This window comes from Thermobia domestica, chromosome 9, assembly GCF_964235325.1.
Source record: "Thermobia domestica chromosome 9, izTheDome1.hap1.1, whole genome shotgun sequence".
In the NCBI taxonomy this organism is placed as follows: Eukaryota; Metazoa; Arthropoda; class Insecta; order Zygentoma; family Lepismatidae; genus Thermobia; species Thermobia domestica.
The window spans coordinates 131,222,997-131,295,085 of NC_137462.1; the positions used below are offsets into that span (position 1 = coordinate 131,222,997).

Sequence of the window (72,089 nt, forward strand, 5' to 3'; positions counted from 1 at the left end):
CCCTCCGCCTCCAAAACTATGTACGGCGTCTCCCCAGTTCCTAAAAAAATTACAATCGGCAAAGATAGGCAGCAGAACGGCGTGAGGTCATGCCGCTACCTACCGTCCTCCTACCTTTTCACAACCACTTTTACCCCTGAACAAGATTGACTAATATGATGATGAAGTTATTGGGATTTATCAATGTGGATTTTGGCGAAGTCGATCAACTATCAACCAAATATTTACCATTCGTCAAATACTCGAAAAGAAATTGGAGTACAATACTCCAGCCAAGGACGTACGCAAAGGGTACGTTCTGAGAATATATTTTTCCGAAATCTTTACATTTCTGTAATTTAGTCTAATTTTAAGAATAATTTTACAAATAATTATAATATATCCCCATTTTGAACTTGATCATCCGGAAAGGTTTGCGCCCCCCAAAATAAATTCTTCCGTTCGTTCCTGACTCCGGTACATCAATTATTTAATAATTTCAGAAAAGCCTCTGAAATTACTCTGTTCGGAGGAAAACATTGTATACCGAATTTGGAATACATGAAAAATTAGTTACATCAATTAGGATTAGTTTAAATGTACCTCAAAGTGAAGTCCAAGTAGGAAAATATTTGTCCACGCATCTTCTCATCGAGAATGGAACAAAAGAACGAGTTGCATTGTCTTAATTTTGTTTTAGAATACGCTATATCAAAGATAGCAACCAGGACCTAGAGTGAATGATACTAACTAGATTAAAATCTTTAAGTTTAACGTCCCACGGTTATGCCGGTTAGGCTAAAGGAGACGGTGATAATGAGAGATGAGTGAAATGGTGGAATGAAGGAAGTGGGAGGAAACGGGAGAACCCCGAGAAAACCCACGAGCACGGTGTTTGTCCACCACAAAGTCCACACGGCGCGAGCTGGGATCGAACCAGGGACCGCAAGCATCGGAGGTGAACGCTCTACCACTGAACTAACTAGATTATAGCTTACGTTAATTGTGTAAATCTGATAGTAGATTATATGCGAGCAACAGAACGAAATGCAGAGCTTTTTATTAAACGGCTGTAGGGAGATGAGTTTAGAAGTAAATGAAGAGAAAACTAAATACATGGAACTTCACCGTGACGATAATACCGCAAATTATGAATAAGTTAAAATATCAAATTATATTTTCGACAAAGTAGATACTTCCAAACATCTGGGAACATTAATAGACAAAAAACATATATATGTACGAAGAAATTATATATATGTCTACCGGTACTGAAAGAAGGACTTTTTTTTCATGAAGGAAAACAGCACTAACAACATTTGGGATGTGATTCCTGACACCAAGATAAGACAAAATGTATAGACCAACCTGGGAGCACAAATGCTTCCTTCAGGAGTTATAGACTGCCAAAAACATGAAAAAATGAACTTTACAAGTTCGTAGCTCTGAAACTATAAGACCTACCGTAGTCGGGTCAATACTTCACTTAGGAACTAGTATGTGCGCTATCCAAAAATACATGTTTCAGAATGCTGCGGTACTCACGCAAAAATTTTATAGAGAAATCTTGGCTTCAGCCATATAATTTGAAGTACTCATCAATTACCTCTATAAAAATTGTTGCGGAAGTACCGCATGATTCTGAAATTTGGATATTTGGATAGGGCACACACTAGTTCCTAAGTGAGGTCTTGACCCGATTACGGTACGTCCCATAGTATTGGAGCTATGGACCTTTAAAATTCATTTTTTATACATATATTTTCGGCAGCCTGTAATTCCGAAAGGAAGCATTTGTGTACCCAAATTGCTCTATACTTTTTGTCTTATCTTGGTGTCAGGAATCACCTCCCACACGTTGTCGGTGTTGTTTTGAAACACTCTGTATAAAATAATTATTATACCTGTGGTACTATATGGGTGTGAAATATGGTCGCTTATTTTAAATGAAGAACGCAGACTGAAAGTATTTGAAAATAAAAATCATAAGGCAAGTGTTCGGACCTACATAAACGGACCGCTACATAAACGGACAGCCATTGCAGTCGCTAATTTAGACATTATACTTTTTAGCAAAACTTGGTTATGTGACGGTATACATAATAATGAAATTATTGATGAAAGGTATATCGTATTTAAACATGAGAGAATTCATAAAATGGACGTGGTATTCTTCTAACAATTCTAAAGGACTCTAGTGTTACTAAAATCCCAATAGCTATAAATTACATTGAAGCATTATCTATGAAAGTTAAAATTACAACTAAATACCTTTATGTCGTTGTTGTATACTTTCCGCCAAACACAAAGTTGGACAAATATCTTGAATCTTTTAAAAAATTGAAGAAATAGCTGATATACAATTTCATAATATTATTATAGTTGGTGATTTTAATATTCCTTCAATTATAGACTCCTCTTACATGGTGATGATTTCTTACATGGTGATGTTATCTCTAAGTCCTTGGTAAAACTTTATTTCATTTCATAATTAAAGATCATTGAACTCAGTAAAGAGTGCGTACAGTAAAACTCTTGACTTAGTTCTCTCTAGTGTTGAATTAGAAGTTAAGTTATCTAGGAATACGTATTCGCTAGTAGAAGAAGACAAACATCACCTGTCATTATATGGTCAGTTGTACCTAAATAACATTATCTCCCGTATTAAGAATACTATTAGTATTGTATATAATTTTTGTAAAACTAATTTCCTTAATTTATATACCGGTAGTTTTCTAACGTAACAAAACTGAACAGTTATTTACTATAAAAATGTTAATCTAACAATGAATTGTTTCTATAATATTTTAAATGTCATTATCGATAGTAACGTGCGCAAAAAAAAGAAAAAGAAAAAGAAAGAAAAAGAAAAAGAAAGAAAAAGAAAATATTCAGAAAGCATCGCCGCCCCTGCTGGTATACGTCAGAAATTTTTAGTGTGCTGAAAACAAAGATTATTATTGAAAATATATCCACGATTCAGTTTATATTATGAATAAATTTACAGAGTTTAGAAAACTAGTTAAAACTCTTATTAATCGAGCTTACAAACTATATACTAGGAAATCAGGAAACGATTTCAAGAGAAAACCTAAATGTTTTTGAAGAGCAATAATTTAAAAATTAGTCATATAATATATCACATTTAGATACTTAATTCTGATTCTGCTACTAAAAAATAATTTTGCTCAATATTTCAAGTCTTTATTCTTCATGGTGTCCAAAATATAAGTATGATGAATATTATTCTCCAATCTTAAATGTGCCAAACTGTCTAGCAGTCAATTCCATTTCTGATTTTGTAAATATCATTAAAAATTTAAAATCATCTTAATCCTCCGGTTCGGATTTAATTCCTCCGTGCATTATTAAGGGATGTGGAGAGATTTTGAATATACCTCCATATCATACCTACAGTCTCATTTTAAAAACTTCTTTCTATCCAGATATTTGGAAAATTAGCAAGGTTCGTCCTACGTTTAAGAAGAGAAATCCTACAATAACAGAAAATTATAGGCCAATCTCATTAATTTCTACAATAGCTAAAGTTTTTAAACACATCCTTTATAGTAAAAAAAAAAATCAATCATGTTACACCGTATATATCAATATATTAACAAGGTTTCTCTCCCAGGATATCAACAGTTATTTATCTCGTTACTTTTGTTCGATATACTATATTCGATCCCCTCAGTATAAATCATTCAGTTGATATAATTTATACAGACGTTTCAAAAGCTTTTGACATGATATACTAAGTATGAAAGTGTCTATCAACTCTCCATATCTGGCATCTTTCCGAGATAATCACAGATTGACTTTGGCACATCCAAATACTTTTCTGTGACAGGCACACTCTATTGAAATTCAAGGGAAATTGCATTGATATTTTCGTTATACATTAACAATGTCTTGGGACAGATATGGGACATTGGACGTTAGGTGTACATGTTTTGATCTGTTGGTAAATAACGCTAATCTTGTCATTGATAGTTTAGTGGTAAATTATTTGTCAACCTAGGAGATTATCCGCTACCGAGATATTTTTTCAGCATTATTCTATGCGCAATACTTATGTTAATGTGTGAAAACAAAACGATTTTTCCAAGTTAGCAAATACAGTCGATCCCTTTTCTTCAAATAGTTTGTGTGTACTATATAAAAAGAAAAACTTATAAAAAGACCTCTTATACAGTAACGAGAATGAATAGCATCATTAAAGAGAACTGCAAAGAAGGCGCCTTTTCTATCGTTTTTATTACTTGGTTCATTAAAAGATCTTCATTTCACCTCGGCATCACAATTATTAACGAAGTATTTTTACGTTGCAACATAATCAGAGGTGATTATTACGGGTAACAATCTTTCCTGTGAGATAACAATGGCCATTTAACTATATTGGTTGTTACTTGGGAGGGAAAAGGTTTTAATGGCTGGAGACAGAAGCATCAGAAAAGAAGGAGTGAGTAGGAGGGAATGGAGGAAAAGAAAGAAAAAGATCTCATTCAACAATCTATATAAAAGCTAAGTTACATCGTTCAAAGAACTTCAATTAAGATTTTTCTTTCATATATATTATTTCTTCCTCTTCCAGCAAGTCCTCTTCACAATCACATATCTAGGCATGGAGGTTGTCGTGAGTATATTCTATATGTCAATCAATTATGTTGTATATTCGACAAGTGATATGTTTCTTTAATTTAGTATGTATAATAGGATTCCTTGAGTGCTTGCACTTACATTTTTTTGTTATTACAATAACTTATTGGAAGGAATTACAAATAGTAGTAGGTGCGTACGTTAGTATGAGAAGTACATATGTGCATTACCACTGGTAGAAAACACATAATAGATGGCTACAATCTATTAGTTAACAGCGCATTACTTTTTTTTTTTTTTTTTTTTTTTACATAGAATAAGTAAACAAAGAATCTATTTCAACAGAATAATATCAGTTATTATCGTTGACATCGAACTACATACAATTAACATTTTCTCGATTTTCTTCAAAACTACGCATGAGAGTTTACTCTAAAGTGTATCGATTTGTTCAATTCGATTCGATCTATCGAGTGATGTATGTCTCATCATTTGATAATATTATATGATAGTTAAACAAAAGTTATAGTGTAAATGTTAAAAACAACTTTCAGCAAAATCTCATTAACTATACTACGTAATGTAGTGACATTTTGCTTAGGTCACAATATAAGCTAGTGTTCCGTATCGGTTTCACCTTAATAAATGAAGAGGTTAACGAACAGCTTCAATTCTAGGTTAACAAGAAACTTTATTTTTCTCAAAAACTACACATGAAAATTTACACTAACCTGTATTAGTTTGTTCAGTCCAATGAGTTCTGGCGATTCCTTTATTACATATTTGGACATTTTGTTTCTCGTTATACGCTAACATTCTTGAACATTGGTTTAAAATTGGCATTTTTTTAAAAAAATTTTGTTTATGTTGCCAATTCCCAAACATATCTCCATATTTAGCCAGTCCAAACTTATCGAAAGGATGGAAAACCATTGTTCCGGAATATCATTGCAGTTAACATTTCAACAATTCATTTCTATACCGTATCGGGGAATAACAATACATTTCTGTACCGTATCGGGGCCTACGTAACATGAGACGTTTGTAATGGTAGGTTCCAAACTTCGAACTAATCCGAATTCACGACGACAACAGATTTTGAACTGAATAATAACGCTAATTCCCTGCTTTTAGTCAACATTAAATTTCTTCGAGAATATGGTTTTGGTCTGTTAATAATCATCCTAGATATTTTAAAGTATTCACTTTGTTAAAAGTATTATTTGATATTTTAACGCATCGACAAATAATTTGCAGTATTAGGATCCCGACGAACCTCCATGTATTTAATTTTCTCTGTATTTACTTCTAAACCCATGTGCCTGCAAGTGTTTAATAAGACCTCTGTATTTCTTTCTGCTCGACAATATCCTTGCAAGGAGAATGTAAAGAAAATGAATCCTTTCCATGCTCCACGAGCACCACTCGAAAAGGCACTGCAGGATAGACACACCGGTAACAATACAGTTTGTCGCCCCACGTATCTTATGTTAAACTGCATGGTGATCACTGAAATGTTGTAAAATGTCTCAAATGTTTGAGTTATTGCGATCTAAGTCGATAAAACTTATTTTTGTAATGTGTATTTAACTAATCATGATTATTTTTTAGTATGCGTATAGAAAATACGTATAACTGAGAAGTGAAAGGTTTTAAAACTACTTTGAAAGTTATTTATTTTTACGCTTCTTATTTAGCAAAAGACGCATCAAATTAATAGACTCAGGACCATACAGCTCGAACGAATGGTTTGGGTACAAAACCTCGCGGCCAGAACCTCGCGGCGACAACCTCGCGGACCAAAACCTCGCCTGGCCAAAACCTCGCCGCCCAAAACCTCGCGGGACAAAATCTCGCCGGGCCAAAACCCCACCTGGCCAAAACCTCGCCGCCCAAAACGTCGCGGGCCAAAATCTCGCAGGGCCGAAACCTCGCCTGGCCAAAATCTCGCCGGGCCAAAACCTCGCCTTGCCAAAACCTCGCGCCCCAAAATATCGCCATACCCAAAGTCTCGCTTGACCAAAATGTAAATGTTCCAACAGATGATAAGGATGTCGGTATACAATACGCTGTTTCAGAAGAAGTATCACGGGTATATGACCAAGTCCCGCGATACCATATGAAAATTTTATTTCATTATTAGAGGATTTCAATGTGAAGGTAAGGCGAGATTATGTTTTTAAACTGGTTATAGGGAAAGAAAGTCTGCATAAGGAAAGTAATGACAACTAACGGGGTTAGTTTCGTGAACTTTGGAACATCCAAAAACTTAAAATTTTAACAAAAATCTAATAATATTTATGAAAGTATGAAATAATATATGAGTTTTCGCGACGTACCTTGATTATGTCCCGTAGATTAAAGGAGACGTAGATGGCCAGGATAAAAGAAATGATCGAATAAAGAAAGTGGGAGGAAACGGGAATAACCCGAGAAAGCCCACGCACACGATGTTTTGTATCTTCTTCTTCTTCTTCTTCTTCTTCTTCTTATTATTATTATTATTATTATTATTATTATTATTATTATTATTATTATTATTATTTGTAATGTGGAATTGCATATTAAGAAACTCATAGAGTAAATTTTAAAGAAAAGTTTCATTCGCAGCGAGGTTTTGGCCACGCGATGTTTTGGGTGGCGAAGTTTTGGTCCGGCGAGATTTTGTCCCGCGAGGTTTTGGGCGGCGATGTTTTGGCCATGCGAGGTTTTCGCCCGGCGAGATTTTGTCCCGCGAGGTTTTGGGCGGCGAGGGTTTGGCCACGCGAGGTTTTGGGCGGCGAGGTTTTGGCCACGCGAGGTTTTGGCAACGCGAGGTTTTGGCCCGGCGAGATTTTGTCCCGCGAGGTTTTGGCCGGCGAGATTTTGGGCGGCGATGTTTCGGCCGCGAGATTTTGTCCGTATCCCCGAACGAATACATGTTAGTCACTTGCGACTTGAAAAATAAAATTGAGTATTCCTTCTTTTGATGCAGGAGTTGTAGGTTCGATATGTGGTGGAATTTAATATGATTAGATTCCTACACTAAATTGTAAGTCTCAGCAGAAAACATGATATATTTCGAAATGGTCTATTGGAAGAAAAACTTAATTAGTACCATGTATAATATATTTGAAAATGACAATTACGTATAACGAAATTCGAGACCAATTTAGTAATAGCGTTTCCTTTATGATAAGAAAATTTATCTCTTAAGGCTGATATTCCGAGCATTTTGTGTAAAATTCATCATTCTCTTTCATCAATGTGACTGTATTAGACTTGAAACTTGGGATTAAAGTTGAATCTTAATATCATAAGCTCTTTGCTAGTTGCTAATCGAAAATATCTACTTGAAAGCCGATTTTCTAAAGAGAAAATTCAAAACTGCTCATACACACAGATTGTTCGGCCAGGGTCGCTCGTAAAAAACAAAGCTTCCCTTGGGACACCACAGAAATGTTAATTACGTGGGAAACATACTTTAAGTAGTTCAATTTCACCAAAATATTAGCTGTAGTGAGGAGGAGGTGCTAGCTTAGCAGTTCATTTACTGTATAAATTTATTTCTGTGCATGTTATTCTGGATTCGATTTCCGGTAGGAGATTTATCCAATTAGGGTTCGTGGAGGGTTATTCAAAAAGCGCGACGGTTTTGGATCATCTGGAAAATTTTTGTTTCTCAACTGCCGACATTGTTTTGTATTGTTGCTCTACCCACAAACATTTCTATTATGGCCTTAGTCTGAATTTCTCGCACTTCTTCAGTCTGTGTCTATCCATGAAGCAGTTTACTCTAACTCAACGTGTGATAATTGTGAAAACTTTTTATCAGAACGGAGAAAGTTATGCAGCAACTGCCAGGCGACTTCGCGTGGTTCTAGGGCGAAATGAGGCACCGAAAGAATCAACAGTCCGCAGACTTATTAAAAATGTTCATTGCAACGGGTTCAACATTAACAGTAAAAATCATGGGCGTCGTCGTAGTGGTCGTTGTGAGCAAAACATTGCGCTGGTTCGTGACAGTGTGGTTGTTAGTCCAATGAAATCGGTTACTCACTATTTCTAAGAATTGGGCATAGGATGTTCTTCAGAACAATGAATTCTGCAGTCATTCACCATACATGAAAATGTGTGATAAACATATTTATGAATTTTGTTAGTATGTTTTGAAAAAATAAAGTTCATAATTTGATGCAACAGAACCGGCATGCCTTTTGAATAATCCTTCATTTCAATTTAAACTGTTTAAACTGTTGATAATCTTTCTAAAGGGACGTTAAACTACGATCATCTGACCAATGTATCAATTTATTCATGTTTCGGAATAATGCAATAATGGTAAAGTGTATTTCCTAAAAGAATAAGAGATCTAACAGAATTGCACGAAGTAACAGTGGATGGATTCTAAACTGGTTGGTTATCAAAAGGCAATAATCTTCATGCATCAAATCAGTATTTTACAGCTTGAATATGCTGGAGAATTTATACTCTGGATGCTGTAATTGCATATCTATAGACATGATAGCTCAAGAGATATAAGTGAACAAGAAAAAAAATAAATGATACACGTTATATATGAACATACACACACTTATATGAACATACATATCCTTTAAAGATTGACTCGTTTATAAACGCGAGAGATAACCCGACTTTAGAACAATAACTAATCAAAATTGCATACCTAAACATAGCCATGCTCTTAGGACTGAGGTTTAGCGTCCCTTTCAACACAGAGGCAATATGAGATATGAACCTACCATATGAGTTTCTTCGGAAATCTAACCTTGTTCTGCGCAGTGCTATAGCAAATTTTGTCGGGGCCCAAATGTAAAAGTTGAAACCATATTATTGGTCATCTTGAATTGATTTGTGTGTATGGTTTTTCGGTTGGTTCAACAAAGTCTACTCTCCTGGGATCCTATTGTTCTAATCTTTCCTGGGCTTCATAACAGTTAACACCATTAACCAAAACAAAGCCCAATATATCTTCCGATTTCAACAAAGATATATTATACATAAAGTTTTGCTAATTGCCATAACGATATACTGACAATTGATTTCACTGTCGTTTCAGTGGCTCTTTTGCTATTCTGCATTCAATCTGACTATCTGCAAGATATTGTAAATTGAAAAAAGGCGACCTATTTTAATCGTTTTAATATTTAAATTAGATTTAAAATACTTTTGAAACAGTAATTGCATTTGAACATTGGGAAGGGGAAGGATTAAAGCAAGTTTGCTACTAATCTGAAATTTTGTAATGTACAAATCTCACATATACGGAATGAATAACAGATAATTTAAGTATTTAGTAATACGTAGTATGATTTTTAAACAGCTGTTCTTTCGTCTGAGGTCCCAGTATATTGTACCGATGATTGTTATTGCTCTGTTCAGTGTATAATAACCTATGTATATATTTCCAGTATTGTTCTATGTGAGTGGAGCAGTAACGTGGTCACTAGTGGTCACTTGTCTCGTTTGTCAATAGATATTTTCAATGGTTTATTTCTGTTAAAGGGTATCACAAAAACATCCAAGGACCTAAAATATTAAATTGACCAGGAAATACTGGATCACTAGATACCGATGTAATTCTTAGTTACTTTATTTGTATTGTGAAATGAAATGTTATATCGCAGTTAGAAAAACCTATAACCACCAGTGCTTATCCTAGGTGGTAATAGGAATAAACCCATTAATTCATATTCAACGTCACAGTTCATAATTTGGTTATGGTTATCTCTCTAGTGGATTTTCATGGCTGCTGACAAGGAACGGACATGAACCTGTCATCCGGACATCCGAATCAAACCTAGTCCATTCGATAAACATAGATATGTTCATGCACAAAAAAATTATGTGCCATGGACAACGCAGTAAGGCTTACCCTCGTAGACTCGCAGTAAAATAGCTATTGCATCAACACTGTTCATTGGAAAGTCATGGTTTATAGCTCATTCTCTTCAGCATGAAATAAGATTTCCAGTGTTGCTATGTAGGGAAATTGGGAGAATGTCGGGAAAATTCCCTACCGAAATCGCTCCCATCAATTTGAACCCCTATGGAGTAGCCCCGGTAAAAGCACACAATCCAAATGTATCTAGAAAAATACTATAGATGATAACAAATGTGTGTACCAAGTTTTGTATTGATAGCCGGAATAGATATGAGGGTAAAGCTTGTATACCAATACCCAGCAATAATGTGAGTCCGCATAGCACCAGGACAATCAAGTGTGCTCTACGCGGTATGTACCCTCTTCTCTGACTTTCTTAGTCTCCAGACTTAAACTTTATGCAGCAGAACACATGTTCAAACCTGCAAACTGGCATCTGACGACGAGCCAGTGTTGCCAATTTGGGGAAAAAGTCGCTAAATCTAGGGGATTCGTCTTCCAGGATAGCGACAAAAAATAATTTTTTCGATTGGCGACTTTTTTGGTGATTTTGGAATGACGATTTGGCGACTTACAAATCTAGCGACTTTTGTGCTGCGAACAACTTGTCCTAAAATAAGTACTATTAGCTCGAATCAATTCAGATATATGTTTATTTTCCTTTTGCTTATTTGAATCAGTGCAGATGTTGACGAGCTGGGAAAGTACATAACATTTATCTCTATATTCCCACTTTGATTGCTGTTATCTCTTACCTTCTAATGGGAACCAACTCCAGCTTTTAATGTCCTTTAGTTTACGGAGCTTCTGTTTAGAGGCACAAATAATTCATTACCGATAACAAACAGATTATCTGTAGAACCGTGAGTAGAGGTGAAGATTTTTTTCTAGACCTTTAATTTTCTTCGTTTGTCTAAACTCATGTTTGATTTCGTTGAAGCAAAATTGGTCATAAAGTTAAAAATATATAAAAAAGCAAATTGTTGTTAGTTATATGAGTCTTTCATATACGTTCTTATATGAGTCTTTCATATATATAAAGAGGCAAAATCCCACGAAAATTTTTTTAGCGACTTTTCACCCAAAATTGGAGTCATTTCACCTCCTATTTAGCGACTTTTTGTATCAACTTGTTGGCAACACTACGACGAGCCAAGCTCCGGCAACATTTTTCAGTTATATCAAGATCTACAGTAGCATCAAGAATGGTGTGATGCCATTGACTACTCCAGGAAGATATTCTGCATCCGTACGACAGTATATCTACCCAAACAAATCCTTGTGAAGCTACCTGTGAGTTATAAGTGCTCTTCAGGTCAGCACTGTATGCTTTTGAACATCCTATATAGCATACAATAACGTAGCGTTGAGTTTGGAAATATTTTGGCTGAAATACGTGACGGAAAGTGGTAAGCCTGCTGAATGTCTTTACTAAACATCCTCTAGTGTATGACATTATTTAGAGATGCCAGGAGCTACAGCAACAGAACTGTGTCTTCGTTGTCCGCTGGGTATCAATACACGTTGCAGAATCTAACCACAGAATTGTCATGTTCCTTGTCTCGACTCGAGTTTCAAAATGTACTTACTTCTTCCTTTAGATTTGTTTCGTTTTCGAGACGAGAATCGAGATGAAACAACAAATGTCCCGACTCGTGAACAGGAATAAAAGCACAGAGGATTTTACAGAATGATTTTACAGCTAATCGTATTGTCCCCTATTTCCTATCTGAATTTACTTGTCACTTGTACATGTCACTTGGGTATTTTATAGAGTAAGTTTTTTTTTATATTTCGAATTCTTATGTGGTCCTTATGTATTATCTACTATTAACGTGGGTTCCTAACCATAATCGGGACTTCAACCTCATGCCATTGGCAGGTGCAGTGACCAACATGCAAGATTGACTCTCATAGCGTAGGCCGTTTCGCACCACATTTTCTAGCTTCAAAGAAAATTGTATTACTAGACTCCGCCATCAGTAAAATACAATAAGAGTAAACTACAATAAGATTATTGCATTTTACACGCATCGAAATATCGTTGTAATCAACAGTAAAAATTGGAATATGCCCCCTACTCTACAGAGAATTAAGTTGTTTTTACGCCAGTTAAAGGTACAGTAAAGCCTCATTAACCTAGACTAATAGGGGATAAAGTTGACCGGATTAAAAACTGTCCGGATTAACTGAAGTTACTTAAACGGACAGTAGAAGTGCATTAAAACTCTGTCTCTAGCAATAAAACTTGTTTATTAAGATCTGTCTAAAAGGGGCAAGGGTAAATAAATATGCTACTATAATTGCTGCATAATTATTCACGTTATTAAGCAGCTCTAAGAGCCCATTAGTCTCTTTCAATAAAACATTATTCGTCTGTAAATAACCATTGACAAGTTCCCTTCGTTTTAATAATTCAGTAATTTATTTTAGCCTACCATTCTCTTTCTCTGCAGTTCAGCTATTGACTTATTCAATAAAGAAAAATGCCAAAAAAAAAAAAAAAAAGCATAGTTTCCAAACCCTGTTTCCCTTCATAAGACAAGTTTATGGATAGAATTATCACTCACTCGTAATTCGAATAATTAAACATAAAAGTCAAAAGCAGTTTCATTGCCGTAATTATACCACCTTAAATTGAAATTTAGACATAGTTGTGATTAAAGTTTCAAATTTATTTTGGCTTTTAAGATTTTCTTGACCACTGCAAATATATACTATAACAGCTAACTGTAAAAGAAGAATGCAAGTACTGTTCAAATTTTATTAGGCAAAAATTCAGCCAGTTTATTTGAAGCTCAAAAATATTCTTTCTCCCATGTGCTTCAGGATTTTTTGAATAAAATTGTACATGTAGTAAAAACCCGTTTCTCCGTATATTGACTTCACCGTTCTCCGTAAATTATGCTTTACATGAAGAAATAACATGAACAATCAAATCACTATTCAAATAAGGTACACTCATGTCCAAAATATTGTCTCATGTCTATATTTATTTATATTTAAAAATGTGGTACTAAAGGAAACACACACTTTACAGTTTGTTTGTTTGTTTATTCAAACAGCAAAATTCAACTTTGTTCTTCAATTTAAGTAAACGACAGTAAAATGTTAAAAATAAAATAGTGATAAACTGTGTAAAGTGAATACTCAGAAACAAGTTTTGAAAACAGGTTTTAGGCCTATAAGCCTACTACTAATGTGAAAGAGGATCAACAATATGTGTTAAAAACTTGGTTGAAAACTATTATTATTATTATTTTAAGCTAAACTAAATTCTCTGTGTGTGCTCGCTATTTAAACAGAAACAGTTCGTTAGTTTATTTTACTCCACCTTCATCTTTATAAGGCCAAAAACTGGCTGCCGTTTTTCACAATTGGAAACAAACTTTTGTGATAACTTTTTAAATACTCACTTTGTCTAACATTGTTTTGTTAACGTAGCCAACTGCTACATGGTTGCCCCTCTTTTGGGTCATCGTTGACCTCAGATGCTTGAAATATTGAAGGGGACGAAACCTGTTTTACAAATATGGGGGGGGACATCCCTGGTGTCCCCGATGGGATTGGCGCCCCTGCACTTGTGCATAATAACATGGCGTCTGCATTATTTTTTTTTAACAAGCATACATAAACAAGTCTGGCAATGGAACTGTTATCATAGTAATCGTAATATTGTCCTTAACAACGAATCAACAAACATTGATATCTATCGACTGACAATATAACATCTACCGGTACATAATAAGATTATTCATGACATTATATCAAGGATCTTATAAAATAGAGGATCTGCCCATATATATCTCCATCCTATTAAATCAATGAAGCCAAAAACAACCGAGAATCGGCAAGTCTGATTGGCTACTCTCGTTTATGCCATCGTCTGATTGTCTACTTTCGTTTCCGCCATGATTGTTGGCTCAAAATATTGCGATCCTATTGGGCGGAGTGGGCAGAGTAGGGGTGGCGAAACTGTGACGTATGGCTTCAAGATTTTGTTGTAAGGGCAGATCCTCTATTTTATAAGATCCTTGCATTATATTCCTTGTTTTTCTTCTTTTCTTATTGTATTGCAAGTGTATATGTTAAAGCACTTTTGCCCTACATATTAAATGAAATAACGTAATTATAGGCTATCATTGTAACAATCTGTTTCCTCAACTGTTAAAAGATGATTTTTTTTTTTTTTTTTTTTGTTATCTTCAGGAAATCTATATCTCAGGGATTTAGGTATTTAGGATTTATATTTTCGTTTAACGAACTGTATAATAGTACAAGGTGTTTGAAAAAGAACTCCCTAGTTTTAAGTATAAATTTAATTGGAAAATGAAAGAAAACTTACATCAATGAGTACATATCATGAAAGAGAATTCCTTCAAGTTTTGTTTAGTGTTGGTACAAACACGGATCTGTTCAACAACATCCTCAGAAGTTCTCGGTCTACCTGGTGATTTTGCTTTTAAAACACTACCGGTTTCCTTGAAAGACTTTAGACAATGACGGATAGTTTTTGCTGTAGGTGATTCATCACCATACTGACGTCTAAAATTACGTTGCACTGTTATAACTGACTCAGTTTTCACAAGCCAAATTACACACTGCGCTTTCTGTTGCGGAGTACACATTGCTGCTGAGTTGCTTTGCATTGCACGCCTGCCTGGACTGAACTGAGGAAACAGAGGAGAAAAACAGCACTGGTGCCTTCTCAAGGTCAAGCAGATCTGCCAACTGCAGGGGAGGCAAACTTGGAGAGTTGATGAATCAAACACCACAAATTAGAATAGTGTATGTCACTTTTTACAGATTCTAGGACATATTAATACTAGGGAGTTCTTTTTCAAACACACTGTATAAAGTGTGCATTTCATCAGAGTAACACGAAAATGAGAAAAGATTCAATATTAAATATATGTAGTGCGCCTTCACACTAGATCTTGTGAGCCGCTCACCTGTGAAGAGCTCTGATAAGACAGCGTGTTATTTTCTTCCCCGCCAGCAGCTCGTTCGAGCCGGCTACTAGCGGGGAGGTCTTCATAGCAGCTCAGAGCCACGGCTCACTTGCACCGAAGCGCATGTGTAAAGGCGTACATTTAAAACAATGTAAAGCTAGTAATTGCAGCTCACGTGAGCCGCTCACAGGATCTAGTGTGAAGGCATACTTAGTTTCTTATAATTCCGAGCAATCAATGTATTTTGCAACATACTCATTTCTTCTGAAGATTGTACTAGAGCAAATAATCGAACTGGTAAGAAATGAAACCTACAAGGTTCAACGTTATCCATGCGTTCGGTCAGAAATATAAAACATATTTTTTTTAGCCATTTAAAATTTTTCTATGCCTGTACGCTTTAATTTAATAATACTACTTTCTTTATGTTTTACAGAGACTTTGCGTCTTCTTTGCTTTGGCTTTATTAACAAGAGCAGATGGACAAGAAGACAAAGAAAGTGAAGGAAGCCAGCGCGACAAGAAAGGCAAAAGAGGACTTCTTGGATTAGGATATGGATATTTTCCTATAGGTCTAGGATTATACAATGGCTACACTGCTGGAAGTGCTGCTCAGAGCTACCAAGAAGGAGGATACCTGTCTGAAATACAAAGCAGAAATCTCGCTTATGGACCATATGGACAACTATACCCAACTAAGTCAATTGCTTTTACTCAGAATATCCCAGTATCAATTCCCCAGTTGATTCCAGTACCGTTTCTAAGAAATATAGCAGTTCCTGTGCCTCAGCCACTTGTTGTTCCTGTTCAAAAATCATATCCAGTGCATTACCCTCAGCAAGGAGCACTCCCAGTAGAAAAACCAATACCTTATCCAATAGGTAATCTATTATCTTATCCTGTTCCGAAATCTGTAACAGTAGCTGTGCCGAAGTCTGTTGGAGTTCCTGCATCGAAGTCTGTTCATGGGTCAGTTACGAAGGCTGTTGTACCTCAGACTGTTGCATTATCGAAATCTATTCCGGTCTATGTTCACAATTACCAGGGTGGACACAACAGTGGAGGTTACCATGGGTGAAGTAACAAGGTAAGTTTAGCTCTAATAATGAAATAAATCGTAATAATATCACAACAGAAGAATAACGTGTATAGTATAATGCAATTTAATGTCAATAAGGTTCTAAAATTAAGTATATAATACATGATTAACCTACATATCAACCATGAGTATATCAAACATTTAGTTGCTTTGGTTAATTTTTACGACTCAACGTCCCTTTCAGTGCCTCTCATGTGTGTGATGCAAACCTTGACGTGGAATTTGAACCGCATGATCTTCCACCTGGATTTTCACCTTACAGAGAAGGTTAATCAGGTTAGACTGATTTCCAAAGAATACTTTCTCTATGAAAAGCTATGGCATCACAATCAGTTGCACTCTGTCGGATCGCTGACATTATGTCGGATCACTTGACATCTCAGTTTTCATTGCAACAAACTACGTCTCAGCATAAGCATAGGAATTGTATCCCATTCTTGTTTCCTGGTTATGGTAAGGGTAATGTTGTGGTTCAAGTAAGCAGAAATCCTTTGGGTTGCCAATGTGACTTTTTAAAGAAATGTCATGAAAAGAAAATATAACAAGTATTCCGTTTCCTGTTATATTGCATGCTAACATTGAAGAAACAATCTAGTGATATGACTGAAAACTTTGTCCATGTGGAATAATATCCAGTTTTTGCTGGCTCTATATAAACGAAAACAGTACTGTCATTTCAGATATTGCCATGAGAGAGGCAACATCGTTCACTAATAAAGAGTTTCGCGTTTTTTTCTTAGTATATTATTATACACTTTATTAAAAATATGTATTTTCTTTTTTAACTCAGGGGAGGCAATCCCAAAATGACTTTCCTGCTCTCCCAAAATTTCTTCCCTAAAGCTAACTTGGGGTCATGGTGGATTCCAGGAAGTAGGAAGTATTCACCTTCATATTTTGTTCCTACATCCAACTATATCTCGTTACCGTATTAGGGAACAATGATGATTCTTACTTGAACATTACTGGGCACTGGTGATAAAAGTTGGTACATCCTTAGCCAGAGGCGTCACGGTACATAACTGCCCGAATGTTTTCATTACGCGTGTGGCAAATATCGGAAGTATTGCATATGACAACTTTCGTCCGTTTTGGCTCCGCCAAGTGTTTACTATATAATTCATATGTTTTGTATTGTGATAAGAGAGGAGGTTGTGATACAGGTTCTTATGTACACACCACAAGCCATGATGGTGATGAATGACACAGTTGACACTGGATTGCCTCAGATTTGATCTCTGGATCATGCCATGTTGGGTTGGTGCATTATTCTGGACTTCCACTCGACGAATTCCACGAAGCATCCCAGGCGACACTTTCATTGATAACCTCGAACTGTATGGGTCCCATTTATGATTACTGGCCATGATATCTTTAACTGTGACACCTGCGATAGTTAAACGGATTTTTGTCACTGTATCACTATTCGGCTGCACAAAAATGTGTATGGAAATTAATTATACCCTTTCAATAAATATCCACTTCCTGACGACATTTTACTAGCACCAATACCATGCTTCAGCCCATGCAAGCTAAGACACTACACTCATAACAATGCTGGTTTCATTGATCTAGTATAAGTATACAGACGCCATTGTCAAATCAGTCGGACGTACATAGGTTGGAGAAAAAGTAGTGGCAACACTACACTGAAGTCAGAGGTTCTATCTCAAGACTGTAAGAGTTTCGTAGGTGATAGGGGAATATAAAGCGATGAAGTGTGGTGAATAATAACGACCGAGTCATGCTCGTGGGTTTTCTCGGGGTTCTCCCGTTTCCTCCCACTTTCTTCATTCCACCACTTCACTCATCTCTCATCATCACCGTCTCCTTTAGCCTAACCGACATAACCGTGGGACTTAAAAGTTAAAGATTTCATTTCATTTTTATAACGACCGAGTGTTTTTGACTCAGGAGCAGCAGTTCCATAAAGTAGGAAAGTGGAAGTGCAATACCAATATGTCTCGGAAATACGAAAAACGTGCGTAAACCAGGATAGAAATGGCACATGGGCGCAGTGCAAAACAATGTTCTCACTGTCAGAGATTTTGTGGCAACCTTTCCGCCAAGAGAAAGTGAATATCTTGGGGGAAGCACTACGACACAAGAGAAGTTATCATATCTAATATAAGCGATCCCTGTTGGACATCAACAAAGATTGACGTGCTGATAGTGTACAGTGCTTTCAACAACTGGCAGAAAGTGATACAGATTGGGAGCGATTACATTGAAGGAATGTATCAGACATTCTTCTGTGCTTAAGGCTAGGTACGAAATATAACACTGTTGCCATTATTTTTCATAAACCTTTTGTAGCCGCAAAAGAACTCACTTCATACGAAAATGCGTCTAGTCTATAATACTAATGTAATTCCTTTCAAAAATAAGAAAAAAATACTGCCAGAAATTCAAGTGATCTTAAAATCTCTAATTGTTGTCACATTTTGTGTATTAAAAACATATGAATTATCTCAAGAAAAGATATTGTTTTAGACTACCAATTTACCAATAGAATACGTATTATAAATTGTCTTTCTATAATTTAAATTTCAAATATTGCAGTATATGCTAGACTTTAAACACTCATAATACAATGTCTCTGTAGCAAAATTTGTTCATTGTTGATTGGATCCAGGGGGCGATCGGGGCAATTCCCCCCCCCAGAAGAGGAAACTTCCTTATTTTATATATAAATAAAACCCATCCCAGGGTTTGGAGAAGGCCGGTAGCCAGCCCAAAAATTGTAGGGAGGGTGTCCGGTAGAAGTTATGGGAGGCCGGACCCAACCATATTATAGTTCATTTGCAAGCCTACCGTGAAAATTTTTAGGAGGCCCTCCCCCCGTGGATACAGGCCTGATTTGGAGCTCTTAAAAAGTAGCTCTAAGGAGCAGTATTACAACCGACCGCCCCCCTCAGAAGTCCGTCGTGGATTCGCACCTCGTTCATTGATTAACTAATATTAATAATATTCGTATGTAATTAAGGATCTTTGTAAAAAAAAAAAAAAAAATCGATCCCGTAGACAAAACAAAAATGAAAGTGCCTTATATTGGCACAGTGAACAATGCCAATATTGTGAACAATATTGATCGACAAGTGCAATTTAGACAAAAGTAAAATGACAAGGTAATTACATCTATCCTTTTGTATGTTGTAACTATTTTTAGTGCAAATTCTCAATCTATTCCTCCACTCAGTTTCTTAAAAGAAAAGATAGAATTGTGTATCGATTTCCTACTGGTTATACTATGTCTAGTTTTAACTCTGCCTATTCGTACAATCGTTCTTATGAACAATTAGAACGTAAATCACTCACAATAGAGTTCTTCGATTTATTTTAAGAGTCCCAATACTTACAGAATACTTAACAGAAAATTACAAATACCATATGAAAGGAAAATTAAAGAAATAGCACTGCAGTTCTTTTAAAATGAAGAGATCACAAGAAATATATATATAAATTTTAAAAGAAAATTATGAGAATACAAAAGTTATACACAAATATAATCATGTAACAGTGTCACTTGTACTTGAAGTGAAGGAGTTTGCAGAAAACCACGGTATCTATTACAGTTTGTACTCTATAACGACCAATGTTAAAACAGGAAGTGGTTGATTTTCTCACTTCCGGTTTGTATAGAGAGTTAGGAGAAAACATGATACTTCTTCTTTGAACGCTAAATCGACTCAAAAAAAAAAAAAAGAAAAGAAGAAAAGTTCTTCGGTATCTCTTATCACTTTAAATCAATATAGTGGATTGAGATCCAGAAGTTGTAGTGGATTGTTAACACCTCTAGTTTTAATAGAAAGCTAAAGATGGAAGTAATCTTGGGACTCAAAATCGATTGCAGCCAATCATTTCTAACTATCTATTAAGAATTTTGCTCTATAGTGATCAAAGTTAAAACTAGATATGGTTGTTTACTAGAATGGAACAGGTGATAATCGGACGGTGCAATATCCGGGGAGTATGGCGGAAGATATAGCGTTTCACATCCAAGGCGTAGAATGATGTCCCGGGTCATCCTAGCTACGAAGGGCTTAGCGTTCTCCTGTAACGGGTGGACCCCTTAGCGATTAAGAAGTGTTGGCTAAAGGGTTTTGAGTTTTTCTTATACACGGCTCAACTGCTGACAAAGTATACAATTGCGTTGATGCTCTGACTAGCTGGTAGCAGTTCCCGATGCACAATGCCGCGAGCAGTCCACCAAATACACAGGAGGACCTTCTTCTGGTGCAGTGCTGGTGCCGGCTGTTTTGGAACCGGTTCATGGGATTCTAACCAATAATGACGGTGCCGTGAAGCTTCGTACGAGATCCACTTCTCATCACATGTTAACACCCTGTTCCCAAATGACACCTTCCTCAGACGAGACAGCAAAGAAACAGGTGTTCTCTCGCGTTGCCTTTTGGCCCAGAGTCAAATCATGTGGAACCCATTGACCCACCTTCTAGTGCTTCCCAAATTTATGTAAGTATTGCCGAATAGTTTCTCAATTCACACTGAATTGTAGTCCCAGTTCCTCACATATCTGGCCACTGTTCGCCTCAATTTCTGACTGAAGATCTTCATTTTGTACATGTGTTGGTCTTCCGGTACGTAGTGCGTCTTCGGTGCTTCGTCACCGTCTTTAAACTTGTTAAATCACTGCTGCATTGTCCGCGTAGTCACGACACCCTCACCAAAGGTCTGGCATATCTTTCGCTCCGCTGCAGCGACGTTTGACCCTAGTTTGAACTTGTACAGCATACACGCTCTTATGACGCTCTTTGGAGCTCCCATGTTCACTCTGTCCTTACGCAAATTTACGGTATAATGAACTGCCACAACCAGATAGTATATTGGATATACCCACACCAACAATTGACCTTCGCCTTATATCCATTCGTATTCAAATCACGGTGGGATGGCTAGTGGAACAGAGACCCACAAAAAACATCAGAGCATTCTTGGTTACTATTATAGAACGATATAAAGGTTAGTATAGTATAGTTTAAACCTATATTGACCTATTATGGTACTGGAGAAAATATATAATTTATTGGTGGTGAGTTCTTTTCGGACGATTATCTCAAAGACGGCTCAGTCGATTTTGTTCATATTTCACAAATAAATATTTTTGTAATAATTCTAATATCTAGCACAAGTCTTTTCTTATGAAAAATCCATAAGGGGTACTTTACTTTTGGAAGAGTTTTCTTATTGCAAAATTTAACAAAACGCCTTATGATTTGTTTGTATTTCAGGAGAAAATGTTTCATTATTAACTACAACACAATATAATTAGTTTATTGATATGTCCACTTCAGAAACTTAAAGTTACTTTACTGTATTAAAGAATATAAAAGAATTTAAAGAGTAATCCTTGTGGAAACTTTTCTACACTTTAAAAAAAAAAGGTTATGTCACTGTCTTGACGTACGGTACAGCATTCATGCTGTTTATATATATATATATATATATATATATATATATATATATATATATATATATATATATATATATATATATATATATATATATATATATATATATATAACTTATGGACTGTGAGCTGTCTCTTCATACTCCTTGCTCGGTTGCTACATAAATTGATGCACCAATGATGTTTGTTTTTTCTCCTAACCTCCCTTCTCCGCAATTACAGAAGAAAGACTTCTTCTAGCTCTTTACTAGTGGGTAACGTTCCCATTATAGCCGACACGTTCCCACGTTGAATGGCTATGCTTATGCGTTGAATCAGGAAACTTTTTGCTCGATTATCTCCTGATTTAATTGATAGACGGTGGCCGATTTCTTTTATAAATTTGAGGCCTCCTTCTTCCCAAGAACCGCTAGACTCAATTGCTATTGCGACAAAGCAATAGTTATCGAGTAGATTGCTATATTTATTCCTTTTTTCTTTCGCTCTTCGAGCAGCTACGAGTCCAGCTTGTACTGAGGCATATTGTAGGTTGGAGTGGGCATAGGTGTCTGAACATGTGAAGTCCCAAATCAATGCCTTTCCTTTCTTCCAAGGTACTAATGTCATACCATCGGGTCTTTTTCCGTCAGATCGGCTGCATCCAATCGGTTCCCTCACTGCTGAGATCCCTGCTGATATTAATGCTCTTAATATTATATCATTTACACTTGAATGACGTGGGTGTCTGCCTGCGCTGCTTTTGCACGACAAACCGTGTAATCCTTTTTTATCTACAAAGGTGTTACAAATGGGGCAGTGGTGTGGTTCACATATATCTGCTCCCAACTGTAGTGCAACACAATATAATTGATCTGACTGCAATGAGACTCTTCCTAGGGAACAATGAACATAGCTTCACTGCACCAACCGTACTTAGCCAATTGAGTTAAAATTTAGTACATAGATGGAGACTAATAAGTGTCGGTTATGAAAGAATATACAAAAGTTATACATAGGCTTTGTCACTTATGTGTGATAAATCAAATTGTTTCAAATTATAAAAAGAACATATAATATAATATAGCATAGGGCAAGGTGCATTACTGTTGGAGCATGATGAAGCAATGTACTGTACTCGCATTCAATAAGATAAAATAATTCCTTCAGATTAGTCAGGTGGTTTGTAGTTGACGGCAACTCCGCTGCTCACACTGATACGGAGAAAGCAAATGCTTTCGCAGATCATTTGCAGAGCATCTTCACGCCACCACCACCTGCGAATACACCCCATATTGCTGATAGAGCCGACACTTCTCCACTTTTGCAACCTAATCATCTCCATGAACTCGCCAACAATCAACCTGTCACAGCACCTATCACTGTACAAGAGATCACCGATACCATCAAATATAAACGAAACACAGCGCCTGGCCTTGATAACGTCACTTATCGACAGATCAGGGAGTGTCCACCTACACTATTCATCCTTATCGCCAATATCTGCACGTTCATACTACGTACAGGTTACTTCCCTCTGTCATGGAAAACATCAAAGACGCTTATGTTCCCAAAACCACGTAAGCCTCCTCAAGAGATCTCTTCGTACAGGCCGATCCAGCTCACAAGCACATTCAGTAAAATCCTCGAACGCATCCTCGTTAAACGCCTTCATATTTATCTAAATAGCAGAAACGTCATACCTCTCACTCAGGCAGGTTTTCGCCCTTCTTTCTCGATAAACGATCAACTTTTACGACTCACAAGCCTTATCACTACACACTATAACAGAGTGAAACCATCATGTCTGGTGTTATTCGATCTCGAGAAAGCTTTCGATAAGGTGTGGCATCTCGGACTTATTCACAAACTGTTCAGGCTCCAACTTCCTATAGCATACATAAGGCTTATCTTTAACTTTCTCTCTGGGCGTCTCACTTATGTTGCCATAAACGACCATCTGTCTCACCCGATCTTCTTACTCTCAGGAGTTCCACAAGGATCCGCACTTTCACCTCTATTATACATTCTGTTCGTTGCTGACATGCCACGTCTTCCAGATAAAGTCTATTCTTTTCAGTATGCTGATGACACGGCTTTTCTGGCACTAGGAACATCTATCCAGCATATCAACAACGTCTTACAAACAGCCATCACTGACTTCTGCCTTTGGTGTCGTCATTGGAAACTTACCATAAATGCTACTAAAACTCAGGCCATCCTCTTTATTCCGCCAAAGAAAACTACCAAAGTCCGCCGAAATCCACGTTGCCTATCTCTCTATGTGGACAACGTTCCATTGCTAGCTACAAACACAGTCACTTACTTAGGCATCACGTATGACAAACATCTTACCTGGACGCCCCACCTTAAAACAATCTTAACAAAAGCTTACAATCGCCTGAATTTGCTTAAACGTCTCGCAGGAACGACATGGGGTCTAAAAGCACACACAGTCTTAAACACTTATAAAGTCTTTCTCCGCCCTACTCTAACATATGGTTTCACAGCTTGGATTGCCGCATCAGAAAAATTCTATCACAAACTTCTTATCCTTGAACGCCACGCCTTCCGCATAGCTTATCGTATCAAATTACCTAGCCCAACACAGGAACTCTATCAGCGCATTACTTTTCCTGCCTTGCAGTACTACCTCGAAACTCTTCGACTGTCATACATACGTCGCCGTTTTCAAACCCAACATCCTTTACTTTTCGAGACTATGCACTACATAGCACTACATCCCACACCCACCCGGTATTTTCACAGTCCATTATCTCTTCTTTTTACATTATACCATTACACGCTTCCTCCCGATGACCCCTCCCTGTTCTTGCTAACTGACTACATCACTCATGCTCATTTGTCACTCATTTTTCCATCATTTCACGCACAGTCAATTCTTCATACTAACCTGGGTCCATTACGTCTCTCATCATAGCCTAGAGTCCCCCTAGGCAAGAAGATAACAGCATCTGTCTGCTAATATTTTTCATATGTGTTGTCCTGTGCTTGCACCTCATCTCATCACTCACCACCATTAATCATTCTGCTATAATACCACGAATAATCACATTATGTTTCTCACATTTATATATCCCGTATTGTTTATATAATGTTTCTCATTTATTGTTATTATTATTCTTTTCATATTTCTACTTTGATTTTCATAACAGCTATATATGTTATTTCTTTGTGTCTATATTTATATTTATGTATACCTTTAAACCTAATGTTAAGGAGCGAAAAGTTCCTTAAATCCTTTAATACTATGAATAAAGTCTCTTAAAGCACTTAGACCAACCACAAACCTTATACTCCGCTGTCTCCTAACGTCACTTCCCTAAAAGAGGGCGTAACCCTCTCAGAGGTAGCTAGCCTTTCGCTAGCAATTAAAAAAAAAAATGTAGTTGACGAAAATTTGGCAATGTACTCGCCTTCAATATGATAAAATAATTCCTTCAGATTAGTCAGATGGTTTGTAGTTGACGAAAATTCGGCAATTTCATAACTATGCATCATAGAGAACAATTTCAAACCGTGTGTAGGAGTGTTATACAGAAAATAGGCATAGCTGTGGTCGTAATTAGACATGGAAGCCTCAAAGTTTTTTTTTTCTTTTAGATTGATGTACAGTGCCTGCAATAATTCACGGAAGCGTTATCCATACCATACGTTACAATTTTTGAAGGACCTAAACCTGTTGCATTCAGGGACGATGTCAGTTTATCTACGATTGCTTCAGATGTTTCGTCTGAATCTTCATAAGAATATATCAATACAGTAAAAATTCCGTTTTTTCATAAAAATAACTCAAACTAATTGGGAACATCTTCTGATTCCCTTTGTTGGAAACATAAGTTGCTACGGCAAATGAGTAATGTTCCACTTCTGCAATAACTTCTTGATATTAAACAGATCCAAGAAATTTTGGGTTAATGCTTCTACTATTCTACGACTGCACTGCAGTGACGTAACTAAGAGGGGCAAACGGGGCTTGTACCCTGGGCGCCGGATTGAGGGTGGTGGTGCTAAACTAGACAAATATTTATTTTCACTATAAAGCAAGGAAAGGAGTTTTAGCAAACTAACATGAAAAAATTACTTCAGAAGCTTAATAGGACAACAACGACTCACCAACCTTAGGATCATATCCATTGAACATAAGTTAGCTTCAAAGTAGTTTTTTAAGGAAATTGTAAAAATCTTTGCAGCCACAAGAGCCCGTAAAGTTAAATTTTAGTTCCAGTCTTTTCTGTTGCATTTAACTTACATTGATTTAAGAGATTTGCAAAATGTCCGAGTATAATACTCGAGACAACAGGTTTTCATAATTAAATATTCTAATCTAAAGCATCAGACTATTCATTCATTCTACACATATATGCACATCCCGATATAATTCCAAAAACTTCTTGATTTGCAGTAATTACGATAAAACTATAAGAATGTGTCAAGCATGCTACTCTTCGATTATTTAGGAACCAAATACTAATTAGTTTGGTATCATGTACTAAAAATTAAATTATATACTGCAACTTTGAAATCAATTTGAGGCGCCTAGTATCAAAATCCGCCACATCCATTTCGCTTAGTTTCAAGTAAGTTGGCAAAACGTGCAGTGAAGCTCCATATACATTAGGGTGGGCCGAAAACGGCCGAAAATTTTTTTTTTTAGAAAATTAATATTGAGTACCGTGCAAAAGTTGTATAATGTTATATTATGTTTCCTCACCAAAACAGAGCCGGATTAAAAGATATTTAACCGGGCCCCGGGGGCCCCAAAGAACGTTAATTTTTTTTAAAACAAGTAGCCAGCAATGAAAACATTATTAAAATATATTTTTTAGAAAGTTAAGTTTGAGTACAATGCAAAAGTTGTATAATATTATGTTTCTTCACTAAAATAGAGCCGAATAAAAAGATATTTAACCGGGCCCCGGGTGCCCGAAAGAACGGTAATTTTGAAAAAAAAAAAAAAGTAGCCAGCAATGAAAATATTATTAAAATATATTTTTAGAAAGTTAAGTTTCAGTACCGTGCAAAAGTTGTATAATGTTATATTATGTTTCCTTACCAAAACAACCGGATTAAAAGATATTTAACCGGGCCCCGGGGGCCCCAAAGAACATTAATTTTGAAAAAAAAAGTTGTAAATAGTGAAAATATTATTGAAATATATTTTTGTAGAAAGTTAAGTTTGAGTACCATGCAAAAGTTGTATAATGCTATTTTCTTCCCCAAAACAGAGGCAGAAAAAAATATTTCAGCAGGCCCTGCGGGTCCGAAAAGTATTTTTTTTTAAAATATAAATACCATTATTTTAAGTGTGTATAGAAAATTGGTTAAGATTCCTAATACTTTAACTTGACCCCAGGATTTTAAATGTTCTGATCTGATGTGCAGCTCTTCGCCTGATTGGTGTTTAGTAGATATAATAGTACGGACACAAATACATAAGGTAAGGTTGAACAATTGACCAACAAACACCAAACCAGCGCAGAACTCACCACGTGGAGGTGGCTACACAGCGAGTTCCTCCCACCCACCCTCCTCTTACTTAAAGCTCCTTAGTTGAATCTTGGAACAAAATATTGAGATTTATGTTCGAAGCTTGGTAGATACTTTCGTGCTTACAGTTTGGCCCGAATATAACCGTCTCGTGCAACACTCCCGCATACTTCTGAAGAAGATTCTGTTACTACCTTTACACACCTCTCCAAAGCCTGTGTGTGGAAGGGGAACGTGACAAACTGAAACCTCCTCTTTTCCACAATCATTTCGGTTGGTTCTTCTATTGATACGTTAGCCGAAATTGGAAGTTTCGTTACTATTACTTCTGACCAATCGGCCAAATCGATATAATCCGCATATTCTTCAATGCTTTGCCTATTGCAATTGTCAATTAGAACTATAGTTTGGTATTTTCGGCCATCAAAATAGAGACCCTTAAAATTAGTAGCTTTACACTGTAGACGGTTTCTTTCTTCTTTTTCTTTTTCTTTTTTGCTAGTTTCGTACGGATTTTGTTTTTATCTACTACCTTGTCTTAGTTAGTTTTGTTCAGTAAATTCATATCTTCTAAAACAGCGGATACAATTTTAGCAACCGACCTATTCGATATACCTGTTAAATCTTTTGCGGTACTCATTTGTTTAGGGCTCACTATTGTTTATTTAGGTTTACTTTAGATTTTATTCTCCAAACGATTGCTCCATGCGAACTCTTCATCGTCTGAATTCGGGGTGGAAGCGCTTAATGTATGTTCCAAGTACGGGATTGAGGCTAACGATTGTAACCCTCTTGTAATTGGTACCGTAGCATCATAATCGATCTGTGTGTCATGCTTTCTTTTGAGCCTATGGGTTTCTGCTTCATCTACATTGCAACTCGTCATTTGTCTCTGATTTCTCTGATCTAATATGAGCTCCCAGTCCAAAAGCGGTATATAATTTGATTTACCACACTTACAGGTTAATCTATCGCAGCATTTGCAAGAGAAAATATCACATAACTTCTGAGCACCGTTCTTAAATTTCTTTAATTTGGCTCTTAATGGGGGATATCTCATTTCTTAATGGGGTTAGTGATTGTTTTGCATTTTGAGTTGTAATTCAAAATCATATGCTTAATTCGAAGTCAAGACAATACAGGAAGAGAGGCACGCAGCTATATTGTTTCTAGTTTATTTGAATTCATCAATGTAAGCGCCGTCTTCGGAAAGCCAGTGTTATGTATTTTGCATCCAGATGCGAAAAAGTGATATTCTCTTAAAGTTTCAGAGTTCTGAGCTGGGCTCAATACAAAGGTTTTTCGTGTGTTAATATGGTAGTTATGAAAGTTAGTTAAGCTCTTAATAGTTATTTGCGTATATTGAAACCATGTATTTCATGTTTTATGTATTAATAGTGTTGTCTGGTAAAATGTTATTATTACCTAAAACCATTTTATTTGAACAAAAAATTGGGAACTTTAGGGCCACGGGGGCCCGGTTAAATATTGTTTTAAAATCAACATATTTGACATGGCTTCATTTCGTACCAATGCACAACTTTTGATAACTAGTCAATCCTGAATATCTGAAAAAAAATTTTTCGGCCCACCCTAATATACATACACGCGTACAAAGTCCCGTATTTGAACTTGTTTTTTAGTATGAAGTCTTAAGTTTTTGAACAAAATTCTGTTTCCGTGGAATTCCTTTATGTCAAACATATAACAAGCTATATATAACTCATTTTCGGTAAAAAAAAAAAAAAAATGGATTTGACGGCTTTTGATACTAGACGCCTCATTTACCACTTGAAGAAAAAATGCAATAGGAGATTTACTGTGTGATGCCAGTACTGTATTAGGTGTAGTCGGGGAGCATTTTGGTTTGGTTGGTTAGGAGCGATAAGACGAGTTTTTGCCCCGGACGACAACTAGCCAAACGACGCGACAAACATCTTGGCATTTGAAGGTGGCGCTTCAAGTTCCCTTTAAAGGCTGCGAGCAAATGAGAGGCCAACGGTATTGCCACTTTTATTTTGTACACATCCACATCTATCCTCTGCCACCTGATCGCGCTGTAGTTCGTCTGCTTAGTCATAGCCACACCCCTTAGCACTCGGCAACGTCGCGTCAGAGCTTGCGTTTTATTCGTTTAGCTGAAATGCCAAGATATTTGTCACAGGCTTTAGTTGCGTCGCTGCTGCACTGTATTCTTGACGCGACTTTCGAATCACTAAAACTTCGTTTAATTAACTTATTGCCATAATCTTGCGATAGGTAACTATAATGATGATGAACACCATGATGAGTTAACTGGAATTCTGCTCTCAACTGTTCGTCCTTTTCTGCATGAGACTGATTTTTCTGCAGAAATTTCGTCCGTTTGTCACGTTATCAAAATTGCGCTTTTATGTTTCACTACATTTTTGTGCTGTCACGGCGTTAACACCATCGTGTTCTATTCTACTGTAAATTTTTAAAAAGCATACAACACACTTCTGTTTTTTAGTTGTCAAGTTTTCGTACCCATGGTTTGTATTCTGCAATTGATAACCACTCATCACTAAAAGAGCACTTTGTTCATTTTGGTTTGAGGAATTTAGGTGGCGTTTCAGTCTCGTAGGCCTCATCACTGTGCTCAGTAAGTATAGTACTCACTTTCTTCACAAGAACAGTAAATCGTTGACACGCGGTAATTCGAAATCCGAAAAAGAACTAAATTATTCAGTATATTCCGCTGTTACGCACTCCGATATTCACACTAGTCCTTAAACAGTCGAAGAATGAAGAACAACGTGACTTTATTATTAAGTAAAAAAATTACAGAAAATAAAATTTACGTTTAATTCTCATTTGCAAGTGGTAACACAACATAGTAGGATAGTATGAATCCTTTCAAGTAATGAACTAAGCACGATGATAAAATTTATACCTTCTACTTGTTTCCTTTAATAAATTAAAACACTCTCCATCAGTGTTGCCAAATCTACTGATTTCGCAGGAGATCTCCTGCTTTTTCTACGTTCTACTGATCTACTGCGAAAGAAAATGAAAAGTGAACAATCTCCTGCTTTTTCCTTACTTCCAGAAGTTGAAGAAATATTATTATTATTAATATTGAATTTTCAATGTTTCCTTACATAAAAAGACGAAATTTCTGTTATAATACACAAAGCTCTGTAGAGCATATAGTTATAGAGCTTTACTGTATATAATATGAATCCAAAGAATACAACTGTACGTCATTCTCTATATGCATTATGGTTAGAGTTTTTATGACTTTCTGTAAGATTTACAAGTAAGTGTTGTTTAAATTGGGACTTGGGCTAGAAGAGTGGCTTAGATCGTTTCTCCGCGATCGTCAGCAAGAAATAGTCTTACGCCACGGTCACGTGTGACTGCATAATAAAGCTACGTTATCGCTACGTGTATGAAAAGACATTTTCCCACTCCACTTTGCTCTTTCACTAAGTTTACTTCACACATCTCTGTATCAAATAATATTAATATAAATCGGGACTTTTCACTTTCATTTGCTCGGAAATGAATTCTGGATTGCTTGTTTTGACTACTGCCCTCTTAATAATGGCAAATTTTATTGATCCCCCCCCCGCGGATTTATTCAAACGCCACCACTGTATGTGTCTACTGCTTTCTCCTGTTTTTCATCCTCGAGTCTCCTGCTTTTCCAACTGACTGGTCTGGCAACACTGCTCTCCATGGCTTGAAGAACCGAGAAGTTATTAAATTTATATTAGAAAACTTCAAGATTATGCTCTCATCTTTGCAATGAAATACGAAATTAAAATTATTCAAAGCAGTAAATGGGGTAGTTACGGGAATAACATTAAAATTCTCTCAGTTGACAAGTACTGTTGAGTAGCTCTAAATCTGCGAGGTAGGGAGAACGAAAAACAAAACAAAAAAAAAAAATAAATAAAAAATAAATAAATAAAAATTATTTGTTGCGTAGTGAAACATCCTCTGTCTTGAGAAATCAAATAAAATGACTGCATATAATAACAGACCGGGTTATTTTTCAAGTTTACGCTTTATTTTCAAAAAGTAATCTATTTTTAGAAACTATTTAGCATTAGTTGAATCAGCTAAATCAGGTGAATATGATATCCCTATCATTGACTCAGTTGCCAACACCAGCAGGCCAACAAGTGATCATTTTTGTACTACTACTAAATCTACGAATGTGTTACCATGTCCTCACTGTGGGAAACATTATGCGAATTTCAGAGGATCAGCTATACACATACATAAAAAAGCATCAGGTCATAAATGTGGAGGAAGATTGTTGTCACAATCGATAATAATAGCAATCCTGATTGTAAAACAACAAATAGTAACATCTTTAACCACAATAAAGGCACACAGGATTTGACGTTGTCTAACTTGGGCAAAATATTAATATTGTTAAGGCCCTCGACACACATTTTATGATGTGTTCCTCGAGGTGCTCGAGCTACTGCAGTGGCTGATGCACTTGACGAGATGTTACTTCAAGTAACTATTTCAAATGACGAAAAAGATTGGATAAACCTGTTTGTATTTCATTTAGTTGCACTAATTGCTCTTAAAACAATCAGAAAATGTACAAAAAACTTACCTCCTGGGTAAAGCAAAGTTCTTCTTTGGTGTAATATAGGTATTGACGCCTTAACCTGACATCCAACAAAGATCAGGAAATCTCTTCCGAAACAAAATGTTTCCAATCTTAAGATTGTAGAAAACAAAGTGGTAGATGGTGACGTCTGTGGAGCAGTCCGTCTTCTAATGTCAGATGATACTGTTGCAACCCTCGACATTTGTGTGTTTGAGACGCTGTTGGAGAAGCATCCAGCCCACCCTGGTGAATTTACTTTACCGAATCTCCCTGGTGACCCAAACAACTGTCAAGGAGTTTCGGGTAATGAAGTTAAAATTCCTTTCCATTGGGCAGCGCGGGAGGTCTCGATGGTCTTCGCCCTTCGATCCCCAAAGATCTCTTTTCCTGCCAAGTACTTGAATCGAAGGAAAACACGTAAAATCATTATGCGATCTGTTCAATTTAATTATTTCAGGAAAAGTACCCCTGCGAGTTCGCTCATTGTTTTTCGGAGTCAAACTTACTGCTTTTAAAAAGAAATGTGATGAAATTAGACCTATCGCTGTTGGGAATGTTTGGCGCAGAATATCAGCAAAAATTATATGCTTCAGAACACGGGAGCCTTTTAACAACTTTTAAACTTGGAACTTGAAACTTGATGTTTGTATTCCCAATGGAGACGAAGCAGCTGTACATGCAACCCGGGTTTATGTTTCCTCTACTATGCTCCTAAGGCTATCTTATAGCTGGATTTTCGCAACGCGTTTAACGAGCTTTGCCGGTACTTCATGCTTACTACAGTGTTGAATAAATGTTCTTCAATCTATTCATATGTTTACCAATGTTACACTCAACCCAGGAATCTATTCTTAGGCCAAGACATTATTTTATCCCAGAAAGGAGCAGGCCGAAACCAGCCACAGAGATTTGGGGGAGTCATGAATATGTTAGGGGAGGCCAAGTCATTAAAAATTATCTTACAAACATCTAAATTGTGCATTTTGTATTGAGGTCTGGAGAGGCCATGAAAAGTTTAGAGGTGACAGGACCCCCTATTCCCCTTTGGTTACAAGGAGTACAACAGGGCCATCCACTGGCCCAGCACACTTTGCTATAACCATTCATTTCTTTGTAAGATCAATTAACACTGAATTAAACATCTGGTATTTGGATGATGGAACTATTGCTGATGAACCTGAAGTAGTTCTTTCAAATCTAACACAAATAAATGAGCAGGCATCTGTACCTGGTCTACATCTGAATTTTTCAAAGTGTGAAGTTGGTTTTCTTGGATCAGATGAAGCCACGTTAGGCCTATTACTTAGGAAATTTGACGAAGCTGCAACAGAATACCTCTCCTAACTAACCAGGATGCTTGTCTTCTAGGCGCCGCTCTCACAAAGGAAGCATTTACTAACGTGCTGTTAAACAAAATATCCAATTTAGATTTTTTTTTGTCTTCTCTTGCCTCGATTTCTGCTCATTCAGCTTTATTTCTTCTACGTGCCTCTTTGTGAATCCCTCGTTTAAACTACTTTTTACAATGCTTTCCATGCTGGAATGAGACTCCACTACTTGAGAAATATGATATTATCCTTAAAATGAGTCTGGAGTCTATTTTGAACTGCTCCTTAAGCGACGAATCTTGGATTCAGGCATCCTTACCTGCAGGATTAGGGGGTATTGGTATTCGACAACCCATAGATATAGCGATTCCAACCTTTTTAGGGTCCTACCACGAATCTCTTCGTTTAGTCGAGGCAATCCTTTCGCAAGGTTACCACCTGGATCCAGATGGTAGAGTTAAAGAAGGCTCTAGCAAATGGAAAAATTTAACAAATACAGATCTTCCAGAAATTAACAAATGAGATTCTCAGTCATCTTGGTATACACCATTTGCAGCGCATTTCCATGAACTTATCTTACAGTCAGATATTGCTCCAGAGAATTTTTGCTGCCTCATCTCTCCATGCTGGGACATGGTTGAATGTAATTCCCTCCCCACAATTAGATCTTCATATGACTAATGAAACCTTTCGAATCGCTGTCGCCTTAAAATTAAGTTCAGCTGTTTGTGAGCCATATCACTGTCCAGCTTGCGGGGATCAAGTTAACCAACGTGGCCTGCATGGTCTTTCATGCATGATGAGCAGAGGCAGACACGCCAGACACTCCTTTGTTAATGATATAATTTTACGAGCTGAAATTCCTTCCATACGTGAACCCGCAGACTGTTGTTGTTCACATGGTAAACGGTCCGATGACATGACATTAGCTTCTTGACTGAGAGGCAAATCACTAGTATGGGACTTTACATGTTTAGATACATTTGCCCATTTAAATCTCCCTTTAGCTGTTATGAATGCTGTTGCTGTTACTAGTCGTAGAGAAGTAGAAAAGCAAAGGAAATACAACCTTCTTGATAAATTTCCTTTTGCTCCAATTGCCATCGAGATTAGTGGTGCTTGTGGATCTAGAAGCTTTGATTTTATTAGAGAGGTAGGCAGAGGCATTTCCATCGTTTCTGGAGATGTTCGTTCAATATCTTTTCTATTTTAAAGCATAGCTATTGCTATCGAACGTGGCAACGTGTCGTCGGTTCTTGGCACATTACCACATGGAAAGGAACTAGATGAGGTGTTTCTTCTCTACCATAAAGGACAACACTGAACATTTCTAGAACTGAACTATATACTGTACAATTAAGGTCAACCCGGCGGGAGCTCATGTGGTTCGGATTCCACGTTAATCAGTAGGTCCACGTCTCATATAGCCTCGCTGCTGAACGGGACATAAAACTCAAAAATCAATCAATCAATCAATTAAGGTCAATTACATCAATGAAACCGAAGAACAACAGAGGAACTTTTGCGAAGAGAGCTGTTTGGCTACTTTAATAACAATAAAAATAAAAATAATTTTTGAAGTAATTATCACATGTCCTGCTGAGATATTATTTTTCAGTCATACTCTGATATATTAAAAGTATATACTTTCCCCTGGTAAGAATTTATGTAAATAACTAACGACTTTTAGAAATCATTTAATGGCTAACACAAAAGGCCAAAACTGGCAAGAGTTTCATAAAATAAGCTATATTTAAGGCTATAATCATTTCGTATATCTGTATGGCTAAATACTTCTCCATATATAGATTTAGCCAAAAATAGACAAATTGGTATTGCCACTTTGAAAATGAATAATAAATAACATCACTGTCGGGGAACAACAAATTCGTTACAGAATGGAATACAGTTATGTCGTGATCAGCCGGTTCTCAAATGAAGTTGATTTTAGAATTCAGATTTAACTAAATCTACTTTCTACGGAATTAAAAAAATAGTCTGAATTGAACAGAGAATATGACTAGTAAGAGAAAAAATTACCGGACATTTAACATCCGGTTTTGAGGTCGTACGGGATACCGGGCAAGGAGGTCAAAAACGGAACTGTCCGGTAAAATATCGGAAGGTTGGCAACCCTAGACTTCATTTAAAATATAATACTGTCCAAGCGTTACATTTTAAATGAAACATTACGCAGTACATATTTACTGGGGCATAGACTGTAAAATATGAAAAAAATGTAGCAGTTTCTTAAAGAATTCAGCATAAGCAATTTCTGATTTCGACTTACGTAAAATTCAAGCTCAACATTTTCTCCTGATCAGACACATCTGAACTTTAACCTACGAGAACACCTTAAAAATACTGTGAACTCCGTCAAGATCTGGAATTTACAGCATTTGGGGCAGTGACTTCAGGATTTGTGTGCAACAACGCTTTGAGATAGCTTGATCTCTGTGCATGAGGAGTGGAAGAGGCGTGTGGTACATTCTATTGTTATCTATGGTAGTCATTTCTAGCATATATATTGGAAAGATAAACAGAAAAAAAAACAGGCCATGATTACTGACCGGTTAGTGACAGAACAAAACAATCAGTGACATTACACTCCTACAGTGAAACGTGTGGACGTATACTGACCTTTCTATTGAATAAAAAGTAAAGTGATATTCAAGATTGAGAATTCTAACATAACGGTCGTAGTGGCCGCCTGTGTAAAATACGGTAAATGTACACAAGCAAAAATTTTATTACATCGAGTTTTTGAACATGGTACTCGATGTAATTTTAATAATATTAAATCGTGTAGCAAGTAGAGGGTACCTGAAAAGTAGGGCATCCCGATAACTTTTGGACCACAGTTCTGTAAGCAATAAAATTGACACTCATCGGCCTGTTGCGTCTTACACACTATCACGTTACAATACATTTCGTCTTATTATTGTGGAAATTGTTTTTATTTCAGTACGTCATTATTTTGATCCTGAGATGTGTAAAAGTGGTGAAAAACTGTCATTCTTCTTTCTAAATGATAATTTTACCTAGCATATCAGTTAACATTCAAATTACCCTAAAAGCAATATCATATCTGTCTCCTTTTTGATGCATTTTACAATTTGTATGCACAAAAAGAAGCCCACCGTGGTATACTTTATTTTATATGGTGGACCAATATCGAACTTACTTACCTTGGTTCATATAGGCCTATCACTAAATATCTACAGAAATTGGACAAACTATAGATGGTGTTTTTATTACTTACACACTTGTGTAACAAAAGTTATTCCGCTGCAAAACCTGGTTGGTCGGACTTTCCAACACCCTATATCTTATTTTGTCAAGACAAAGACAGCCAACTAATTCAAAGTTTTATGAAAATAAAAATGGAAGTATTGTATAGAACCCACCCATTATTGCACTGTAGTTATGTGCATTTTAAGATAGTGCATGCCACGTAGTTCTTACACTATCCTTGCGTTACTTTACATATGATTTTAATACAGTGGATATACTAATACTTTTTGAAACCTGGTATTTTCTTTAAACTAGCTATAAGGCCAATGTTTATTTACACTATGCATGTAAAGATAAAATCTTTCAGTTTCACATTACACACATTAGGCTAAAGGAGACGGATGATTTAATGAAAATAACTGACTACGATAGAATTTGTGGAATGAAAATATGGGAGGAAATGGGAGATCCCAGAGTTGTGACAGGCAAGATGCTATCCACCACAAACTCACGTGGCATGACATAGAACGAGGGACTCAGCATCAGAGATAAACACTCTAATATTGATCCACCGTGTCTCATTTAAATATATATGTTCTTCTGTAGTGATATCGGGTAACATGCATTTCTGTTATATATGATACGGACTTCAACTTGCAATAGAAACTTCAATACTTTAAAGAACACGATAAAAGTGAGAGTATATTAAAATAGTAAGTACTTTCGGGTTATGGTTTCAAATTGGTCAAAAAACGATAAATGAATCATATTCAAACAAGTGAACAAGTACTAAAGAGAAAAGAGGAATCAGGTTATGTATCTCAAAGTATGATAGTAACAAGGATACAAATGAATAAAAGAGCTCCTTCGTGGCTAAGCGGTTAGCATATGCGCCTTTGGCGTGGGAAACCCGGATTCGATTTCCGACGGAAGCTCATGTGGTTCGGATTACACGTTAGTAGGTCCACGTCTCATATAGAATCTCTGCTGAAAGGGACGCTAAACTAAAATCAACTCAACAAATAAATAAAAGAATAATTGGAAAATCATGCAAGAAGGAAAATGTATTTAGCCATAGAAGTAACAAAATGTTTCCCACTAACACAAGTTTAACTAACAGTAAATGTTACTTTAGTATTGTACCAGTAGTTTGGAATTGTACTGCTAAGATTGTACCATAGATGAAAGTAGATTAGATTCCAAAAAAATGCAGTACGCTTTAATATAGCTGCCAATTTCCACAAGAGTCTCTTTTGCTGTCCATCGGTAAAATATAAGTTTTCGTTATATGAAATAACTTTTCTTTCTTCCCTAGGTAGCCACGTGCAGTTGCCTACTACTGTAAATCGGTCATCTGATATCCAGGCCCAACTCAATCCTCATAAGAATTGTGATCTAAGGTTTGCTGTTAGGTACTTTTGTTTATACCTGTACGTTTACTTCATGTTCAATAAAGTGTTAACTTACAACACACTAATCTAAGATGTCTTTTAATTCTCTTACCACAATAAATATACTAAACCTATGTCCAGGGCCGGATCCACGATTCTCTGAGGGGGGTTGCACCAATAACTACCAGTACATTTGAATTAAATTTGGGTTTTCTAAATGTCTTTAGGCATCTGTAATGTGAATGAGGGATTCTTTTGGAAATGCTAAGTGTCTGCTCTCGATGAATTCTTTTCCTTCAACCTTCAGGAAATTGACTTAAACTATTGATTTTGCAAAACTCACTGCAAGCTTCTCATTTTATGTAATGTATATTAACAACGAATGGGGGTGCACCTTTGCACCCCCCTAAATCCAGCCCTCCCTATGTCTAATTAGCACGTTGGCTATATAATACGATAGGCAGTCAAAAAAAATCTCAGAATGTTGTTGAAATTTTGGCGTTTGTGACGCAATCACAATGAATTGTGTACATTACAATCCATAGATTGTCTAGTTATGAATTTGACAAGTGCGAACAGGTCATAACAGACAGTATGCAAGTAGTGTAGCTGAACGGAGGAATGTGTGGTAATCAGTTGGCGTAATGTCGCAGTTCGACAACGCGCAAACATTCAAGTTCATGGACAAATTAGGGAAATCTGTTTCAGAGACTTTGATAACCTTAAAAACAGTTTATCACCATCGGATATTTGGCATTTCCCAAAACTAAAAATAGGGCTCAAAGGTACTCGTTTCAACTCCGTAGAATAGATCAACGCCACGGCTGAACTTCGGAAGATACCAAAAGAGGCCTTTCATCGTTATTTCCACCAATCGCAAGAGCGGTGGAACAGGTGTGTGTGTGTTCCAAAGGTGCCTACTTTGAAGACGATTAAGTAAATGTGTACTCAAATTTGGTAATAAAGAGCTACAACAGAATTCGTGGAACTTTTTGACGACACCTCGTGTATTAAAATGAGAAAAATCCTTAAAATCCTTCTCTCTCTTATTTATCTTTTATTTGCTGAGAGAGAAATATATACATACATATACAGTATATATATATATATATATATATATATATATATATATATATATACAGGTGACTAGTAATTTGATGCATTTCTTCTATGGGATATTCTACAAGTACTTTGGAACATTTTTACCTATATGAACCGGGGGTCGCAAATCTATAGTTTCTGAGTAATTTCCACATGTATGGTTTCTTTTGAAACACGCCGGCTAACGACAGGTGCGCGAGAAAGCTTAACTCTGACCCACTTCTAAATATCTTAAAGCGATGAAATTTTACATGTGTAATCTGCGTACCTATGTAGGTCATGTGGTAATGTACAGCTAGTAACTCGACATCATTGCAGTGTTACAGATCCGAACCTGAAGTAAGGTGTAGTGGTCCAAAATCCATTACTGCACCTCAGAAAGCAGCGTGGTAACATCGCACAAGTACTTGCCCCTAGGGAATGACTGCATGGTTGGGAAAAGGTGGAATGAAAATAGTGTGCGGTCAAAAGAAAACGCGAACTATGACGGATTTACTACCCAGGGTAGTCCATCTGTCTGATCATTCAAACAGTGAACGGGTGCGTCGTCTTCCAGAAGGCGGACACGTTTCCTCAACATGCCACACTCTGGGATTTCACAGAGTCCCGCAACAAATCCAGCAGCGGGACATAGTATATCCTGGTAATTGTGGTACCCTTTGCCTGGAAAACAAGTAGTAAAACCTCATGTTGATCCCAAATAAACGCGATCATCACTTTGGTCGCTCAGAGTTCAACACAGACTTCCTTTGGTGGTGTTACGTCTTCACGCTGTCATTAGTTTGACTAGGTTTTCCCAGGTTTTTATTCACTACCACGCGAAGACCGGGATGGCACCTTCTTGAAGGCTAGGGCCAGTTTTTTCAAAATCCTAGATCCACTTAAAAGATCGATGTGACTCCGGAGTAGGAGGTCTGAACCCTTCTATGAGTCATTGCCTTGCATAAATAAATAGCAATCGAAATCAATTACAGCATGCCGACGTACCACCACCAAAGGAAATCCGTGTTCAACTCTGAGTGATCAAAATGATGATACTTTTTATTTCCAATTAGCATGGGGTATTACTACTTGCTTTCCAGGCAAAGAGTATCACAATTACCAGGATACACTATGCATCACTGCTGCGTGCGTTGCGAGATTCTGTGAAATCAGAGCGTGGCATACTGACAAAGTTTGCCCGCCTTCTGGAAAACAACGCACCCGTTCACTGTTCGAATGTCAGCTAGACAGTTGGGAAACCCTGGATATGAAATCCGTCATAGTTCGCGTTTTCTCTTGTCCGCACACTATCTTCATTCCACTTCTTCCCAACCATGCAGCCATTTCCTACGGGCAAGTACTTATGCGATGTTATCACGTTGCTTTCTGAGATGCAGCAATAGATTTTGGACCACTACACCTTACTTCACGTTCGGATCTATAACACAACAACGGTGCAGAGTTACGAGTACATAACCACATGACCTACATAGTCATGCAGGATTACAAGTGTAAAATTTCATTGCTCCACGATATGTGGACATGGGTCAGGGTAAAACTTTCTTGCGCTACCATCCAAATTTCAAAGAAATCATGTGGAAATTACTCAAAAATTATTGATTTGCGACCTCCGGTTCATATAGGTAAAATGTTCCATAGTACTTGTAGAATATCTCCTTGTAATGAATGCATCGAATTACCAGTCCTGTATATATATATATATACCGTATATTAATAAAAATGCGAAACAGAACAATTCAAAATTGGCTGTATGTGGTGTCTACCTTTCTGCGGCCACCGGATTTTCCTTATTAACCCAGAAGGAAAGTCAACTATATTTATACAACATCTAGGATAATTCTTAAATATAAAACAGGTACGAATTCAAGTTTCGTTAGCAATTTCCTGTTAATACTCTTTTTATTCAAAATAATCTTCTCTAACGGTCCTTGTGCGCTTATTGATACCTCGGAGACTCTCGATGTGAATTACCGTACATTTCCAGACTAGGAAAGAAGCACCTATATAAGTACTATATGTGTAAATTCTCTAAAGGTATGTCTAAATATTCATTGTGTCTGCATATATTCCATAGAGATATTCTTGAAAGTTCTTAATTCAATAGGGATGTCTTCCTCACTTCTATGATACCTGTCAGAGCCCTACTCTGTGATTATCAGTTCACATACATCGGATAGCTTTAAGAGACTATGCATAGCTTGTTGCATAGAACTTATCTCCTCTATAAGGGAGAGTTAGTTCAATTCAAATTAACCTCACCCTTTGGTTCTATTTAAGGATTCTCGTTATATAAGGGGAAACCTTTTGCCAGGCCTATCCTTTCCTTATAAATTGCTCATACAGATTTTCTTTAAAAGTGCTTCTTGTAATATAAGAGAGACATTGATTATGATTAGACCATGATTTTTATATAGTAAGTCAAATACTTTAGATTTAAGAATGATAAAGGGCGCCATTAATGAGAGCTAACCTTATTATCTTCTCCAGGCTATTCCTTTTAAAAGAATTTTAGAAAACTTTACAGAACCAAAAACGTAGAGACTAATTTAACGAATTTAGATACGAGAGTACCCAATTGGTATTTTTCAAGATACTTTTCTCTAGAGGAACATTTCGTTAGACTCTCAATTTACTTGAATAAAATGAATTTAGACGTAGGTAACAGTTGTTATGGTTTTATATTTTGATGTGAACCTGAAGATTTTGCAAAACCTATGGATTTAGGTATTTGCGTTTTTTGTTAATACAATAAGTTATTACTCTAGACGTTACTTAGAAGAATTATTACACTCGTAATTATTTAATACGAGCATAATATATGTAATAATTATATATTTATTATTTATTCAATTACCAGTCACATCCTTTGCGTTTGTGTGTCACATGACTGTGGACGTACACACTGTAATTGCATAGAGGGAATACAGGAAGTAGGCAAACATATGTTCATATGCTTGCCTCCTCTTTAACAAGGATGATATATAAACTTAGTTTTTCTTCCCATGCAAACTTCTATCTCCATTCGGGAGGTGCAATTCTATCTTAACTATTGTTAGATAATCATTTTCAAGGACAACTTCAAGATTTATGTTTTACACACAGCAAAATTTATGTGTGAATGCCTTTTTTCATGAAATAATCATAATTAAACAACTTGTTTAGCTGTAGTATATCCGGTAACTATTGACATTCTTCGTTTACCTTTACTGACTTTGGACCCTTTCTATGATGTCTTCGGAAACTAAGCTAATAAAAGATTCAGAATCAAGGTAGCAATCTCTAGATTCTTTCTAAAAAAAACATATAAGTGTAGGGTGAAAAGTTCTAACCGTATGCGAATTATCTGACTCCTCTCTGTGCAACACCTATATTTTGTCATTGTTAACACTTCCTTTTTGTTCTTTGAGCATTCTGTATTCAGCCCGTGTATTTCCCGTCTTGAAACAAAAGTAGTACTTAATTTTATTTTTCTTTCTACTCCAATAGATTTCTTTCCTACGTTTTTCCTTCGAAAAATTGCGGGGGCCAAGAGATCCTCATTTGTTGCTCGAAATATTGTCTAACTCCTGATATTGTCTCGTAACAGTTGTTAATTCAGATTTGCTCTCTTCAATTTCCTGTTCCCTAACATAATTTTATTCTTCCAAGAAACAGAATTGAATTTTTAGTGCGTATATCTCAAGTATGTTCAGCGAGCCAAACTCTTTTCCGTACGAGTACAGTCTGTACTTGGGATGCACTTTTATCTCTTGATTCGGTCCTTTTCAGTTCGTGGATTTTTCAGACGCAATCATGAAAGGGCAATTTCTCTTATATCTTTTGCTAAAGTCTCAATAGGCGATTGTATCTTTCTATTAATTTCATTTTTCAATCTGAGCCTGATAATTCAAGCTATAATATTCTCGAATGAAACTATTCTTAATCTCAGAATCGATTACCTATAACCCTCTCTGTCCAGTAAATAAGAGAGTACTACGGTCTTCAATATTTTATCTAAGGAGCTATTTCTTCACTTGGAATAATCTTAGTGCATCTATAAAAATCGAACTGATTTTCTTTCTGCTCTTCGTTAAACCAAAGTAGTTGACTTTTTACATCCTCTCGGACGTTCCTTCAAGAACATTCTTGCATTTACTCATTTGTGCTATATTTAGTGTATTGTTTCTCGTGGATTTCTTCGTTCTTTAGCCTAGGCCTATACAATTTCATTATTTGTAAAATTCGATCCACGCTAACTTCTTCGGATTAATCTATGCTTAAAAGCTTCTTACAAAGCTTGTACACTCAACCACAAAAGTATCTCCCCCTAAGTGCTCTAATTCCATTACTTGAGGTCCAGGTAATTTGCAGTTGTGAGAACGCCTAGACAGATGCAACCCAACTTACACGTAATATTTCTCGGCACTGATAGCAGTTGGTAGCCCTGATCCATGTTTTTATCCAGGTAAAATAGTAAAGTAGGTGACTAACGAAACAGTTCTCCATTCTAAGATGAATCTCTATGGTTCGGATCGTGTTTTCCAAAGAACACCATATATTTATATTAATATTGCTGTGTATGTAATGTATTATTTCTTTATACACTGTATGTTTAGAGAAAAAAATACTGACCACGCATGAATCATAAAGTGCTTGAAAGTAGCTGAAAATATCAAATCTAGAACAACTGCTGGAAATAAGTTAGTAAATGATTGCCTTCATTGAGAGATCTACTCCAATTCTCCCCATTCCAACATCTTTTTCTTTTTGGAGAAGAGAAGATCTTTCTTGTCACACTGAGTATGTATTGAAATTGAAATTGAAACATTTTGAAAAGTTTCAATCTGGCCGGGATCCGAACCCGGGCCCGCCGAACAGAAGTTCAATACGCTAATCACTTACCTACCGCGTCACTTAACCTTTTATCTAAACTTTTAGCTAGATAAAATCGTTGCATGTGTGACTATACAAACTACTAATGCTCGTATGAGACGACGTTTCTTATGAGTGTCACAATGACTTACTAGAGATTTCCTTCTTTAACTCAAAAGCAAGTTATATAGACCTTCGTCAATGAGGAAAATATCACGAAACGTTCTTCAAGTTGAGGCTACCTCATCGTTTTTAACTGCTCCTGATTTACATTACTACTATTCTTCCTCATCGTAACTTCTAATTTCGAAAGAAGAAGAGCCGGCAGCAGATCCCAAGAGGGTAGCCCTAATTTCAATTTCATACACTAACTATCGTTATAATTTTGTACTCTGGACGAGAGCTCCCGTGTGATTTTGTGTTAATCTTTACAATTATGATAAGATGCATTAGCAATAAAAATACAATGACAAACCACAGCAAACTCGAGTCATGGTAAAGACCGGCTTGGGAAACTGCACGTAGTCGTCCTAAGAATTGGTTCAAACTCAGTTATAGAGCCTCTGTTAAATCCGGAAATAATGAATATACTACAACTTCCAGTTTCAACATTCTGATAGTACAGAAACAATAATAGCCAGAGTGAAATTTTTTCTTTGATATGAGTTAGAGAATCCGGAAAAATATACATTTAATTCTTGGTTTTAACCCTTCTGAGGAAACTGGAAGTTATAGAAATTTATAGCTTTCGTTGAGAGGCCCGAATTCGATCACCATTTGGAGCTCACATTCGAATTCCACGTTAAGCTGCATAATTATGTCTCATATGGACTTGCTACTGGAATGATGCTAAATTCAGATTAACTAACCAATTAAATCTGTCATTTTCGAATTTTAAAGAGCTAATTAAGAAAATGAGTGCTTTCTATTATTTGTCACTCATTTCTGTCTGTAATACGAAATTCAGAGTAGCAGAAATGGTGCAGAATCACCGCTGAATAACCTATCGTTAATGTGCATGGTATTCTAGTATAACTTGCATAGGAATTTCTTGCAGTTTCCATTGTTGGTAACTTTGACTGCTTGCGGCCTCTAAATGTATTGTTATTATCATTACCACAGCTACGAGGAGTAATGCTGTATTTCATCGTCGTGAATTAAAATCTAGTGATTTCAGGGTTGCAACATACTAATAATGATAGTCTTGCATCCAGGCACAAAAATGTGTTTCCAGTGCGAAATATTAAATATTCAATCTACGGTTATCAGTTAATGTCAGTGAAGTTAACCGGGATTAATCTTGAATGGGCCAACACGACTTCTGTGCTGGGATGGCCAAAGTTGTTAGCAAAACGCTAGGTAAGTAAAATTTTTATCAACAAAAATAACATTACAGCTTACTACTTCAATAGAAGGAAATAAAAGCAGGCAATTGTCATAGGATTACCAGGAAATGTTATTTAATAATATAATTTTACCTACAGAAATGTAAGAAAAATTATTCCTTTTCGGAATAATTATTTGAACAAAATTGTTCAAAAAATTTAGTTGAAAAATATATATTGGTAATCATACACTCCTCAAGAATTCAGAAAAATATTTATTACCAATAATTATTTCCCTGATATCATAAAAATAGCACAATTATCACAAGTGATACCTACATTCACTGGAAGACCGAATGGCACCAACATCTTTAATTTCGAAACATGTTCGATGCAATAGGATATTAGAATTGGAAAATGTTTACAATAGTATGAATGGAAATTTATGTGTGTGGCTGATCTATGTTCGATATTATATTCTTCCAGATTCATGAAAATAATAATTTATAATTTATGTCACTCATCTGATAGTAATATAACAGTCCAAAATGGCACCCTTCCAACTTAGGCGGGAGAACGGTGACAGCAACAGGCCAAAATTTAAAATGTGTATCAGGAACGATTTTTTTTTTTTTTTTTTTTTTTGCTGATACCTTGGAACATTCTTTTTTAGATTAAGTTACACAGCTAATTAAGTGACGCTAATGGATGTTTAAATTTATAGTAATCCTAATCTGTGCAGATGCGAACCACAATCAATGGTTTCAAGTTCTCCTGTTTTTTTAAATACATCCTGTTTGAGAATAGAACGATCTTTGGCACATAAATAAAAGAACACCTGTGGTAAAGTCCCGGCTAGTCAGTTCAGAGATTAATCGTGGGATAGCGTATTTGAGCACGATAAGCGTAGGTTGAGTATTTAATTTTGAGGTGTGACTTTTTTTTTTTTTTTTGCTTGGTCCATGATTTTCACTATTATTATTTCCCAACCCCGAAATCACTACATTTTAATTTACGAGGCAAATGTGCACGAATACCAAAATTAGAAATGTGCAGGAATACCAAAATACCTTAAATTGAGGTACACCTCAATTTAAAGCAATACTGTACTTTAGCGTCATGAATTAAAAATCTAGCGATTTCAGGGTTGTCAAATATTACAACATACCACTAATGAAGGTCGCGGGGTCACCCGAAGTTATCAACAACTTTTCATAAAGAGAAAGATGTTGCTGGAGCTCAAAATTGAATATTCTATCTGCAATCATCATGGTTAATATGTATTGCGAATCGCTTTCTTGTTACTATAAAAGAGTCACAAAGCAAGTTTAAAGGAAACAATATATGTCGTAGCAATTTTGTGTACCGTAGCATGGGGATACTTTGATCAAATTTTATCTGTAAAAGTCAATATCTCTGTCTTTCTACATTAGAAAGAAAATAATAATTAAAAAAAAAAAAAAACATGACAAATCGGTCTTGTTGTATCTACATATTCTGTAATTGTGAAGTCAAATTGTTTTGTACTTGCCGAGAAAAGAAAGGAAATGTGTGTAATCAAAGTTATGCTTGATGCGGGGATACTTTGATCATTCTTGATTTTGTCATGCAATATCAAAGAAACTCCATCGTAAAAGCTAGAAAAAAAGAAAGGAAGTGTCCGTTAGTATATCGTAGCTTCATATCTAGGAGATGGATGTACTAAATAACAAAAGTAAATGACATTCAAATAGGTACAAACTCTTTATAGTGAGAATGTAGCTGTAATATGGTACATTGGATGATTCGAGAGCTAGGAACATATAAACGATACTAAACAGTGAAACATGTGGAAAAAGCGTGGTGAGATGTTCACATAGCTTGTAGTTCCGTCTACTGATTTGGCTCCTCACTCAAAGTACATAAAATAAAAAAAAATGGTAAACAAAAGAGGAAAACATAAGAAAAATGAACGAAAATACTTTAAACTTCAATTACTTGGACATCCTCAGGAAAGACATAATATATATTTCTATCGCAGTCAGGAGTAGGATTCAAAATGATCTTAACTATATCGTCTGGTCGGGTGACGTAGACATCAGTAGTAACAAGCTTGAACTCTCTTTTATTTGCGCCAATCCTTTTGAGGCTTACAACGATTATTTCGGGTTCAGTGTCTGTTATTTGTAAGTTTTGTAAGTTTTGGTTTTCCTTGGGAAGCAAATTTTTTTTACAATATACTGACCAATTTCGGAAACCTGTGATGCTGGCGGCTGGGAGACAAGTGTTGCGTGTGCGGCATCTCCGGACAATAGATTCTCTTCTATCCCAGGCAAATCAGTGGGGACGTCACTGTCAGTGTCTCCTTCTGGTGTAGTTGCAGCCGTAGATATACTACATCCAGGTGCAACATCCAGTAGTTTGCTTGACGTATCGCTGCTCTTTGAGTAGAGTGGTTAAAGCATCTTCGACACCATGGATGGAATCTTCTGCAGCGTGTTCTGTGGGCAATCTGTTAAACACTTCTTCAAAGTCAATGGAATATATATATATCTCATACATTCATCATCCATTGATCAAATTTCTCTTGATTTCTGAAGTCATGTTGCAGTTGATATCATGAGTATGTGTGGCACGTGCTACTACTGCGTCTATCTTCTTCAAAGTTTTTCGTCAGTAGAGTAGGGAACATGTTCTTTGGAACTGTGCTTAATCTTGGATTTTGTACTTTGAAATCAGTGAGACATGCACGCCGGGATTCCTTCATGTGTCTGAAAAACGCAACATCCAGCAACTGCGAAAGAGGTATGGAGTTAGGAACCAAGCAAATAAAATCAATTCTATTTTCAGCGCACAATGGCAACACCTCAACATCCAAATGCGATGACAAATTGTCACCGATTAGCACAATTCGACCATCTAAACATTTCGCGTGTAGTAGAAAGATGGTTTTGAACCAGTGACGAACCAGTCTCTATCCATCTATCCCATCGCTTGATCAATGTTGCCCCTATTGTGTAATCAAAATTACCCCTTCAATTTTAATCTTTTCTACAACATACATGAGTACATATATTTTCCTTCGTGTTTTTTTCCTATACTCCCAGAGGTACCAAACACAAGTTATACTCGTTCAATTGGTATATATTTTACACTTACCTTTGTAGGTGGAAAGTTCTGTAACGTTAGTTACGCTTACAGATTTATACGTATTTTCACTGCAGATAAAGCACTCTCTTGTAGGGACACGTGCGAACTGGTTGACAGCTGTGTTGTAAGTACGTGACGTGATTCTCAGGGCTTCCATATTCGCAGAAATAACTACGATATATTATGTATTGGTGACGCTAGGTGACTCTCTATTCACTTTGGAAGTTTTGATCAAAGTATCCCCAGGATTTAAAGTATCCCCATGTCACGGTGCTGAATATCTATTTTAAATTAACAACCAATGTGTCCTTCGTGCTGGTCTAGAGGCAAGCGCGTGCGCGTTTGATCCATGTGTTTCCGCGTTCGATTCCCGATGAAAGAGAACAAATAGCTTAATTTCATCTTCATTCACTTTCATTAATTATTGCTTTCTTTAGTTTGAACTACATAACCGTCATATGTTAAGTAAATTATAATAACAGATCTATTATCTATTACGGAAAAACATATTCTAGTTACGCCTATAGATACCCCTCATTTCAATTGTTCCTTTCCAGTAACATTCACAAAATCAGGCATTGTCTTATTTGCGCGCCGAAGGTAATTCCATTATCAAAGAATTTAGTGAGAAATACGAGAAACTGAAACCAGTGATAATAGTTCTCCTTCTACCATAATGGAGGCAGGCACGTAGCCAGGATTTCGTAATAGGGGGATCCGTGACGAAATACTGTGGTTATCACACGAGGGGCTTGATCATTCTAAATTATTTTACTGGTAACATATATTGGCTCATTTAGCCAGGATTTCTTAATGGCGGGGGGGGGGGGATATGAAATACTGTGGTTATACACACCAGATACTCGATCCATCTAAACTATTTTACTGGAAACACACCCATATTGGTTTGTTAGGACAATAAAATGAGGATATGTTAATAAGTATTTTAATAAACTATGAAGAAATCTGGAATAAAAGAATATTAAAAATGTATTGAAAAAGATATAATTTTCCGAGGTCATTCGAACTCGGTTCTTCTTGTTTTCTTTTTCTTATCTTCTTTTAATGCCGTCAAAAATAGCAACGAGATCTCTTTTGGTAGTAAAGACATCCTATAAAATGGATTAGTGTTGCCGCAAAATTGAAAACTTCTTTAACAAGTGTAACTGGAATCTATGTTGCCATGCTCATAACATTGGTAATTGGGAACATTTCTTAAGTTCTAGTCTCTCTGATCGAACCCATTTATCGATCGTCATTTGTAGTCCATAGGATTACCATGGAACTAGATGGAATTCGGAATGCTCCGTTACAATATCCATTTCGAACTTGACCCCTCTCCCCATTTCCTCAACACAAAGCTCCTCATAAGAAAGAGTAACCAAATGCTTGCTGTGACTTTTTCTTAACGACGGTTCTTCTTTTTCTCGTTTCTTTTTGTTTCCTCTTTCCTTATTTTTTTTTCATTTCTAGTCTCGAAGGGGGAGGGGGTCCGGATCCCCCGGACCCACCCCTTGGCTACGTGCTTGATGGAGGATTACTGTAAATGAAAACTTAAGTTACCGTCATATGATTAGAACTGTCTCTTAACAAACTGATGCCTTATAGTTAACGTAAATATTTTATTTCTTACTTTATTGGGAAACATCAATAAAGTGAAAAATTGGCATCAACCACTTCTCAATAGCAAATACGTATCTAAATTAATCGATAATACATCAGTTAATGTAATACATATGGAAAAATCTTATGCATATCGAACACAAATTTCAATTTTCCCATCGTTCCTTTCTCTGTTACATTCACAAATACTTATTATCAGAATTCTTTTATTTATGCACCACATATCGTTCAATTCTCGAACGGAAATTTATTTAAAACCACAAGAAAGTGAAATTATGTTATTGCCTTAAATTCATACTCAAGTTAGCGGGAGAGTCTCTCTTGAAATCACGTCATATCTACTAGAGAAGTGAAATAAATTATAGCTTTCCAGAATCTAGAAGGATGCATAAAAGTACCTAGGTATCAGTCATGAAACATTTTCCGTTCATCCTATTTCAAACATATTCCGAATTTTGACTTGTCAAGGCAGATACTCTCCTTCAAACTGCGGAGACTATTAATTAAAATCGTAATGCCTATTTGATGATGATGAATCGGAAATTAATTTGTGTTGTTATTTTCTGGAATCTTGAAGAATGTAAGATTGACTGTAGGTAGCAATCACGGAAAGTTTCCGATTCGTTCTATTCCAAACATTCCCAAATGACCTATTATTACGCCGAAGGGTGTTTCGAAATTAAAGCTACTACTGGCGTCAGTTGCTCTTTCAGAAGGGTGAATTTGTTCAAAATATTATTCCATAAATTAAGAACTTTCATTTTGCTTCACTGGTTAAAAATCACATTATTAAATGGTACTTCGTTAGTGCATTTGCATTCTTCTCTTGAAGTAGAATGTTATGATGTCATTTCTGTTTCAAAAAATCTCACTTGCCTTGCGTTCTACTAACGTTTTTGACAGTAACGACGCTAGCTTTAATTTCTTGAAGGGGGGAGTGGAAGAGCAACTTTTTTTTTAGGAGCAGGTATATTGTTTTCTAAAATTATACTTCAAGTACAGTACAACGCATCGTGTCTGGGGAGTAGTAGGGGGGTTGGGGAGTGGATGGACAATGCCACAGGGGAACGCCCTCCTTGCCCTCTCTAGCATCGTCACTAGCTTTCGAACACCCTTGCAGGAAAGCCGAACATTCGAAATATTTCGTGAGCAACCACTGACGTGTAGCAACCTATTCGAACACGATGACTACAGATTGAATTTTAGAATCACTACATAAGATACATTACTTGCCAAATTCTGTTCGGTGCGATCAGTGCTTCGGATCTCACTAGTCATACCAATGTGAGAAGAAAACCAGAAAAACCCCAGTGAGATGTGTCAACTCTAAAGGCACTCATCCTACTAATTATCCCAGATGTCCGCAAATACAGCAAATTCTACAAGCAAAGAGGAAAACAATACCAGCAAGCACAATCTTACATTTAGCACCGCTTCAAGACACCACTGTTACAGCCACTTAAAGATCTGAGCTTATGATATGACGCACTATCCAGCTTCAACACCGAAGACGATCCCTGATGATAATTTATCCTCTGAAGACATCATCCAAACTATTAATGAACTTCTTCAAATTCGAAAGGATTTAAACTTGACGAACGTAGTACACATGCTACGCACTTACATGTCAAAGCTAGAAGTCGCCCTAGATCTGCCTGCAAATTCATCATCCACATGAATTTTCCCCTGTACTACTGCCATGAAGTCAAGAAACCTTTTCAGCACTTCAGCGCTTCGTTGTTTATTATAAGGTGCATTTTTCTTGTTTAATGTGTATTCTGTAAGTTTGTATTTTGTAATTTCACATTGTATCCAGCCAAACACAGAAATAAATAAAATGAAACTACAAACAAATAAATAAATACTCATGGCTCAAGAACAGGCTCAGGAATCTTCTGCAGCCCATCTATCTTCAGATGAGAATGAAATTGTTCCTTTAAAAATATGTTTGCATAGCACGCAATAAAATACCATCAATAGAATAATCATAGAGAATCAAAATCATTAAGAATCTTTCATAAATGATTGGTACTATACCTTTGTGATCGCTATACGCACACTCATGTCTAAAATGATTGTCGCATATCTATAATTGTCTCCTTGTAAGAATATAATTTGATAATGATTTTGCAGGGTACTTTTAATACTGATACTATGTTTATAATCATGAAATGTATATATGTGGTAAATTTCATCTAGTTTGGATTTTTCGTTGGGAATTCATTAAATGTGAGAAGATCATTATGTACCTTACATGTTACTTCTTCAAAACACTCCACACAGTGAAGATAAAATAGAGAACAGTTTGGTCAGATCTATTCCTCAAATGGTGAAGTGCATTGTAATCGAACCAGAGATGATACAGAATATGAGAACCGTATTTGCTGTAAATAGTATCTCTCTTCAGTCTTATAGGAATAAACAATTCAAAAATTGGATACAAACATCTACTAACGTAGCAACAGGTACTAGTGAAAGTATATTAAGAAAAAAATGTACATGATTGTGCTGTTGATGGTGATTTGAATCAACAAAACTGAAATGTGAAGGAAAGAATGTTTCTCTGATTGATGAAGCTACTGATATTACAATTTGTAAATTTGTAAACGTTCTGGTTCGGTCTATTTGGAAACTTTGCAGAACGTTTCCTCCTGGGTAGACCAATAATTGTGTAACGGTTTTACTCAGAGGTTATAATAGACGTTGTACTTGGTGCATTAAGTGTGATACTGAAGTTAAAAGAAGTCCCTTTGTGATTCTAATATCTGATATAGATATTTGATAGCTATGTTCTTCACTACGGTTGTTTGTAGTCTAATATACTCGTTTTACTATATACATGTCCTCCCCGTATGTATAGAAATACTCTTAAAGTAGCTGATTTTTTCATTGTATCGATCAAATCGGTCTTGACCAAAACGCTAGCAAGAAGGAAAACTCTGTTGAGTCTCTTGCGGAAAGCAGAAAAATAACCAGCTTGCTTCCAGTACCACTGATGACTCTTTGCAGAACTTGCTCCAGGTAGGAAAATTTCATAACTCTTATAATAGCATAAATCAAGAAGGAAGTACTACACCGTAGTGTGGCAAACTTTAAAAACTAATTGGAGCTCAAGAAGAATGTCTTAACTACAGGTAAATTGCAATTGCCATCTGCAAATAAATAAAAGTTTTAGCAGCTGAAAATGGTCATGCAAGTCAGGCATGACTTATTCTGTCACCAAACCAGGAAATTCTAGAAACTTCATGTATGCGATACTAAAAGCTTGCAAATTATATGAGTGCATATTATGTTTCTACCAAATTTTCAACACAAGTACCTGAATCCTAAATGCGCAAAACGAAATATGCTTAAAGAAAGGTTACCGACAGAATTGAAATGTTTTCTTTAGGTAAGATATACCTTTGGAAGAATTGTGCAGGCATCGTGTAATTCTTCAAGACGAAATTACTAATAGTTCTCCCGTTTTCCTTTCCCGGAAATAGTTGAATGACATGCCAAATTCGAGTACAATCGCCATGAAAGCATTAACAGTATCTCCATTTACACCATCTCCATTTACAGTATCTCCATTCAGTTATTATAAGCTTTTCTACTCTTAAGTTGGATTTTAAATCAATTCAGGACTTCGTTTAAACAAGAAAAAATCCAAAACTCACTTGCAGATTGCTTTCAATCAAGTAACCACCAATAACACTGACAGTAAAGAAGACAGAAAACAAGAAAAGGAACTGTTTGAAGTTAGTGTAAAGCATCGTTCTAAACTTAATTCTATTTTTCATTTGTGGGTGTGAAATGCAACTTTTCTCCATTCTGAAATACGTGATGTTGCCTTATTTTATAATAAAAAATGATCATGCTTTATTGATAGTTTATACTTACACTTTTCAATGCCTATGTCAGTGGTGCCCCCTCCTCATGTCCATGACGCACTTCCCCCCCTCAATTGTCTATCCGTAGGTGTTCTTCCATGAAAAAAAAAAAACCTTTTCGATTAATTTTTACATCCTCTCAAACATATTTATATAGATTTTTACCCCCCCATATTTCAATGACGCAGTTTGCGTCATAGCCCCCCCCCTTGTGGGCACCCCTGCCTATGTACTAACAGGACAAGTACTAGCCAGACCACTTTGCAGTCACAGATGTTTGTACAAATAAACAAAAATCACTTATAAATAATATAAATAGATGTTATGCATCGTCTGGAACTGCATCAGAACCAATTTTTAAGACATAAGCCGACAGCTTGAAGACCTGCACTAAATGTAAAAGCATAGGTGAAAGTTAACATACAAACAAAAAGACGCTACTACCAGGGAAAAAGTGTTTATTAATTGCAAACACCAACACAATGATGGAGACACTGTTGACATATCATTTTACTTCTTACAATACTGCATGAGGTCCGTGGTCTTCAATTTGTTGCAATTTGTATCGTAAGGCGTACCCTCTTCAGCACACTTTGGACGGGCGTAGAGCCCAAGTTCCATAGCTTGTTCTCGATGCGACGAATGAGCTGTGGTGCAATTTTGGCTCATCCCCCCCTCATTATAGACGTCCGTAGCCAGTAGAGACCAGAACTGCTTTATAGGATGTGCTCGTGAGACTTTTTGTGGATTGGTATTTCGTGGTACGAACCGTACTGCGTGTCGCGTCGACTAGTCAGTTGTTTTCCTGGCAATGGCTGCTTGCGAGGTCTGGTCAAAATACATATATGCCATGATGTGTGTTAATGAATTGATGCAACTTTGGTAGATATCTCTTGGTGTACATGTTGGCTGTGATTGCTGCGCCATTAACAATATCGATGAATGGTTGGATGATATCCTTAGTGAAATGACCATCCATATCAATACTTCCTTCTGAAATGTATCTTTGTTTTCGTAGCACACAATAACTGGAGTCCCCATTATATATATGAAAAGCATAATATCCGCTATTTCTTGACATTTCATCTCCGACAAATGAAACTCTTCATCGTCTGTGATCAGCAAAATGTCAGCGAAGAAAGTTTTCTATACTTACCTGCTATTGTAGCGAGTTGCTTCTCTATAAACTGGAGTAATATTGATGCTTGAAATATCTCACTCATTTTCTGCAAATTTCCAACAGTTATTCTTCTCGATACACGAAATTTGCTAGCTAGTTTCTGACCACTTGTCTCAACACGGTTCTTCAGTTTCTTCCTCTCATTGTGGGTTAGTTTGCAAGGATGGGCATATCTTATCAAGTCTTCAACCGGGATTCCATTTTGATAGCATTCTAGATGGTAGGGTAAGTCCGGTAGAGAGGGACCACCTGGGTGAGATGAACCAGGGCCATAATCCGTAAACCAGAATGCAGCTTGAATATTCATCCATTGTCGTTTCAGATATATGCTGGGCCCTGTATGTTTTCCTCCAGCAGGAATTCATACATTTCTTCAGTAGACGAAGCTTTTGATTTCAGGTAGGTCAACACTTTTTTTTTTTTTACCACATTTCATTGAAAGCAATATTCGACATTCTTTATGTAGATTTTTTCGCTTTTGTATTCTACTAGCATTTCATCATAAAATAATATGTTAATGAGAACAATGATCTTTCCCGCGTTCACAAACTTCTTCTTACCTCTCCTTCTTGGGATAGATGAACCACTGCCATTGTGGGAGAGATGGACCACATAGAAAAGTGGTTCTTCTATCCCTTACACTATATGCAACTAGCTGCAATGTTTATTTTGTAGACGTGTGGGCCTTAAATTTATTTGTTGTCAACGGTTTATAAATCTCATAATCTGGAAAAGTTATATTCCGGATAAGAGAGGGAAGGGGTGGGACAAAATCACTTTTAATGTTCCAATTTTTTCTCTTGCTTCTTTAAGTATTTTAACGTTATTTTAAGGTTTGTAGATTTAGAGATATATAACATTCGTCTCACAATCGAGACCGGACCGCATACCTATCTCGAAGACAGGATGATCCAAAACCTGCGCCTCGAGATAGCCGTACAACCAGATACCGGACAAAAAAGAGCGATGTTACAGACATCTCAGCTGGGAAGATCATTTACGAATGAGAGGATTTTAATTTGATAGAAATGAAAATATTATTTTTGTAGAAACAAAGAAGCTTATACTAATTTATTTCTCAACTTATCTAACAATTTATTTGAATTTTATTTTCGAAATTAATATTTGTTGTCCGTTTTCAAAGCGACCGGAATAATTCCTCTTAACCGTAACATCATCCCTAAGTATGCTTCCCTACTTTCAGATTCTCCTCTCGCATCAAAATCTATTAGTGTAGAATTACAAAATGAGGTACAAAATGCTAGTGCAAGTGCAGCGACTCCAGGACATCAGGACTAAACAGTAAGAAAACTAAAATTCTTCAGTCTCTAAGTAAAGCCGTAAATCAGGTGCTAGATGAAACCATCCAAGAAACTTCTTCCAAAATATTGAATTCAATAATAGCAGTTCCTTTTCTAAAATAAATTAAATACGCTAGGAAAAGTAGCAAGAGTTTAGCAAAAGTACTCACTTCGAATGAACGCATCAGCTTACAGAGAAACAGGAAGAGGAAGATTAAGTGCACCAAGTCGACCACAAAAGCAAGAAACAAGAAGAAGAGAATTCTGATCATATCTTCATCTTCACCCAACGATGATGATTAATGTATAAGATATGCTGACAGTGATTAGAACTAAGAGTATGATGAAAACGTGTGTGTTAAATAAATGTGACGAAAATTACAACGAAACAAGGAGAAAAGACTGGATACCATGTATTATGTGTGAACGCTGGTTACATGATGTCTATTCGAAATATGAGAATGTTTGTGATTTGTGTGACAAAGTTTTCAAATATACAGAACAAGATACTATGTATGGCACAATATAACTACTGGCACTATTTTTTTTTAAAACAGGGAACTTATGTATTCCTGCCATTTACAAAAGTTTTTTTCTAGATTCAATGTTAAAATTAAAGGTCATTTTTACGTTTTTATATTTATATCTTAGTTTAATCAATATTAAATTATATGAGACTAATATTAGATTTCAGTAAAAATATGATACTATATAATATCTACTTTATTATTATAACGTATTTAAAGACAAAACTATTCCAAATTATTTATTTATTTTTTAGGTTCTGCATACGGTCCATCACCCCCACAGTGCCTGGTTCATCTAACCCATTAGATTATATGAGACCAATATTAGATTTCAGTAAAAATATGATACTGTATAATCTACTTTATTATTATAACGTATTTAAAGACAAACTGTTCCAATTTATTTCTTTATTGTTTAGTTCTGCATACGGTCCATCACTTCCCACAATGCCTGATTCATCTAACCCATAGTAATATGGAATAAATGGACCAGTCAGCCATTTTTCAAGCTTAAATTTCGGGGAGAAATGTATCTTTTCTGATCCTAAAAACCTTTAATTATGGTTATAGAAAGTCCTTTCTTGGATTTCGTGCAGAAAAACATGCTATACATGTTCAATTATTCGAGTTATTGGAGGCAGAAGAAAAGTGGCCCATCTCTACCGGACTTACTATATAAATCATGTAACGTGAAAAGATATATTTTTGATAATGCTTGACAACCTCTATCACAGGCACTTGTCGCAATGGCGTAATGCGTTGTCATAATAAATTCTCTCTCCTTTCTTTTTTCAACCGCATACTGATCACATCTGCTTGCTCACATCTGCTTGCTCAGTACCACTATCTACGAAACTTTGATACCCAAGACTAACTCGCAATGCCCAATGTGATCTTAACACAGCGGTGACGAGTTTATGTTAACTTTCGCCCATGGCCTTATAATGAAACTTGGTTAAGTTTTGTTTGTTGTTTACGATTTTATACGAATGCTTCGAAAATGTATAGCTACAGAGAGCAAAGTAACGATGAATATATATATATATATATATATATATATATATATATATATATATATATATATATATATATATATATATATATATATATTCATGTTTTAAAAGTCAGCGTTGAGATGTTCACCAAGTGATCCATATAAACATGTTTCAAAAAGAAAGAAAAATATTTATTCAAGAAACTGTAACTGTATGCAGACATTCGGGAATTATCATAAATCTGGTTTTTAACATAACTTTCTAAAAGGTAATTGAACAATAATATTGTACCTAAATTTATTCAATATATAACTCTGTCTTAATTCTTAATTATGGGGCAATAATATAGCAATTAAAATTTCTTGGTTCCCTATACTAGATTACGGCTGAAAACAGAAATAGTTGGTGTCAGTGCGATATGAGCGAATGTGCGTATCAAGGCAAAGCAGATTAACATCATATTCCCAGACCCATATTTCAAGCATAACACAGATAGTTACATTATAATTACGTAGACTTATCGCTTGCATCAGAAAAAAGTAATAAAGAAAATGCAAGTAATTAAAGCAAGAAAAAAATCATTACGAGAACTTTAAGCAACAGTTTTCTTGTAAGCGGAGTAAATGATCCTATAATTACATTTCAACAAACTAAGGAAATAAGAAAGAGAATGAAACAACTTAATTCCCACAAATACGTACTTTGAGTTTATTAAGAGCTTAGTTTATCATTTATGTAGAAAGATTCTTCTCCGAACCTTGATGGAGAAAGACATCTGGCGTTCCAGTCATGATAATTAACAATAACTCAAGGAAAATCTCTTTCTAGAGAAAATATTTTGATTAGAAACTCAATGACGAAACAGAGTATGAAGAACTTTGTCAGGCTAGATAAGACCGCATTCAACTGCAATATTAACGCAGTGGTTCCCAACCGGTATGTCACGCGGTCCGATAGAGTGTGTCTCGAAATATTAAAACTTAAAAATCATGAAGTGTTTAATATAGTTAGTTAAAATACAGTATAATTGGAGATAGACTGTATCAATCAATACCTCCAGTGGCAGCAAAAGTGCTCGATACCATATAGAATCACTATTTTACAGAAACGTATAGGCTTATACTTTTATAATTAAAAAAATATATATCAAACCAATGTGTCACTACGTAGTGAGCTTTCATTAAAATGTATCGTCAGTCAAAAAATGTTGGGAACCACTCTATTAGCGTACCGACTCACAACAATTTGCTTCTTTCCTTTCTAGAACTTGCTTATTTTCTTTCAAATTTAATAGTTTATAAGGAAGACTGATAGATGTCAGACATTCTGCAACGGCATGATATAACATCTAAGCGGGGAAAAGCCCAGTGCGTATGTAGTATATGGATAACGTATGCTCCGTACTGATCTCCGTAGTAAAAATAAGGATTCCGTATATTTGTACAATATACCACTCTCTAGATAATGGGCTTTTCGTAGTATCTCAACACTTGAAGCATTACTGCTGGAAATTTGAGTAAGATATCACATTGTAATAATTTATTTACAATACAGTAAAAGGCAATTAGCAATCACGCCAGTCTTTGGATATATTACAAAAGATGTTGAAAATAGCCACCATTTGCTGTTTCACATAAAGTGCACCCATCTTATAATTTTTCTAAACATATACTGGAGAGTTACACGTGAAGCATTATTCACAGTTCGTTGAACTTTAATTAGTAGTCCTTCCAAAGTATCTGGATGGATTGTTTGCAGTTTCAGAGCCTGTGGCTGTGATTTCGTTACACAAATTTCTTCATGTACTCTTCCATAATGTAAATTCTTTCCTGAAGTGAATACATCGTGCTGGTGAACTTCCTTGCCTCAACTATCAGCACCTGTTACCTGCAGAAAATAAAATGCACCATGGGTTGTGGCAGGCACGTAGCCAGGATTTCGTGAAGGGGGGAGGGGGTCCGAGACATGAAATACTGTGGTCATCAAAGCAGAGGCTCGATCATTCTAAACTATTTTATTGAAACATATATTGGTTCGTTTAGCCTGGATTTCGTAATGAGGGGGGGGGTAACATGAAATATTGAAGGCCCAGGAGCTCGATCAATCTAATTACTTCACTGGCAATATATATTGGTTTGTTAGAAGAATAAAATGAGAATATGTTAGTAAGTATTTTAATAAGCTTTGAAGAAATCTTGAGTAAAATAATAAAAAGAAGTATTTAAAAATATTTTACAATATTTACGTCCTTCCTCTCTTTATCCAAATATAAGACTCTTCCTTTTATTATGACTTCAACTATTACAGGGTGTTTCAAAACAATACCAACAACGTTTGGGAGGTGATTCCAGACACCAAGATAAAACAAAAAGTATAGACCAATCTGGGTGCACAAAGGCTTCCTTTCGTAGTTATAGGTTCCCGAAAACATGAAAAACTGAACTTTAAAGGCCCATAGCTCCAAAAGTATGGGACCTGTGTGTCCTATGCAAATTTCCATGTTTCAGAATCCTGCGGTACCTCCCCAACAATTTTTATGGAGGTAGTTGGTGACTACTTCAAATTATATGCCCGTAACCATACCCCCTCAATAAAAATGGTTGTGGAAGTACCTCAGGATTCTGAAACATGCATTTTTAGATAGGGCATATAATAGTCAGGGGCGTCATTTAGGGGGGCAGGGAGGGGCAATTGCCCCCCCCCTGAGTTTGAGATTTATATAGATTTTATCAATAAAGTAGTAGTAAATGAGTGTAAAACGCGAAAGTTTACTTATATCAAGGAGTTTTGCCCCCCCCCCCAAGCAAAATCTGAAATGACGCTCCTGATAATAGTTCCTAAGTGAAGTCGACCCGACAACAATAGGTCCTATAATTGTGAGGCTATGGATCTTTAAAGTTAATCCTTTCATGTTTTCGCAGCCTATAAGTTCAAAAGGAAGCATTTGTGCACCCAGATAGGTCTATACTTTTTGTCTTATCTTGGTGTCAGGAATCACCACCCAAACCTTGTCGGTATTGTTTTGAAACACTCTGTATGAAAAGTACATATTCACTATTATAAAAAGTACATGCTCAATAATGTCTTGCAAAATATTTTTCAATATCTGCATTCCTTTCTCTGTTGAATCAAGTGTTAACAGAACTTTATTTTCTCATAAATTTTTGTTTTTATTATTCCGTCAACTACTGTCTGTTCCAAATCACAGGTTAAAGGAGGAGTAGAAAATTGTTTTTGAAATAACATATTTGATACTGCAGAGAAGCGATAACAAAATATTATGATAAAAAAATGTCCACGCTGTTACACAACGGCACTATGCTTTCGGAAGCTTGAAATCTCCCAGACTAGTAGCAGAAATTCTGAGAATTCCGTAAGTCTTCTAGAAATTTCAAATTCCCTGACTCTGCCCAAATATCTCGCTCACATCACCACCATATATTGCAAGTAATAGAAATCTCCTAATAGGAAAAAGTAACCAAAAGTTTCCTGTAGTTTTTTGTTTTTATTTTTAACGCTGATCCTTCTTTTTCTCATTTTATTTTGTTTCATCCTTTCTTAATTTTTCATTTCTGGTTTCGATAGGGGGGGTCCGGACCCCCCCCCCTTGGCTACGTGCCTGGTTGTGGTCTTTTCGATTAATCTGTAAAACTATTTCCACTTATACAGGTACATAAGCTTGTAAATTTCTATCACAATATTCGACACGATTCAAAATGCTCATTTAGTGATTTTGGAACAAAAACATCTGAAACTCACATATCTCTGTCTGCGAAGAAAGACAAAATCTGAAGGCTGACAAATACTTTTTGGGAATTCCATTTAAAAAAAAAATGTGCGAGGCTTCCAAACTACAGCGTTCTCACCAAGTTATTCAAAAAAAATCATGCCCTAGAAACTGTTTTAAAAAATATAATGTTATTTATGACTAATTCATAATACAAGGTAAAATAAATTATAATTTTCTTTAATAGTATTGAATACTTACCACCAACTTCGGTCTTTAGCTCAGACTTATACGGAAAAGTAATTTTTTTTTTAATTATTGGAATGGTTATGGTGTGAGATCCTCTACTCCCTAAAATTAACTTCTGTGATGTTAAAAAAAAAAAAAAAAATAGAAAGCGAATTTATTTTGAGTAATATTAAACTTATCCGTGAATTAAATATATTAAAATTAAATATACAAACCAAGTAACACTTAACTAGAATTCTGAGCAAAAAGTCAATAAAATTAAAACAGTAAAAATATCTGTTCATTCCATACCAAACACGGAAAAAGTTATTCTAAATACAAATCGATTACGGAATGGGATGGAGCAAACAAATGAAAAAAAAATATGTATATCTTGGAAATTTAGATTTTAAACCAAAAATGAATATAGTTTCGAATTTTAGCATCATTCATTGTTTTTGTTGTTATTGAGTTATTTGTTTGTTTGTTGATTAGAGAGTTTAGTGTCCGTGTCAGCAACGTGTCTATATGATACGTAGATCTATAGTTTAACATGATCTGAACTATCTTAGCTTCCACTCGGAACAAAAAAAAAAAAAAAAGTATTACATAGTATTCGCAAAACTGGATAAAAACCGATCGATTTACAAACCTGAATATTGATATCGTATGAAATCCATGTAATTTATTGACATGAAGCTGATAGTAAAATACAGATCTCATTAAGCTATTTATTAAGGTGCTATAGCAAGACGGCACTGCATAGCATGGCTAATGGGATATAACTTAACTTCGTCATTAGTTCTTATATTTTGAGAAATGAGATATACCTTAACTTCGTCATTAGTTCTTATATTTTGAGAAATGAAATATACCTTAACTTCGCCATTAGATCTTACATTGTAATTAATGAGATATAACCTAACTTCGCCATTAGATCTTACATTCTAATTAATGAGATATAACCTAACTTCGCCATTAGATCTTACATTATAATTAATGAGATACAGCCTAACTTCGTCATTAGATCTTACATTTTAATAAATGAGATATAGCAAAAAATGAAATGAAATCTTTAGTTTTACGTTCCATGGTTATGCCGATTAGGCTAAAGGAGACGGTGATGATGAGAAATAAATGAAATGGTGGAATAAAGAAAGTGGAAGGAAACGGGAGAACCCCGAGAAAACCCACGAGCATGGTGTTTGTCCACCACAAATTCCACACTTCGCGAGCTGGGATGGAACCAGGGACCCCAAGCACCGGAGGTGAACGCTCTACCGCTGAGCCACCGCGCCCCCCAAAATGAGATATAGCCTACCTTCATCATTATTTCTTACATTTTAATTTCTGTTTTATTAAAATATTGTCCAAATAAAAGACACACATCAGTTGATAGATCACATCGATCTGAACAACATAATATGCTTTGGGGGCAAGTTCGTAAGGGCATGTTTCGAGAAATTGAAAAAGAAAAATGAACTTATGTGCTGGTAAAATGTATATCATTCATTGCTAATAATAAATGCCCAGTTTTATTTTGCTGGAAGAAATTGTTACTTATTTATGTACGATATATGTAGCAAAATATATTGTTAACTAGGAAATTACGTTTATTGGTGCCTGTCTTTTTCTAGTGCTGACATATACTCTTCAATCACACATCAGTTGTAAAAGCAGTTATCAGGCTCAATATCATGAAGATATTACCTATGATTATAGGACAATATCCTCAACTTTAAAAGCTGTTATCAGGCTCAATATTTTAATAAAAATTGAGCAACAAACTTAATTGACCGGGAATCGAATCAAGGACACCCCACACTAGAGGCAAGGGCTCTACCACTGAGACATTGTGCCCCAAATTCGATTCTTGAGAGTAAACATTCATGCGTTTGTTTTATAGAAAATAGAGGGAAACAATAATTTATACGTTTTACCATACTGGGGCAAATTGATTACTTATTTATGCATATGTAAAATGTACACTGTTAAGTAACAGATTTTATCTATTGTAATTTTGTCTTCTCAAAACAATATCTTAAATACTAGTCTACTTGTGATTAAAAAGAATGATTTATAAAAAGTAATAAGTCCGTAGTTAGTCAACTATCATTATTGTCTTCACTTTAATTATTACTACACTTCATCCATCTCTTCAATTGACACCATGCTTTTAACTCTTATACTGCTTTCATGTAATTTTTACCTGTTTATTACTCTAAATACTCTATTTTGACTAATTATTGATTTCAATTTTCATAATTTTTTTGAAAAAAAAAGTGAAAATCACACAAACCAATCAATATATACAAAAATACACGAAATGTTCTTTTTCTATCATTATCGAGGAATCCATATTAACAGAAAATCGGAGGAAAACCCAAAGAAATATTCATTTTGTATTACACACATGCCTTATATCTTAGGCTAAGTAAAAAAAAAAAAAAAAAAAAAAGGCTAGGCACACGCGATGAATCAAACTTTAGTCCATATACACAATAACTCAGTCTACTCCTAGTCAGCAATACAACAGTGTTGGTAAAGCTTGTTGTATTGTACTACTAAATAATTAAATCCGTTCAAAAATAGATTCTGTTGCAAACTTGTAATTATAAAGACTGATAGAAATAAGTCGTGATTATTGGTATTATATTACATAATTCACGGAAACTCTATCTCAAACCTTTCATCGGAAACTAACTGGAAATCATTCCTTTTGCCTTTCCCATTGAAAAGAATACGCTGCACGATATTCCATATTTTTATTTTCTTTTCTTCTTTACTTTTAAGGGTAACAGTTCGAGCTGTCACCATTCATGCGGGAAAGGTCTTTCTGTGATTGATATTAATTCAATAAATTTGGCGAAAGGTTTAGTAAAGTGGTATATGATTATAGTATAATTTTCTATATAAAGAATACATTTTTCTCAAAACCGCATAAGTGTTGTTTGAGCATTTACAGAATTCAGAAGTATGAATCTATTGGTAAGTAAATCCAAATGTATTGATATTAACCTTTGTTAATAAGGATTTTATAGTTTAATATTTTAAGACTTCAAAAATCCTTGGCTAACCAGCCGTTCATTTTACTTTTAATGTAATGTATTCTCAGTGTATGCAGTGATTTGGGATAGCTTGTGAACAGTGCTTCAAAACTTATTTAAGTTACTGTATGGAAAAGAAATGTCCTTGATTCTGGTCTCTTATCTACTTGGATTATTTATGTGTACCTATATACAGAGACGGTAAATAATGGTGTTTTGAATCTCAATGAAGAATCCACCCTGGACACTCGAGTTCTCAGTAGGAATTAATAATGGCTTTGCTATAATTGAACCTTCACATAAGCATGTGCAGACCTATGAATTCTGGTGGGGCAGGAAACAAATATATATATCTGTATCAATCAGGAAAGAAACTATTTTGCAGTTTTAAATACGTACTTTCACTTGAATTTTTATGAATTAGCAAAATGTTAAGAGTATTTGCTACCCTTGATCCAGTGTGCATGCTTATTGTCCTTATAACTTACTAGAACTTCTGAAGCGTTTGAAGAAAGAATTGTGGTTCAATAGCAAAGTGTTCACTTTTAGCGTACAGAGCTGCAAGTTATATGAGATTTGCTTTGGGTCAACTTGTTGTTAGGTAATAATATTGAATTTTTTTTTTCATAGAAATTACAATTTAAATAGAATATTTTTTTTACATATAAATTGGAACATATTTGACATTTTTTTTTTTTTACAGACTGATAAACAGCAAATTCTGAACAGTTAATTATGAAAGAAAAACTTCTTCTAATGATTTTCCAGGAGGTAATGTACCTAAAATGGAAGCCACATTTCCTCGCTGAACTGCTATGCTGATACGTTGTATCAGAAAAGTAGAAGCCCGCTTGTCACCAGTAAGGTGTGCTATACGTTGGCCTACTTCTTTGATGAAATTGAGCCCTTCGAGACCCCAAATGCCGCTCGATTCAATGGCTACGGGCACGAAGATGTATCTATTGAGCAGATCTTTATATTTTCTTCTTTTCTCGCATTCTCTGCGGGCTGCAATAGCTCCTTCTCGAGATGAAGAAAGAGTCAAATTAGATGACGCGAAAGTGTCAGAGCATGTGAAATCCCAGAGAAGAATCCTTCCCCTCTTCCATGGTACCAGCGTCATGCCATCTGGTCTTTTGCCATCAGATCTGTTACACCCCACAGGTTCACGGACAGATGGAACTTCCGCCGATGTGAGTGCTCTCCAGATAATGTCATTCACGTTCGAATGCCTCACATGTCTTCCGGAGCTACTTATACAAGACAGACCGTGTAGACCATTCTGCTTGACTGATGCACCACATTTAGAGCAGTTGTGTGATTCACAGATGTCTACTCCTAGGCGAAGTGCAACTGCAATACGAAAACTTTCGTTTGGAAGGTGCAGTTCTAGGGTGTGTGAAGGTAATGCCTGTAGCCAAGCACCTTAAGGATGAGGAGGCGAGAAGTCTAGCCTTATCCTCTTGACTGTCTGCTTCTTGTAATAACACTGATTGATGTAATTTGATGATTGGCTTGTCCCAAATTGATTGCGAACTTCTGCCCGTTATTTCAGGAGGGCTTAAACCAACTAGGTTAGACCAGTTAGATATGCAGTCTTGGACGTCAGATTCTATGTGAGGCTCATTCAGTTGGTTGCCTCAGAGAAAAGTTCAGATAAAATAAATATTGAAATTATATTTAAAAATAGATAGTGTCACATCTTGATGCTACTAGTTAATTGTGACTTGGGAAAATGTTCGAAGTTTGAAGTACGATTTAAGGAAAGAAAATAGATTTGAATTCAAAGTATGCATAGAATTTGCTTTGTTGGGTCACTTTTCTCTTGTTTAAAAAGAAAGAGCAGTTGCAACATTAGAATCTGGACTTAAAACATCAGACTCACATTTTAAATATTACATGGAGTTATAATTAGATTTTGATTTTATATGAGTATTTGAAACTTCTTGCGTAGCTATTCAAACCTAACATTTTACAAATGGTAGCGCATGACTCTGTGCAGAAATATCGAGTTTTCAATACTCCCAAAATATTTTGAGTATGGATCATATATTCTATCACATATTTATAGTGATCCATATTATAACTTTGGTATATGCATTATAGGTTTAAACATACAATTTCCCGTTAATAAGAATATTACAATAACAATACGGACATTATTTCTTCCTTATAAGCACATCTAAGAATACATAGATTATCTATAGCCATCATATTTGTTCCAAAATAAACATCGGACAGCTTGACAACAATATCTTTCGGGTCTTTAATGATTTTGAGCAACAAAGTAAAATCTGTAGATAATGTTGCTACCACTCCCAAATTTACCGGTATTAGCCATGACTTCCAAGAATTTATATTTATCCAAACTGGATTCAAAACATTCTTCATGAACATAGTCAAAGTGGTTTTTCCTTTTTTATATGCGGCCGCATATTTATTATAATTAATTGTTACTTTCAAAAACTGCAAAATCCCCATTAAATGCAAGTACATAAATTATTAAAATTGATAATAAGTACTTCAGGAACCTTATGATAACCTTAGTTATGTACTTATTTTGCAAATTATTAGTAACTTCGGGATGGTTGAAGGAACATGGTGCCTGGATGACCAACTAAGTTCTTTATCAATTTTAAAAGCAATTTTATACCGGAAAACATTTTATGTTCTTTATAAATTTTATTTTGATGTGAAATTATTTTATATGTGGTTATAAACAATTCATCCATTGCCATAACAAATATGTATTAGTATTATTTAGTTTTGATAATTATCAGATAAAATCAGGGAATTTAGTTCGTTGGTGCCATATTGGTTGAAGTATGTACTGTAACTATTGAATTTAGTTAAATACATAAAAACAAATTCTAAACAAGGCAATTTTAGTAACATGATCGAAATAAGCTCTAAACCTGTAACTATAATTAAAACTAAACATTTGTGGGCATTGAAGAAAAGAAATTACTCACTTCAAGTGAGATATTATGATGACCACAGTTCATTGTTTAAGTTTTGATAAGAAAGCAATTAACCTTTTTAAATAAAACAATATAAAGGATATAAAGCGAAAATGAGATAAATATTCATGCCACGTATATATTTTGTGTATGAAGTCGAAATTTGTTGATAATTTTCCACAAAAGAATCGTGAGAAATTGCTTAAGAAAAAATCGAAGTAGAAGAGAGTGAAGTTTTAACATGACGTTGAACCATTTGTTAATGCTTATAATAAAGACTTAATCAATCAAATAACTGAATACTCTATGTTTGTAACAGTAAACAAGAATTGAGGGGGTCAGCGCAACAGTGGTGTAACCCACATTTTTAAAAATGGAGAAAAAATCAACTTAAACTTAAACACATGTGGTCTTTATTACAATATATATATGTACAATGTATGACACATTCAACCACTTGTAGTTGCTTTAGGTATATTGTACAAAAAGCACATGTGTTTAACTTTAACTTGATTTTTCTCCATTTTTAAAAAATATGGGTTAGACCACTGTTGCGCTCACCCCCCCCCCTCAATTGTTCTGCAGAGTGATACATACCTACAGATATAACAGATAGACGTATTCAACATACCCGTATTTACTCGTCTATAAGCACGCTTCGCATATAAACATCTTCCTAACCACTTAGCTGGGTTCGGCTTTTCGGATCCTTTTCCTCCGAATATAAATAAACATCCCCCTAAAAATTTCTGTTCGTTTTGAGAATCCATTTATTCTATAAATAAAAACACATTTATAAGGTCACTACAAAAAAAAGATCCACGCAAATTCCAAACCAATGTTTACAAAACTAGTCATGTGCTAGCAATATCTTTCTAATAGAAGAGTTCCAGTAGTACTTCTATCTCTACTAAAAAATGTTATACATGAACTTACTGCACTGTTAGCCTCGCGTACACATGGACTAACAGAATACTTGAAGGGTACCGGTACATGACATCTTGATTATTTTGTGCGCAAGGCAATGCGGAGAAAATGCTGAACATAGCATTCGGGTTGAGCAGAGTTTGTATATTTCCACTTTGTTTGAAATACGCATCCTAATGAAGTTGGAGGATAAATGGACTCAAATTGTTTGTTAAAAATATGGTATCTCAAATTTGAGAGACGAAACTCGGAATATAAGCTCATCATAAAAAAATAAGCGAAGTAGTGTTGACTAATTTTCAAAACTTCTGCTTCTAAAAGGATATACAGGTTATAATATTTTAAGTTTCGATTTTATGTTTCTGAAGATTTTGTGTAATGATTTGCATTACTTGGGTGAATCCATCGGTTTGAAGTTTGCGTAAATGATTTCACTCGGTCCTGTTAAATAAAAGTTTTATTATTATTATTATTTAAGGGACAACTAGCTTAGGCTTTTGTGAAATCACACTTTTATCAACTTGAAAATCAGATAGGGTCTACACTTAAAAATACTTTCTATGAACTTCATTCTTCCCTTGCGAAGAACCAGCATTCTGCTAGTGTTCAATAAATTAGCATTTAATTGAAACTAATTATTTTATTTGAATATAATTATTTATAGTAAGTACTGAGTATTTTGAAGACTAATATCAAATATAACATTATTTTGTTATAGATAATAATATTAGTTACCCAAACAACATTAAGTTTAGCAGAGGAGTATGGTGGTTATGGAGGCAATGAAATAGGAGCATATGAAGGATATGGACATGGACATCACACTCCAGTTCACATTATCACCAAAAAAATACCGGTTCCAGTTCCTAAACCTGTTCCTTATGAAGTTGTCAAACACGTTCCTGTTTATGAACCTGTTCCTGTACAGGTTGTGAGACGATATCCAGTACATATTCCGAAACCTTACCCAGTTCCTGTTGATAAACCAGTTCCGTATCCAGTAGAGAAGGTAATTCCTTATCCTGTACCTCATCCTGTTCCCAAACCTGTTCCAACTCCAGTTCATATCCCCGTTCATAAGCCAGTACCTGTTCCAATCCCACACGCAGTACCAGTTCCTCATCCAGTACCTGTTCCTAAACCCGTGCCCTACTTTGTTCATAAGACCCATCATCATCATCACCATGGAGGCTTTGGTGGTGGAGAAGGAGGATATTATGGTGGAGCCAGTACTGGGTTTGGTGGATACGGTACTTATGGCGGTTACTAGAAGAAACTTATTAAGTAAGTATTATATTTAGGCAAAGTAACATTTACTTTAGATACTAAGATATACTTGCATAAATTACTAATATTGAAAGAACCAATGTCGTTATTACATATGCCTGTATCAGGTTTTAGTGTTAAACAAGTCTTTTAACAAGCATTTTAAATTGTCAATTGTTTTCCATTCAAAAATATTATACATTTGTAAAGTAGAATAGTTTTAATCCTATGAAAACTTTAAAAGTTTTCTGTTCAAAGTACACACCTGAAAACATAAACGAAAGAAAACAATGAATGACTATTTCACAGGAAGCTTCCATATTTCCACAGATAACTACAAAATTAACTCCCAAGTAATTTACATACTTCATTCAGAGACGTGAATACTCAAATTAGGTATTGGAATAAACTATATTCAGAAATAAACAGATCGAAAGTATTGAAATACAGTTCAAGAAGTACTAACTTGTCAAGATTTTCCGTTTTCATGTTGTTTCTTGAAGTTTAGCGTCTATTTTGAGCAACTAGGCTACGTGAGACATAGGCCTATCGCTTAAGATGAAATCAGAACCGAATAATGCGTTCAAATTTTAATATTCTTCCACCGGGAATAGAACCTAGGATCTTATACACCAAAAACGTGTGTGATGTAGCCACTAGTAGAATTTTTCCATTGGTGATGGCTTTTTCCTTCATATCTGCCTTTATATATGTATGTATATATCTCTCTTTTAAAGTTGTACGAATTAGGAACATTAATTTTGCAGTAATAGATTTGGAAGAAGAAATTTCATATAATATCGATACTGACTTAATATCGATAGTGTAATATTATTGTTATATGTAGGTCTAATAAGTACCAGTGTCACATAAAATTTAAGTTTGAATTTGTGCATTTCCCTCGTCCTTGATCTGCTCTTAAAGTTTGGTAAATGCGAATAAAATACTTGAAAATAGAAAAACTCCTTAGACTTACAGAAAAGAAAGTCACATAGTTTCATTTTAGCGTTGAATGGCATGGAGAAATTAGTATTTTGCACCGTGTACATTATACTAATCATAAAAATCCTGCCGGTATTTTAACAGGTAAGGATGTTATCCTTATTAACACCATAGGAATACACGGTAAATTGATTTTTTATTGTCCATTAAGTTGAGATCAACTGCATTTATCACATCTGTCATCCAATCCGATTCCTAACTTTTGCCTCTCTTCATTCTGAACAAAATTGGCGGTGATTCATTAAATAGCTCTTTAAAATTCTTGTCTGCTGAACGTACACACAAACAGACATAATAAATATATAAAGAAGTTTCTGAGAAACCAAACTTTCTAAAATTAACTGACACTATAGAAATATAATACACCAAGACCGCAATTCTTGTACGAGAAAAGCAGGACTCCTTGTCAAAAGAAATTGAAATGACATATAATCAATGTAAACTTGAGGATTTCGTAGTGTACCTTTGTTCTTCAGGACTTTCGTAGTATTAATCTCTAATATACACTTTCCTGAGCACGACTTTGACTACAAGTAGTACCAACTTTTCTACCTATATTCAGTTTATACTTCACTTAAATTTATGAATAAACATAAATAATTCTATTAAGAATTCTTCCGTTAGTGAGAAAAAAATGTATGTGGCACTGAAATGAAACAAAATGTAAAATAATATGCTGAAAGGAATATGTATTAAGACAATCAGATTGATTGGAAGAACTATTATTTATGATTCTAATATCAGTACTCTGTATTTAGTACATTTACGATGCTATAATATATTTATTTGATTATTAGCTTAAGCTTATTTCTATGAAGCTTGAATGACCAAAATCTGCATTATATATTTAACCTTGTCTGACCATCGACTGGTTTCTACGTCAGGGAGACAAAAAATCTATATATAAAAAGTGGTCGGAATGTAGAGGTAAAAAAATTACGAATCGATTTCGTTGCTGAGATGTAGTAGACATCTCCAGCGGATGTAGTAGACATCAATTATTTCCGGTTTTACGGTTGATTGCTGTAGAGTAAAACGAACATGATA

At 35.7% G+C, this 72,089-nt stretch overlaps 2 protein-coding genes across 2 annotated transcripts in view; both read left to right on the forward strand.

Annotated features, from left to right (window-relative positions):
* Window positions 1-4,393: 4,393 nt before the first annotated feature.
* Window positions 4,394-38,058, forward strand: LOC145695026 (uncharacterized). The gene is made up of 3 exons (XM_081771855.1): window positions 4,394-4,615; window positions 15,851-16,501; window positions 37,903-38,058. The coding sequence occupies exons 1-2, from the start codon at window positions 4,604-4,606 to the stop codon at window positions 16,490-16,492; spliced, it is 654 nt and encodes a 217-aa protein (XP_081627981.1). The 5' UTR covers window positions 4,394-4,603; the 3' UTR covers window positions 16,493-16,501; window positions 37,903-38,058.
* Window positions 38,059-64,724: 26,666 nt separating this feature from the next.
* The window catches only part of LOC145695028 (uncharacterized), an 8,334-nt gene continuing 969 nt past the window's right edge, over window positions 64,725-72,089 (forward strand). Inside the window, exons 1-2 of the mRNA XM_081771857.1 lie at window positions 64,725-64,828; window positions 69,493-70,058. Of these exons, the coding sequence (XP_081627983.1) occupies window positions 64,817-64,828; window positions 69,493-70,044 (564 nt within the window). The 5' untranslated portion in view covers window positions 64,725-64,816 and the 3' untranslated portion in view covers window positions 70,045-70,058. The remainder of the gene's footprint in view (window positions 64,829-69,492; window positions 70,059-72,089) is intronic.